General features: G+C 47.7%; 3 protein-coding genes and 1 non-coding gene across 4 annotated transcripts; 1 reads left to right on the forward strand and 3 right to left on the reverse strand.

The window, feature by feature from the left end:
* Positions 1 to 3,768: 3,768 nt before the first annotated feature.
* LRRIQ4 (leucine rich repeats and IQ motif containing 4) lies at positions 3,769 to 9,547 on the reverse strand. The gene is given in 7 exon segments (XM_086468614.1): positions 3,769 to 3,793; positions 4,869 to 5,040; positions 5,764 to 5,902; positions 6,229 to 6,402; positions 7,311 to 7,688; positions 7,690 to 8,430; positions 9,452 to 9,547. Coding segments are annotated over 7 exon segments (1,725 nt in total).
* A 421-nt stretch (positions 9,548 to 9,968) lies between these two features.
* Positions 9,969 to 19,876, forward strand: LRRC34 (leucine rich repeat containing 34). The gene is made up of 10 exons (XM_009957612.2): positions 9,969 to 10,099; positions 11,013 to 11,137; positions 11,292 to 11,356; positions 12,131 to 12,214; positions 13,812 to 13,940; positions 15,633 to 15,728; positions 17,378 to 17,532; positions 17,622 to 17,777; positions 19,262 to 19,388; positions 19,673 to 19,876. The coding sequence occupies exons 1-10, from the start codon at positions 9,984 to 9,986 to the stop codon at positions 19,874 to 19,876; spliced, it is 1,257 nt and encodes a 418-aa protein (XP_009955914.2). The 5' UTR covers positions 9,969 to 9,983.
* A 3,345-nt stretch (positions 19,877 to 23,221) lies between these two features.
* MYNN (myoneurin) lies at positions 23,222 to 37,114 on the reverse strand. Its single transcript, XM_086467716.1, has 8 exons — positions 37,094 to 37,114; positions 36,025 to 36,323; positions 33,292 to 34,094; positions 30,636 to 30,795; positions 29,769 to 29,947; positions 29,427 to 29,510; positions 28,907 to 28,993; positions 23,222 to 27,124 (listed from the first exon to the last, which is right to left on the reverse strand). The coding sequence occupies exons 2-8, from the start codon at positions 36,288 to 36,290 to the stop codon at positions 26,856 to 26,858; spliced, it is 1,848 nt and encodes a 615-aa protein (XP_086323842.1). The 5' UTR covers positions 36,291 to 36,323; positions 37,094 to 37,114; the 3' UTR covers positions 23,222 to 26,855.
* A 641-nt stretch (positions 37,115 to 37,755) lies between these two features.
* TRNAV-AAC (transfer RNA valine (anticodon AAC)) lies at positions 37,756 to 37,828 on the reverse strand. Its single transcript has one exon. It is a non-coding gene; the product is annotated as a tRNA-Val (tRNA).
* Positions 37,829 to 66,669: the final 28,841 nt, after the last annotated feature.

Below are 66,669 nucleotides of genomic sequence, written 5' to 3' on the forward strand. Positions count from 1 at the left end.
TCATTCCATTTAATAACCTGTTCTTTCAGATCCTCTGGGCCATGCTTACACTGCCTATATCTGCTTTATCTTTGTGTTGTGACTCCTGCAACGCCTGCCGTCAAAAGAGCAGTGATGATTTCAGATGGACACGCTGCAGGTTTCCCGGTGGAGGGAAGTGGCTGGGGTGTGTGCTAATGCAGGTGGGTGGGCAGTGTGAATGTGGCCTTGTGTATAGAAGGAAAATGCCTCTAATGTGATAATTGAAACCTCTATGTTTTAAATTTTAGTTTCTTCTCCCCCAAAACTTTTGCCTCTTTGTGAATGCATTAAATCTACCTAGTTGTGAGATTTGGAAAGCATCCCGACAACTCAGGATTATATGTTAGTCCAGTAAGGAGAATACAGAAGGAGCTGTTCTGCCTCTGCTCTGGCCCTTGATGCCATCTCATAGTGTAGGTGAGTCCTGTGTGCAGAATCAGCATAAAATCAAGGTAAGAAACAGCTGATTGGTGTCTTTGCATGTCTCAGGGGCAAGGGAAATGCTGCGGTAGATTAAATCAGAGATATATCCTGCTACCTTAGCAAGGATTTTGGATACAGAGCAATCCATAAGCATTCTGGATAAAGTTATGCAACGACTTCAGCATACTTCAGGGGTGCTCCTTCTCATCCTGAGCTGTTTCAACCTTACCCAAACTGTGCTTTCTGTACAGACCCTTTTGTGACATGCAGCACAACCCCAAACTTCCTGATCTAAGAGTCTGATCTAGAGCATATGAAAGCCAGTGGGAGTCTCCACAGTGCCTTCATGCCTCCTGCATTCAGGATTAATCCATTAACCTTCACAACACCTTGTGATGTCGACAGTGTTCTTATCCTTACCCTAAAGATGAAGGAAATAATCAACGTCCATTATTCAAAGCCACAGGGCATCTTATAGCTAAGAGCACAGCTCCCTGCTCTGTACCCAAGACCTGTTAGAAAAAGCACCAACCTGGGACGTGTAAGTGGCTCCTTCTTTTTGGTTTGATAATTGCTTATTTGTCATTTTATTGCATTTGCTTACACAGAGCCAAATTCTGGCGTAGTCACTCGTGTCATGGGGCATGTTAACCCACACGTGAGCTCAAAGACTGCAGTGGGATTATTCATTGGTAAGGTATTTTAGGAAGTAAAGATATTAGATCTGCCCACTGAGTGAGAAGTCTTAGAGAAATCCTGAGGCAGCTTGAGGGATAAAGTACTGCTCAATTAGCCCTGAGTATGTCTACATGCTGCGGCAAGCTCCTGGAGCAGAGGCACAACAGGATCATTCAGTGGCACTTCCCTAACTTACTAGGACCCCTCTCAGCAACTTCTCCCATGCAGATGCAGATCAATGTTCAGCTTTCATTCCGGGAGACCCTTCCAACCTCAACTTCTGGCTGCTCCGGGTTATAACCAGCAGCTGACCATGCTGTGCAGATGCCTCTCGATCATTTAATCCATGATTTCGTGTGAGGGTCTCTAGGGACTTCCTGTTCCAGTTTCAGTTCCACTTGACTCTGAGAAATGTGAGGTGTAGTGTCTGGGTCAGAGGTAGCAGGGAACTGCTGCAGTGTGGGATCAGTTGTTTTCTACAGCGATCCTCAACCTCTGAAATGAAGCAAAGACCCCCTGTTTCATACAGAGCTAAAAAGAGGGACCTTCAAGCAGTGACTTAAGCCAGGGGAGTTATTCTAATGTGGAAGTACCATCATCTCTGTTTAACAGCAGCACACCAACCTCTTCTCGTAATCACTTTGCCTTCCTCTGACTTTCTTCCTCAAACCTCCCTTTGGTCCAACTGGGAAATTGATCCCTTTTCTGTTCTGTCAGAATGTCTCTGAATTGCTCCTTTCCCACTTGAACCTCTCTCTCTAATTCAGTAAAGCAGCTGGCCTATGTTTAATGTCCAGTGTTGGTTGTAGTCTCCCTGAATTGGATTTTAGTGTTGGGGTTTCTTGCCATGCCATACTTGGGATCCTCATTCTCAGCTCCAGAGCACGGTAGGGACTGACTGCTAGCAACCTCTCCGCTTGCTGTTCATGATTCCCTTCTCAGTCCATTGCCCTCTCGTGATTCTGTCATACCTACTGTGCTGCTAAAAAGCTTTTATTTAAATCACTTCTATTAAGTGTCCTGTCTATCTGCCAGTCTTCCTGGAAATCTCTCTCTCCCAATGATTTCCTCCTCAGTAGTCTCTGAATCATCCTTCTCTCTGTTCTTCCTTGCCTTCACTTGGAGTGAAAAAAATTTCATGACACCTCCAAACAATCAAAACAGCATCAGTTACCTAGTAAAATGGAAAATCAAAACCGAGCCATCCCACTTCCCTGCACTCCCAGCTCTCTCCTGCCAATGAGCATATTAATGAGATTTCAGTATCGATGGATTCAAGAGCCAAACAGACACAAGAGCCGTACCCTGGATGCAGATGGAGCTGCAGCATTCAAAGGGCACTGCCTGGAGGTGGAGCTCTAGGAAGATCTGGGTCTCGGTGACCCTGCCTTCACCACCTCCTTCAGGATGCCACCACCTTCTCTGAGGCAACTCGGACAAGGGGAGGGAGAGCAGGACTGCAGTTCCTACCAGGCAACTAAACTAAATAAAGGGTTCTGCTCCCACCCACTCGTGCATTTTGAATCTGCCCAGGGGCTGGTCCCAGCCCAGCTCTGTGCTTTATGTATGCTGCAGATAGAACTCTGGAAGGGTTTAAGGAGCACCTGAGCAATACAGAATAAAAACTAGACAAGGACATCAGATGTCTAGGACAAACGGCTCTCTGTAAAGTGCTGCAGAAAGACATGGTTGCATATAAATTTGGCACGCTACAATTAGAGTAACGAGTGTTTGTCGTGGTGCTTTTGAGTAACAAAGGTGTTATGAGACGCCAGAGCCCAGAATCGCTGCAGAGTATCGCATTCTGCAGACTCCCTGCTTTCAAACAAGCCTGTCGTACACAGATGTTTTACAACCTGTCACCAAGCTATCTCGGAGATGAGCTGTAACACTAAGGATCTGACAGCTTGCAGTCATACAAAACACCGTAACTGCAGACTGTCAAAACATCAGTGAACAGTTTTGCGAAAGTGTAGAGATACTTTCAAAACAGCTTTTTACACCTCTGTAAGACAGGATGCTAATGCAGGTTCTGGTAGTGACTGCCTGGAATCCTCCTCCTCTGTATTTCCAAACAGAGTACTGATTGTCTCTGAACGAAAAACTCATTAAATAACTGCAAGTAGGTGGGGCTGCAAATACTGTTTCACTCTGGATATGGCTGTACCTCACTGACTGGAAAACAGATTTCTAAGAATTGTATGTAAAACGCTTTGGAATTCAGAACAAAGAATCATTTGCACCAGATCCCTATAGGTGAGATTAATTTCCAGTTAACCAGCTGCCATTATGCTTTGGGATAACATCCATTCAGAACAAGACGGCTCAAGAATATTTCAGAATCTGCCTGATTCAGCTGGAGTCAATGTTGATAAAAACAAACCTCAAAAAATAATGTTTTCATTGTAGCACTCACTGATTCAAATGCTTTAATACTGCTTGTATCCTCCTCGCTTACCTCTGCTCTCATTTGCCCTTCTGGTAAATGAAAGGTGCAGTTTGCTGCCCAAATGTAACTTTTTGGCTTTTGACCCCTCTACAGGCTTCTCTTTGCCCTTTACTTTTCCTTTCTTTTCCTTCTTTCTTTCTTTTTTTGCCCCGCTAGATTCTTAAGTGTCAAGAAAGGTCCTAACCCCTTCTGGTTCGTCAACCCACGCCACAAACTTCAGATCTGAAAAAAGAGACAAGAACAATCTGGTTACCTGGAGGAAAAGGGTAAAAGCAGACAGTCATGTGGAATGGTATAACTGGTGGATATTCTTGATGCAGAAAGCCAGGCACATTGTGGTCTCAAAAAAAACCCTTTTAGTCTGTATCAGACTACATTGTTTGCAGCTAAGATAGACTGCCAGCCACCTGACTCTTCCTTCCTCCGTGTTATATCTTTCAAAAATTTCTTACCAGGGAGGACACTAACACTGTGGTCCTTCAGATGCTTGGATCAGAGTAGTAAATGGCTATGTCTACACATCTTTAAATGTTGCATTTTAGTTCAGAAGAACAGTTTGGGAGAAACACAGTAGTTCATGAAGAAATTACAGACTTTACAGAAAGAGAGGAATAATTTAAGTTCAGAAGAATCAAAGACTGAGGATTTGCCTTTCCTTCCTTCTTGCCCTGTATTTTTTCTGAGCAAATTAACCACGGCCCACTGGTGATCCAGACTGATGTTCTTTTGGAAAAAAACAACAAAACCAAAACCACCAAGAAAACCTCCCACACACAAAAAACTGTGTTTTGTTCAGTGTGTTTGAACAATTGATCTTCAACTCTCTACATGATCTCTGTATAGAAAATACAGTCAGCAAGAGTGAAGATGCCACCTGCAGTTAGTTTCCTCTTCAAGCAGTGCCTTGACTCAGAGGATCTGATGTGTTTTTAGACGCACTAACCATTCCCCTCCCGCTGGACAAGGAACTAAGGAAAGCTGCCTTGCAAGTTGTTAGGGCTGTTCTGTGCTTGCTGACTGTGACCTGGCCGGGCAGCGACAACCTTCTGGTATGTTTTTGAACGATGCCCCAGGAAATGGGGTATTTCCTGATGGTTTCCTGTATCCTACCTTAACATGATCCGTGATAGAAGTACTGTTCTGCCATAGCTGATGGAAACGGTGGTTTAAGGAGATTTTGGTGTTGCATAGAGCGCCCTGTAGGTTGTTCTGTAAAGTATCTATTACTAAAAGCACAGCTTTGTATGTATATTGGGGTGGCTTTCTTAACGCCCTTGAGTTCATGGCCTTTTTACACCTTTTTTCCTGTAAGTATTCCCAGATGGCAGATGTCCCCTGACAGCACGCTTCAGTCGGAGGACCTGTCGTAGGGTTCCCATCCACAAGGACCAGCTCCAGCTGCTGAAGGCTGCCCAAATCCTTGGGCAGCTGGGACAGCGGATTGCTCTGAATGAGCAGGTTTTGCAAACCTGAACACACGAAAGCAAACAGCTGCAGCACGAAGAGCAGGAATGATGTGGAGCGTTCCTTTGTGCTCCCCAGAAACAGCACATGGATGAGGCACGAACAATTCAGTCTGTGCATGTAAGGAACGTGTGTATTGAACATCTCACTGGAGGGTTTAAAATTCAAACTATCTGCTCCCATATGTAGAAGGATGGGACTCAGGCCCTCCTAGCAAAGCATGTGCTTCACTGGGTGAAGCCTATCCACCTGGCAGCCAGGTGGCTTAGTTTGGCTTTCAAAAGTCCTGCCAGTTGGCACACCAACAGTGCTAGTGAACTTAGCCACACAGAGATGCAAGGGAGAACTGGGGAAGATGGAAAGAGTGGGCTGGGGAGCACCCCCAAAGAGCCTGCTCCACACCACCGCCCTGGAGTCACTGGTGCTGACCCAGTGGGTCTTCTCACATCAGGGAGTCTGCTTTGAGCTGAGCTCTGGGAAACATCTTTTTCCCCAGACGCTAAGGTTGAGGCAGGTCATGGGTGAGGACCGCCTGTCCACTTGGCTTGGGTACAGCGCTTCCCCCACCCTCCCAGTTCCTAACTTTTACCCTCCTTGGCTCCATTACAATTACAGGATGAGCCCTGAACGATGCACTGCATTCCTTCCTTCTCTTCTCTCCCTCTGTCTTCCAAAATCCTTACTGGTACTTGTGTCCTTAAGGCCACAACACAAAGACTGTTTTTCACCTTGTATTTGGCAAACAGAGTCTGGGAGCTGTTTAAGGAGATTGTTGCGACAGTCAAGTATTTTCAAGTGGGTCGACGAGCTGATGGCTGCAGGCAAGTACTACTGACTATTATTCTCCATATGCAGTTCTTTCAGATTCTGGAGAATACGTGTGCATAAGTTCTAATAATGAATGGATTTTTCCTTAGTTTGACATACAACCAACGTGCTGAGAATATCAGTAAGTGCAGAAGTAAGGTTATAAACTGAGATACCATTGGGATGACTGCTAAACACAAAGAGGCAACGTGAGTTTCAAATGCTGAGTTTTGATATTATTCCTGTGCTGACAGCCCTGGCCTGGAGCTGCACCGTGTACCTAAAGAGTTTAGGAGATCCTTCAGTCCTGTGTTTGGGAGCAGCTGAAGTCTGCAGAAGTGCCATGCCACAGCAAACCGAGATCTTCTCCCTTCTATTGCTCCTACCTGAAATTTGATGATGTCTTCTGGCAGGCTTGTGAATTTAATTCCTTTATTTTGTCCCAGGTATAATCTCTCTACTGGCTCCAGGAGAAAGATTTCCTTTGGAAAGATACCGAATTCGTTTTCAGACAGGCTAAGGCATTTCAAATTTGTCAGTTCTTTCATCTCTGCAGGTACCTAGACACAGTCATTAGAAAGATACATTATGTCAATTAAATAGTAATTTTGGGGATTTTGTTTTTTAGGGAAAAAATCTCCAAGAAAATGTTGTGGAGCTGCATTACTGTTTGATGGATGAACACAGAATATTCTGCTCATTAATATAACATTATGCCTCACAGTGTGGTAGAAATTTTGGCAAAAAATCCATGTTGTTTCCTCTGCAGGAAAGATTTCTTCTGGGGTTAATTTTATTTCTTAGCAGAATCGTTAGTCTGCTTCTTCATTTCCTTTGTGTGCACAGTGCAGGGGAGAGTAATTTAAAGGAATGAAATCTGAAAGTGATTCTTTTGTATAAATTAATACTTCTGTAAATGTAACCTTCAAGAAGAAAATTGCACAAGTGAAAATCTCCTCAGAAAAGAAGTGTTGCATTATATGAAAAGGAATGAGTATGTCCATGAATGCCACTACACTTATAATAACACAGCTTCGGGGTACATAATTGTTCGTTACCAAAAGAACAGCAAATGTTAATGGTGCTAAAGGCATTAACAACATCGTATCTGGTTTTAAATTGCCCTCTGCTCTGTTTCAGTTTGTGACATACTGATTCTACATGAATGCAGCTCTTATTTTCCAGTGTACACGGAAAAAAAGACACAGAAAGACTGAAGCAATCCCTCCAGTCAGTGTTTCATCTTTACGATGACACAAAGGTCAGTGTTTCCACGTTCTTGCTATTCTCTCCGTGCCTGAATACTCAGATGCCAGAGATAATGAGTAACCCAGGCTCAGGTGCAGACCAGGTGGAACATACCTTCTCACTGGAGCAGGGAAAGGTGGCACTCACTTGTAATGAAGGACTTAGATTTTGCAAAAGGGAGGTATCAATAAAATAAAAATGGAAACAAAGGAACAAACACCTCCTGTATCTGATTGTCATCCAGGGCCAATACTTCCAGGTTTTTCATAGTGCATATTCCTTTAGGAATATCAGCAAAGCAATTTTCAATTAGATCCAGCATCCTGACAGCGGTTAATCTGTTAAAGGACCTGGGTACTGTGCACAGTCCAGTGTTCCTCGGATAAACACGGGAAAGGGATAGCCAGCAGCAAATCTGGTGTGGGAACTTCTCCCGGCTGTTAGCAGACAGTCTGAGCACTCTCATTTCAGTGAGATTCTTCAAACCTGGGGGAAGCTTGTGCAGGAGATTATGAGACAGATCCAGCACAGCCAGCTTCTGGCAGTGTTGCAGTGTAGGAGGAATGGAGGATAAGTTATTAAAAGCTAAAAATAGCTTAAACTAAGTTTGTCAAAAAGCCTACCTCTTCTGGGATGAGACTGATTAGATTTTATTCCAGATCTACTATTTCTAAATTAGCAATATGACAAAGCTCCTTGGGAAAACTTCCAAACCTATTTTTCTGGAGGTAAATTTCCTTCAGTTTTGTCAGGTTCACTATTTCTTTAGGCAGACACTTGAGATGATTGTCAGCAAGGCCAAGCAGTTCAACGTGGGTGAGGTACTCGCAGATCTACACTGGGATTTCGTGCGAGTTTGTTTTATAGAGCCTGAGCTGCTGAAGGGACTGCAACTTGCTGATAACTGGCAGCGAACTGCAGGAGAGGGCATTGTTACTTAAATCAGAGCTCAGAGGACATTGCAGTTCCCCTAGGTCTTCACGTATGTCCTCTATGTGATTCTGGTCCAAGTAGAGGATCTTCACGTGCCTCAGGCAATTGATGTCACCGGGGATGCTTGTAATTTGGTTCTTTTCCATATGCAGCTCCTCCAGATATTCTAGACTCAAGACCTCTGGAGAGATGGTTTGGAGTTGCTTATTGGCTAAATCAATAAAAGATATCCTGTCTGTGACATGTATGGGAGAAAGAGCTTCATTCTCTGACACTTCATTCACTGGTATTTCTTGTGCAGTCTCAACATGGTCATCCTCGAAACCAACGGTCAGGTTCAGGGCAGTGAGTGTCCCCTGGGCTGGCTTCCTGGCTCCGCTGAGACCGGGCCATCTCTGCTCCTTATTCTTAGTTTCAGAAGAGAAAAAAATCAATAGTACTCAAAGACTATGCTAAATAAATACTGGAAGAATTCAGCATTTAGAGATGGGTTCTAGTCTCAGTTGTACCCCTGCAAAAAGCTGCTTGTGTTCGTTGAGATCAAAACCTGCAGCACATACAGCAGGACGACAGGTTTGAATCCCTGTGCATCCCAAAGTGCCCCAACAGCCAAATTTGGAGGGTCACCTTGTTAAGTCAGGGGAGCTGGACAAAGCAACATCCTTGATTCTTGAAGGCCTATATTTACAAACACTGACTGAGATCCGTCTTCAGCCGTGCTGACTGGAAAACTGGAAGAGCCTTGTTGTGAAAAAGTGGCACCTTCTTTTGTAACACTTAGTGGTTTCTGAGTCACGGAGATGTCAGCGAATCTGATATTTGATAACCCTCAAAGTTGTACTATTGCTGATAGCAAAAGAGTGAGAGGTGAGAAGGGGCGACTACCTGATGACCCTCTGATGTCTGGATGGAAGAAACCTTCCAGCTGGCATTTAAAGAATGACAAAGGAGAAAGCAGAGGTCAGCAGGCAGCTGTCAGTCATCTCCCACCTGATGCCCTTTTCTCTGCTGCCGTAACTGCTCTGGGACAACATCACATTTCCAGAGATGAGCTGTCTCCAGGTGTCACCAGGGCAAGGAAGAAGAACCGAGCAACCACCCGTGAGCTGGGCGTCCCAGACTAATCCTGATGTTGCACGAGGGTACTTCCTTTTTTGTTGGCTCTGAGTTCGGGACTGAGCACCACACACTGTGCGACCGGAGAGCGTGCGATCTCAGCCCACCCCCTCCTGCGTACCCAGGCGGTAGTGAAGCCAATGGAAGGATTTATTTGGTGGCAAGGACCAGCACACGCACCTTTGGAGTAACAGCTAATCTGTGTAACCACGGACATTTTTGCAAAGGCTCCACAGAGACCACAGCCAGACCACTAAGTAAAGACTTTGGGGGTGAGCTGGGGGAACTCCGCTCCCCGCAGAGGCTGGGTACCGCAGACTGGGCCAGGCCTCCTCCGCGGGGAGGGCTCAGCACTGCACGGAGGTGGGGTGGCAGCGGGGCCTCCTGCCAGGGCCCAGGGCTAGGCATGGCTGCCTTCACCCGCTCCCTCCTGGTGGAGGGCCTGGGACACCCTCCTTGGAAACAGGCTTCGCTACCAAACATTAGTAACCAGGCAGAGCTCCCCAGGGTGCAGGCGCCGATCGCTCAGGTAGGCCTGTGGAGGGGGGGTCCCAGCTGCTTCACAGGGAAAAAGGACCTGCCTGTACGTATATTAATTCTCTGTCAGCTCAGATCCTATGGGATGGTGTAGGAAACATCCACAAATCCACATTTTTTGCTTGTGCTTTTCCTGTCTGTATCTATCTGTCATTCCTGTGTTGCATACCAGGAGTTGTAACCCTTTTCAGACCAAGCCTGTTTTTATTGTTATGCAGAGCCTGGCACAGCAGCGCTTGGGTCCGTGGTGATGTTGCTAGGCTGCCGGCAAGATGCAGTAACGCTTTGTTTTGTTTTCCAGCAGGTCATGTCAGTTCGTCCGGATCTTCACCAGCACTATGTGGGAGCTTGCCAAAACTTGGGCCAACCTGGAAACCCCTTCGTTGCTCATGTGCTTCAAGAAGCTGATGAAAATGATAAAATGTAAGGAAATAACAAACAGCATGTTTCAGATGCTTCTAAAAGACTTAAAGAAGATAGCAGGACGAGGAATTAAACAGTGAGAAAGTTCATGCAGTTTCAGGCTTAAACACAAATCATATTTAGCATTTACTGCTGAAGTTCTGGTTTGACTCATCTTGACATCATCTTGGCAGAAGTTTGCAGCTATATATCCCTTCTGGGCAGCTTTACAAGCAGTGAAATCAAAAAAAAAAGTGAAAAATGTGCAGGATGGTGCCTTTGTGTCCCTTAGAGAAGCCAAACCCAGTGTCTAGTCAGCCTAACTCCTTCCTTTTGTCTCACTCCTGTTTAAAAAGCCTCAGCTGTGTCCATTTGGCCTCCAGCTGGTAATGCTTCCCTGAACTGTCTCTGAATCCTGCCAAGGTATTAACCACTCAGTCTCTCTCTCATTCTGTAGAGCTAGGTAGGGCTTCCTCTCATGGATGCTAATGGGGTCAAAGTTAGTTGTCCTTTGGAGAGAAAACCTGGGAAACTACAGCGTAGGGACATGGTTTGTGTTAGGTTTTGATCCTGAGGGCAAGACAGAGTAAATAAAGGAAAGGGAACAAGTAAAAAGGAGATGATGAGGTAACATCCAGGATAGTCTTTACTTCCATCTGCCTTCCCCTCATCTTGCTTCTTCCTGCTCTCTGTGCATGGGTGCTAAGCGTGGTCTTGCAGCTGTGCAGGGTCTTCAGAATATCAAAAAGGTCAGTGCTGAGGTACAGCTTGAATCATGTCGTCTGTCGTGGGGTTACCGAGGGCAGTGGCAGCAGCTAACAGCGTGCAAACGCGCCAGTGAGGGCAAGCACGGCTACACTTCTCATCTGCAGAGAGAATTCATGTTTCTGTGTCATTTTACTTCTCCCCATGTGCTTACATTTTTATGTTACAGCAGATGGACGAAAGGGATCATGTTAAAAATAGCTGGAAACAATCATCTAGTGCCTGTGCAGAGAGTGACAGACGACGATCTTCAAGTTCTTGTCTCTGTCTTACGCAATACTGCGTTTGTCACAGGTAAGCTTTTTTGGTGGGTGTTTGACGTTACTGTGCTTGCATGAGACAACATAAGGAGTCTTGATTTCAGCCTTAGTTCGTCTTTGTTTCTTTTTGTTTAGAGATCTGTTAATTGTAGATACACATTTGTCACATTCTTCTTCATCTTTTTCAGGTTTGGACCTTAGGTGTAACGTAGTGACTGATGCTGGAGCAAAGCACATGGCAACATTCCTCCAGGTGCCAAAGCAATGTTTGTCTTTCAGCAACTCGTAGTTTATTTGACTATGATAATATTCATATCTGGCGTACTGGGGACAAGAATGCAGTTGTTTGGCGAAATTCCATTAATTTGGCTTTCACATCCAAATCCGTCCTACTAGAATCTCAGATTGTATTCTCTGGGGAGGTTTTTAATTTCTGGTAGAAAACCATTGGACATTTGGCTAGGGTGTCCTGAAGAAGGACCGGTGGAGAAAACTGTGGGGCTTTTAGGCTTACAGCTCAGTTCAGCAAAGGAGCTAATGGTAGTGTCAAGTGTGCCAGGGCCTTTGTTTTAGATACTTCATCATCTCTGTTAGCCTTTTTTGTGGGTCTAAACATAGGAAACTTTAGTGCTGCCTTTCTGTCACTGTAAGCACTGGACTACAGATGGAAATTGGTGAGTTGCCACTCACTGCCGATGTTCCTGGAGCTCAGGGAGGGCCATTAAGTTCAGGAAATGCCTGAAGTTCTGCCTCCGAGCTTGACCACCTGCCCGTTTGGTCATGCTGAGCACGTGGGTTCCTAGGTGGCTCTGCAAGCCCCGTGAGGACCTACATGCTACATGTTTTTCTGCCTTTCCCTCATCATCTGACATACTTTGGCATTTAACTGCTTCTCCAAACCAGGGGCTGCCTGAAATGCAGCAAAGGACAGAGGTTGTACGTACGTGTACGACACATCTCGTCTTTGAAGAGCGCAGGCATGCTTTGGCACAAAGTCTCACCGCTTTCTGCTCTGTTTGTTCCGAAGGAGAACTCGGCTCTGCGGCATCTTAACCTGATGTTTAACGATATAGGCACAAGTGGAGCGGAGCTGATAGCGGGAGCACTCCATGTGAGTATTTATCTGCAAGATTTAAACAATGGCAACTAGATAGTTTGATGTTTTTGCTTTTGATGAACGGTACTAGCTGTCCTGCCAACATCAAAGCTGGCTGAAAGGGCCCTCTGTCTTCAGTCCATTCAGCGTTTTGCTGTATCACAGGGACTGCCTGTTTTCCCAAGGCGGACTTCAGAAATCAGATTTCACACAAGAGAAAGTTGCACTGTGCTGCCATTAACACTTCATTATCACAACTATTACAGCTGGATTATTTCTGTGTGAAAAAAGCCGTGTTGTGATACTGGATATACAACACCATGAGTTTTTTCCTTTTTCTTTTTTTTTTTTTTTTTTTTTAAATTATACTAAATTTGCCTGTACCTTGATGTCAATATTTGTCTTGATTCAAGATATCTGAGACGTGTTCTCAAAACTTTGCCTTACAACAGCAGCATAAAAACATGTTTGTTATTTTTAATGTGGTTTCCCAAGGAAACGAGGCTTCTCTGTAAGATTTGTTGTGTTTGTGAAACGAGACTCACGTGGGCTCTTTCTTCTTCCTTCGTAGTCTTTGAACTCTGAACTGATTTCAGCTAAATTTGACAGGCCTCCAACACGCTGAGGTTGTACAGTAGATTGTACAACACTGGGCTTACAAGCAACCCCCTAAGCTGTTTGTGCGGCCCCATGGCAGCGTTTGGTGGGTTCGCTGAGCAGGTGGGGGTCCCGATCTGACCACCAGCCCCTTGGCTGCGGGGCCTCCCGCTGCTGGACCAGGCAGGGGGGATCCAGGGGGTGAAGGGGGGTGTTATTGGGGGAAGGAGATGCTGTAGCGAGGTGCCGCAGCGGGGCAAAGGGTACTGGGGACACGTGGAAGACATCAAAGCTGTATGAAACCAGGCTGTCTTAGTTCTGCTGCTCGCAGAACTACTTGTTTTGTAATCTCTTACTTAATCATAATCTCTGGTAATGAGTGATTATGGTGGTACTTAGGACTTAAAAATACAAAACTGCTCGGTGTTGCATTGAGGGCTTTAACAGCAAATAGATATTTCATATCCGTTGAAACTCTGCGGAGGGTGAGGGGACAGATGTGGACTCTCCCAGACCTCTGATCAGGACTTTATATTGCCAGTGAAGCCTCCAGTCCAGCAAAGACTTACACACTGGTTTAACCTGCACCAAATAGTTCTACTAAAAGCAATGAGCTTCACTGGGCTTTGACTGGTCATGTGATTTAAAAGACTATGAAAAATAAAGCAAATTATATTCTTGTTTAAAATACGCGTACTAGATTTAAATCAGTTTTGATGTAATTTGCATAATATCTGCCTGGTTTGTTTTCATAAGAGTGAAATTTGTGAACTTGGGAGGAAGAAAAGTTTTCAAATGCTCGAGTCTTGCTTCCAGACTCTCACGCATTTGACTCCACTGAGGGGAGCCTGAGCCAGCTTCTTAGTCAGCGTTATGACTTAGACACAATTCTTCTGGAGGGATGTTTTGTCTTTATGTGACAACCAGCAGGATTCACAGGAAAAAAGGACAGTGTTGTTTTTCAGACCATTTAAAAGGAATTGATTTTCTTTTTTTTGGTTATTATTTTGTCTAGCGGAATGAAACTCTTGTATATTTGAGAATGACTGGAAACAAAATAGGAAACAAAGGTGGAATGTTCTTTGCTTCAATGCTACAAACTAATTCAACCTTAGAGAAGCTGGATCTTGGAGACTGTGATTTGGTGAGTAACCCAGTAAAATCGTCAGCGATGACATAAGCCTTCCAAGGCTATTACAAAGGTCCTGCAGTGCTTCATTAGGGGAAAATGCCGCCCCTTGTGATTGATTTTACATGTTGTGGTAGCTGGAGGTAACACAACACGTACTAGTGCAATGCATGCTTGGAAAGGCGTGTTGCATGCACCACCTGTGAAGCCATAACTGATGATATATTACAGCCACTGTGTCCCTGGGAATTCAGGTGCCTGGCTTTCGCGTTTCCCAAGGTCCGTGTCTGCTCTTCATTTTTGTTAGGCTAAGTCCTGTGTAATCCATGTTGAAAAAAGGACGACTTGTCCCTGGGAGGTCCTTTTCCTTCTGAAGAGCGCAGTGCTGCTCTAACGCCTGAAAGTCACCCAGTCCCACAGCTCTGCTGCGCCTGTCAGAGCTTGCTCCGTGAAGGACCTAGGCACAAGACGGCTGAGCTGAGTAGAAAGGCCCCCACTGTGACCTTAGATAACTTGCCACCTCCTAGAGCTGGGCACTGAGGCTTCTCACACAGCTCACAGGGAAGTCGGGAGGGTAGGGGTGGGTCAATGCACTGAGCAGGGTGCTTCCCACTCCAGCCAGTAAAAACCTGCGGATGGATTTTGAAAATCAGTGCCAGACTGGTGGTGCGTCCTTGGGTGACCACATCAGAGGGGCTGGAAGGTGGAAGTGGGTCTTCTCCCTGCCTGGGAGAGTTTGGTCCTGTATCTTGCCCTCCAGAAGAATGCTCTAACCAAGCTAGTTGTGAAATTAAGATGGGCCACCCTCGGTCTTCCTGTTAAGGGTGTTCATCTTTTCAGGAGATAATGACGTGTATGTTGGGCAGAAGGAGAGGGTTTGACTGTAACCTAACAGTTGTGACTGTCACCTGGAGGCAGGGAGAGGGCCGGGTGAAAATTGTATTGTATTTGTTTCCTGGAACTACAGAATTTGCTTCTAAACCAGAAGGGGGAATATTTCTCGGAAACTGTGTTATGAAAACATAAACGAGGAAAGCGTCACCAGTGTAGGATTTGTCTGAAAGCTTAATATGTTTACGCTTAGTAGGGAATTGATAGAAAACTGATTTAAAATGAAATAGCTTTGGATGTGGACCAGCCTAATTGGAAAGTACATAAATATAAATTAGCGAGCAAACAAGAAGGAAATACAAAATCTGAACCAGCCTGTATTCTAAACTCTCACTACTCTGCACCACATTAATTCACATTTCGTATGAATTTGCCTAGAGGATAAATTTTACCTAAGACTTTTAGCAATGGCTTTTGGGAACATACACAAGCTGATTTTAATTCATAAATCAGGAAAACCTAAATACAGGATCAATTAAATGGACAAATGTCTTTGAGATGCATTATTCTTGCTTTTTATTTTCTGAGTTGCCAGATTTCCTGGTCATTTGTACTTCTTAGTCTAATCCCACTCTATTATTCCACAGTGAGCTGGCATTGGTATTATCAGAAAATACATTGTGTCTGTGAGCACTTGCCTGCTGCGCTTGCATCTCTCCAGAGTACGTGGAGGCACAACTAATAGTACTTCCAATCTGAGCCCATTTGATGGTTTTGGTCTTCTGACAATCAATTCTAAGAAGTCATGGCAATTTGGTAGCTTGATCTCTACGTTGGACAGGTTTCTCTAAAGAGTTTACTCACTTTCATTTCCAGGGTACGCAGTGTCTAATAGCAATAGCGACAGCCCTGACTCAGAACAAATCACTCAAAGCAATAAACCTGAATCGTCCTTTACTCTACAGCCAAGAGGTACGTAAGGAGCCTGTGGTGTCGGCTCAGTCAAAGGGAGAAGCGTAAGTCAAGTCAGTACTGATGTATTTATGGGCAGCTGAATGACACATCTCTCCGGGTTTCCTTACGAAGTGAAGTAAATGGTTGCAGAATACTCTTTCCCTGTGACAAGTTTTATGCAGTCACAGGCTGCCCCTGGTTTTTTACGAATTAATTTTTTAAACATTTCTTAATGTTTAATTTTTTTAAACATTTAGGTTTATTAATTAATTTTTTTAAACATTTCTTTCTTGGTGCATATGCATTTGGTAAATAATGGGCGAGTGGGGAGCGCTTGGTATCGGTGAACCAAGTGTTCCTTCTGGTGAACCAAGTATTCCTTCTGCTGTTCGAGCATGGAGAGTTTCACCCACTGTTCAGCAAACTGAGGGAGAAATGCTGTTTAGCAGGAAATGAGGAGGAGAACAGAAGCCTGCTGTGTATCTGAGCAGTGCCATACGCGGGCAATTGCCGGCCTGAAGAAAGGCACACACCAACAATATGCCTTATTCACTGGGCTCTGTGGTTTTGTCGTTTCACTGTGGGAACCTGAAGCATGAATTTAACAAGCGAATGAACCTCATCAGTGTAAAACCTGCGATGCATTTGTTACCCAAAACACAGATGCAAACCCTCCAAAAGAACCTGAGCACTGAGAAGAGAATCTGCAAGGCAGGGTTTGCTGGGGGCAGCACCCCAGGCCACTGGATGTGGCCAAGCGCACAGAGCTGGGGGGCTTTTGCTTGAAGCCGTGCAGCTTCTGTGCGGGGCTGGTCCTGCTGGAGTCCTGGCTATCGAGCTGCTTGCGGTGGTGGTTTCCAGACTGGCAGCAGTTGCCAGGTGTCTGCGATGGATACGGTGTTTTCCCGATGGCAGGATAATGAAATTAAACTGTCATGAAGGCCAGATCTTCCTAAATTCCCATAGGTGAATTTAACAGTTCAAACAGATTTTAGTTGTTCCTTTTCTACTAAGACAAGGCTGGATGGCCTAAACCCAGTTTTAGAAGTCAATTTAAACTACTACTATGGAAAATATAGGCCAGTAAAGGCTTGGTGTGTGGCTGTGGGAGACTATTTGCCATTGTTCCCACCTTCAACTCTATCATTTTCTGAGGCCTCTGGGTTGTTGCCTTATTTTTGACTCACAGTATTCGGTCAGTTATTTTCTTAACTAAACATGGCAACTTCAAAACGAACTTACTTTGTCTTACAGTGACAGGACCTATTTTTTCCCATAGCAATCCTGTGTCTTTGTAGGAAATAACAGATTAGCATCATGACAAAATACTTTAATGTTAGTGAAGACTGACTCGAACATTCAGTTCTTTAAGAGCAATGACTGGGAGGAAAACTGATTAGAGAGAACGATTCAAACCTTGATGATATTTGCAGGGATGTGCACTGTAAATCTGCAGATATCTTTCTGGTATTTTTATTTATTTCTTTATTTTCCGTGTTACCATAATATATGGTTCCTTGGTTATTTTTAATACAAAGCTGTAATATACAAAACAGAACGCTGCTGATGCCCAAATCTTGTTGTTAGCTGTGCGCCTCCCTTTTACTGAAGCAAGACCATATCTCATCCTAAAGTTCATCTGAATAAAACTGAGTGCATATTTTTAGGAAGAGACCACAGTTCATGTAGCCCTGATGCTGAAAAACAACTATTCCCTTGTGGAACTACACTTGTGCAAGCACGAAATGAGAAACTTTGGTGTAGAGCGACTGTGTGAGGCATTGTATGGAAACTCCAGCCTGAGATACCTTGATCTGAGCTGGTAAGAGTTACGTGACGTAGCCCTGATTAACATTAGAAACTCATTTTCCTGGCTCCCTTTTAAAAAAAATGTGTGCATTTCTCTTTCAGTAATAAAATAACCTGTGATGGTGTGAAATTTTTGGGAGAACTACTGAAACGGAACCAAACCCTGGAAATCCTAGATCTTAATGCAAACCGAATAGAAGATGAAGGAGCCGTCTCCCTGAGTGACGCCTTGGCTTCGTACAACAGGACTCTTCGGGCGTTAGTATCGACAAAAGTCCCCCAGAGACAAAAGTCCCCCCCCAGACACTGCAGTGTAACAGCTCAGGGTATAAGGAACTCAGATTCTGCAGTGGCTAAACGGACATCAAAGCTGCGGGCTTTGATGTTGATCAAAATAGAGAAGTGAGGAAGTTCTGAGCTTTTTGGTCTGTTTTTCCTTCTCAGGGGGAAAAAAACCTTGAGTGACAGATTGGGTGGGATTCCTTTGCCTAAGCACAGGCATCTCCTGCCGGGTGAGATGCCCCAAGGCCTGTGAGACATCCCAGGTGCTGGAGGTGAGCCCAGGTCCTCTCAGAGCCCTGCAGCTGGAGACCAGGCAGGCCGTTCTGGTGCACTTCAGACGGCCCGGGAGGCCTGCGTTTGGTAACTGAATGAAATCCCCTGGAGCTTCCCGTGAGCTAAAGGAGTAAAACGCTGGGCCAAGACATGCCATTCAGTCCCATGTGCTCATGCCTCGTGTTCCCCTTCCCACACTGCCAAGCCTACTCCTACCTCGTTTTATCCCCTTTTCCTTGTACTTCTCTTTTTTTCATCTTGTATCCACTGCTGTGTGGCCTGACATATGCTTGTTCTTCTATTTCAGGGTTTTTTGGGGTTGATGCTCAGATCAGTTTTGTAGTGGTTCATCTTACATGTGATTCACAGCTTTTGCAGTCGTTCTAAAGGGGCTATGTAGGGGGGGGAAGGCAATTAGATCTCGTCAGTTCTTTCTGCATCTTTAAAGTGTAGGTCCCTGTGGCGCACAAACAAAACCAGATGAGCTGTGTGTCTTCAGAACGTTAAGATCATCAGGTTCGATGCAGAGATAAGGCACGGTGTTTGTTGATTCTGCTCTTCAACACATGAGAAAACCCTCTGTTTAAGTTAGCTTCTGGGTGAACCCAAAAGAGCTGTAATCTCTCCATCAGGGTGTATTTTGTAGCCCGCATTAAACCGTGTGCCGGCAGGATGTAAAAGCTGATCAAAGGTGTCACCTGAAGCCATTAGTTTTAAGTAGCAGACTGAGGAGGTGGCGGCTGCTAGGTGCCTCTGAAAGCCTTCCAGGTTCACTAATATAAAAATAACTGCCACTCCACAAAGATCAAAGCTTAGCCTGGATAAATGCCAAGGCTTGGGCTTCAAAGAGGACTAGAGATGAGACCTGGCCACCACGCAGTAAGTCACTGACACTGGAGAACTAAATAGCGAACAGCCTGCCTGCACGAGTCATGGAAATGCCTTGAGAAATAGGACAAGTCCAGAGTCCAGACTGCCTTTAGCAACGTGAAAAAGATTTTATAGTAGGACTGGACTTGATACAAGTAAATAATCACATTGTTAATAAGAAATATAAAATGTCAATATACATATAATAATAAAATATGAAATAAGAATAAATCACAGTTAAAGTCTTAGTTTTAACTAAGACATGGGAATTTGGTGGTTTGGCACACATTTGCATAACTATTTTCTCTGTTTATTAGGTTGTCATTAGTAAGCAACAATGTAAGTGGCAAAGGGCTTGTAGCTCTTTCAGGAGCAATGAAAAAAAACACGGAACTTTCCTATATTTACATTTGGGGGAATAAATTTGACGAAGCCACCTGTACGGTAAGTGTTTTCTTCTGAACTATTCTAAGAGAATTGCGGTTTGTTTGTTTGTTCTAGTTTGGTTTTACACTCATTGGGCAGACTACAGCAATTAGTGAAAAAGATACCTGACTTACCATGTTTTTTAAAAAATAATTCTAATATGGTGGTGCTGTAGTGAGACTTGCTGGACATCGGCATGCTGAAACGATCAAGTGCTCTCCTACTGTGTGTTCTGTTCTAGAGCCTTCGCTGCCGTCAAAGTGGAATATTGCACATCATATTCTTGGGTTTACTCATTTCAGGCATTTTCAGAATTAATTCAGACGGGCCGCCTGAAACCCAACTGCACAGACGTGGAACCGTACGAAGTGGATGGGCACGTTCACCTTGCAGAGCTCTCCCACGGCCTGCAGAAGCATTACTACTGGACACCACGTTGTGGGGAGGGGACAAACCGAGATGCTAACGCCAGCCTGGCAATTGCAGCTGTTTCAGAATACTTGTGAGTGAGGTAACAGCTTGATGGACTCCACGTGCTTGAGCTTTTCCTACCCGGTTCCTAGTAAAATAGATCATATCAGCATCCGACTTGCTGCATGCTGTTTCTTCAGGGTCTTTAGTCTAGAAAGAATCTAAAACTGCTCGAAAGGGCACTAGAGATAAAATAGTGAACTAATCACCTTAAAGTTTGTTGCTAAACGATGCCGAATCTCTTAAGAGCTTATTAATATGAAAATGCATTACTTTTTCGCTGTAGTCATTTCTATCGGGCGCTACCCCAGCGTGGCAGGGGTTGGAAGGGACCTCTGGAGATCACCTAGCCCCAGCCCCCTGCCCGAGCAGGCTCACCCACAGCAGGCTCCACTACCTCCTTTGCCTTACCACCATGAGCAGTAGTCCCAGGGTTCCTGGGTGAAAGGCATTCAGTGAAATGCCACGCTCGGAGGAAAACATTTTCACCACGGCATGGCACAGCACACCGAGAGCGCCACAAGGTATTCTTAGCAGTGGGGGGGGGAGTAAAACAATCACTGACCAGAGGCACACGAAGAGTTCAGGCTGCAGCAGTGCAGAGGCATGGATTGGACTCCTGGCAGCTGAACTACTCCGCTCGGTTCAAGAGCCCTTCTCAGGTCAGGGTCTGTATCGAGTGCTTCTCATTTAGAAAAGACGCAGGGGCTGGAGCAGAGGAGCCGCAGAGCCGACAGGCGGCGTGTCGCGACCCCAGGGTCCTGTTCCCCAGGGCTGCTGGAGAGGAAGAGCTGCTGTCACGCTCCCTGGGCCGGGTGGTCCCTGCAGTCAGGTTTCCTCGTAGCAGGGAGAGCCCGCAGGTAATTGTGTCTCTGCAGGCTGGAGTACAGCCCGGCAGATCCAACCGAGAACAACTTCCACCCAGGGCTGCCGCTGGGCAGCAGCTTTGCTTGACAGCAAACCAGATCTGCAGCGAGAACCTTGTTCTACAGCGTGGAAGAGGTTTGGGTAGATCCATCCGTTGCTGCTGTGCTCTCTATACTCTCTCCTTTTACTCAGGAAGTGCACGCTTTCGATCTTCTTCCAAGGGTGACTTTTGTTTAAACCGAGTTAAGTGCTAAGCCACTATAATGCTGAAACTTTAAAGCTAGTGAACCTAGTTTAGTGGGACACACATGGTATTTTGATTAACTTGCAGCCTCTACTTGTGTCTTGTACTACAAATGAAAACCACCACCAAAAATTGGTGTCATCATTTCTTCCTACCTTCTGAAAATGGTCTAAAAAGATTTCTGTCATTATAGCCGTGTGGCAACTCCTACACATGAATAAGACAACACAGGCCTATAATGGTAGTTAAACATTGTTTAATGGTTTGGATACAGACTTGGTAGTTTGGGAATCACTCAGCTCGTTTCCTTTTTCCACCCACTCATACCTGTACAAGTGACTAACTAGATCTACGCTCCCAAATAGAGAAAGTCACCAAATACAACAGCAGAGGTTTGCTCAACGGCTTTCAGTAGCGCAATCTCCTGCGTGTCTAAAGGTGCCCGTTAAAAATGAGTATAATGGAACAGAATAATCTGCGAGTGCATACGCACGCAGGGAAGAGACCCACGAGATCGAAGCATGAGGGAAAATAAGGTAAGAAAGTAATTTCGTCAATGGTACCTAAGAAGCAGTGATGTAACTGCTGATGTTCTGATCCTGCATTATCCCAGCGCTAGTGTGGAAACAGGGAGATGTACGGATGACGTGACCAAGGTGGTACTAACAGCTGCTGTACACGGCGGTGTTTTGTTGTTTGGTCGGGTTTTTTTCATTCCCCTCACCCCAAACACAAATTAGTCAGGCTCTGGTGCTCCAAAAAAGCACTTAGTATCGCTAGAGGCAAGCCCACAGAGCAGGTATGTTTGTTCTACACACCAGCACAGGGCCATCCTAACCTGGGGTCAACTTGTTAAGCACAAAGCGCTGTGAAAACCCTACTCTAGGGAGGAGCTTATATTTCACCTACAGTTAAACCAGGAAGAACCGAGCAATGAGGACAAAAGTTGAGGATACACGGAGTGTGATTGTTTGAGAAGCTGCATGCTATGAAAACTGTGAAGTTTTTAAATAATTAGATAAGCTTGTATTATCAAAGCTGGTATTTTTCTGAGTGTTGCTGCTCTGGAGCATTGCAGGTTATGCTCTGATAGTCCAAAGGGCGTACTCTCAGTACCGAGACACTGATGATAGAATTTCTTGCCAAGAGGACCACTACAACCTTCAGATCGAGGTACATTTTTCCCGCATGTGTGTCTTTCCCTTGTCCAGTGCCTGAAGCTCAGACTAATTTCATTGCCCTAATTAAATCTTAATTTACTGCTATGAATGACATTTGTTAATCTGCTGTGGTAAGAGGGAACAAAACCTACCAAGTCAGTCCCAACTCTACCAACAGCAGCACTTTATTCTCAGGCGATGTGGTAAGATGTGCATTATTGACAATATCCATAAAAAATAGCTCAGGGGTTACAGTTTATTTTGATATTCCTTTGTAAGAAAGAGCTGCAGAGTAATTCCTACTGGATTTTGTATAAACAGCTTCCTGCAAACTAAAACAATTATTTGTGCAAAAACCTGTATGGCTTCGAGGACTATAAAGACATTTATTGCTTTCCTTTCTCTGAAAAATCAAACCTTGAAATTCCTGAAAGATGCATCTTGTGTTCTTTGGAAGGAGCGAATTTACACAGGCTACAATTTTCTTGCCACGTTCTTCTGAGTAAGTCACTCTAGCAGCTAAAGCAAGCATAACCCTGCTCTGGAAACCATTGTTTCAGCTTCCACAACTCGCAGTACCTTGCTGAAAGGCAGCATTTTTGCCCTAATTTAAAGGGAAGGAAAATGACTGATTCAACAGGCCAGTGGTACAACGCAGGTCCCCTAAATCCTCCTGGGTGCTCTAGCCACCATACCACCTTACAATCTAGCAGAAATAAGTTAAGATACAAATTCTGATAAAGAAATTCACTGAATATCTCATTTAGCATAAAAAGTACATCTTCAAAGCACTCTGTAAAAGAACCCCCAAACAAACCACACCCCCAAACTCCCACCCCGAACACCTCAAAACAAGTGGCAAAAAATTAACCCAAGTCATTATACGAGATAGTATTTAGAATAAAGCTTTTGTTTCATTTAGTTTGAACGAACCCAACGTATCTTCTATGAGAAAAACCAGGTGTGTTTGGTGATCCTTGCTGTGTTAGTGCGCTGCGCCACGGGCTGCCGTGCGTCCCTCTGACAGGTGCTGGGATGGTGGTTATGTTAGACTGCTTCCCTCCTCCTTTTGTTGCTACCCCTTGCAGTTACAAACAGGAGACACAAGGTGAGGGAAAATTACAAAACAAGTTTATTAAAGTCTAACATAAAACACTTCAGGCTAAATATGTACAACTCCCTCCCTTCCCAGGGGATTATAAAATGGAGAGTTGAGGTATACACAAATAACAGAGGAAAAATTGTATATACATGAAAGAGACTTTAAAAATAATTTAACCAAAAAAAAATCTGTTATTAGTCCTTATCTGAACTTAATTCTGCAAGGCTTATCGACAGCCTCTCCAAGGTCCCAGCCCTGAAATCCTCAACGTGGGACTTGTCCATACTTGAAAATGTTTTGAAAATCATGGTTTCAGAACAGTTGTCATCCTTTGTGCCCACATGTAGGCACACATTTGGAAGCAAGTGTATTAGAAGGAGCTATTCTCATAAGTATTTCCAAACAGCCAATCCAAAGATTTTTAGATGCAGATAACCTGTTCAGGCAAAACTGGCACCGACTTCAGTGCAAGACTGACTGAGACTGTCCTGAAACAGTGTGACAAATCGTGTCATGTTCTCTAAATTACTGTTAATGGGATTCTTAAAATTCCCTCTCTCCTTTTGCAGGCGTCTCAAGCAGGAGATACCTGCCTAAAGAATTCCATGCTTCCCCATATTAATCCCTTACAGAAATGACCAATACTGTTATAAGCCTTGTACCTCCAAAATGAACTCGGAATCCTTGAGCCTAGAAATTAGATGTGCAGCTGATTTCCGCGCATCTATTGGCAAAAGGGACAGTACAGACCTGCTTCTTCAGGTCCTACAGCACCCAGCCTGAACACGCCTACAAACCCTTTTTTATATTTTTATGTGTATATATATATATATATATATTTAAAAATCTATAGTCTAGTAAATGAATACAGTTCGTGGAGATCATACCTCAGCAGCCGAGATATCTTCACGAAAGATGAGGATAAAAGTCAAGACTCTCAGGTGGGGACTCAAGAGTGCAGGTCACTAAATTATTGCTCCAAGACAAAACTACAAGTCTGTGTATTCTATTAAGAAAGGTTAAAATTGTTGTCTTGTAAAAAATAATCATCATCTTCTTGTCTATAAAGAAAACTAAATGACTAATAAAGCAAGTGTTACTGTTATAAGTATCTAAACAAATCCTGTATAAATCTAAGCACTGTATTTTTTTTAAAAAAGTCTGAAATCTAGCAATACAGTCATAAGCTAAAATTTTAGAAATATAAAAACAGTCCAAACAAACATTGGTATGGAATGCATTTTCTAAGTAGGAATGTAATTTTTTTTTCTTTTTCCCAGAGCTACTTCTCTCTTGTGGTCATTTCTCCTGGATATATTACTCTTCAGACACTTTGCCTCAGATGACAGCAGCATATCACTAGTTTGTCTCCCAAAGCTGTTTAATTCAATGAAATTGATGCGTTGTACGTTATTGTTCTTTTTCAGTATTCACGACTAAGCCTACACCTATCCCAAGACTCCTGCTCTATTTTCAAAGAGAGAAAGTAAAGAGGAACCTTAGGACAAGCTACACAGAGTTGTTTGGTGTTTGTTTGCCTTTTTTTTTTTTTTTTTACAGAGTCAAGATCCCAATCTTGGTGGTTCTTCAGTCTTCAGCGGCAAGGCTGAGGAATCCTTCAGGTGCTACATCAACAACAGAAGCTAAAAAAGTGGGGAGGAAAAGAGGAAGTGCCAAACAACAACAACAACAAAAAAAAAAATCAGAGAACTTCATCCATTGTGCTCTGCCAGCATGAGGAAGGACATCAGCTGTTCACAAATGTTGTAGTACAGGTAAGCAAAGAAAATACGGCAGCTATGGCGGTAATTGGCTCCAGTGGACAGAGGGCGAGATGTCTGCGTTAAGAACGTTCCCGGTGAACATGGGTGTAGTCCTTGCTGTCTGTGGTCAGCAAATTTGCCATATATTTAAGCAGAAAATATGGTCAAGAAGCAGAGTTTTCAACATGCCACATCCAACATGATCAACACAAAGAAGCGACAGGTCTATTAATTTACAAGTACAGACATGTAGGAAGAGAAAAAAGAAAATAAGTCTATAGTCATGCTCAGGAATCAAGGGACCATTTGCAGAGTAGTTAAATGAAATCCTCCAAGAAATTTTTCATAAGTCTGTTTAATTAAGGTGCAGATTAATGATTACTCCATGTAAAACAGAATCAGTTAAGAGGTATCTCCTACGCCCTTCTATTTATCAGTGTTCGGACACAAGGCATCAGTGGAAATAAAACGCTAGCACCAAGTAAATAACCAACAAGTAATATCCTTAAATGCATTGTTGGTACAGTATTATGACTGTTTCCTTACTATTTGATGATTACTTAAATAATGCTTACATTATGTTAATGGCACAAACTGGCAAAATGGAGTATAAAAGTACTGCACTCCTACTGTCAACCAGTCTTTAACTAATGACCCTACCAAGACCCTAAAAATGTTGCTTTTTAAAAAGTGTACATTGCTAGTAATAAAACACACCTTTCCCTGGGTGTTGCTAGATACCAGTTTTGTGCAGATACTGCGGACAAGTGACATGAGACGTAAAGCAATACATCAATACTTCAGTTAAAACAAATCTGTCATACTCTAACAAACCCTTGCCTGGAAGAGTATCAGCCTGCTCTGTTGTATTCCTCCTTAATGCCCCCTCATGTGGCGTTCGCTTGTCGTTTTCACAGTGAAGGGCAGGATTTCTTTCCTCTCTTGTACCTACCATCTAGCACAAGAAGCACTACTGTAAAAAGGATGATGAAGCCACGATTCACGCCCCACAGTGAAGTCAATCCATCTTTCCGTGTCATCTACAACATGCATCTTCCACCTCTCCTTTGGAGCAAATGTTGCTGTTTGTGCCAAAACTAGGGCACGTGAAAAATAAATCTGGGACAAGATACAACAGTGCTGGATTCACTTAAACAAAAAACAACCAAAGAGCTGTGACTTGTTGGAAAGAATACCCAGTAGTATCTATGCCTCTAGAACCTCCAGAAAAAAAAAAAAAAATAAAAAAAATAAAAATCAATCCTCCTTTACTTCCCTTGGCAGGAAAATACACACAAAGTTTTCTTTCCCTTTGGTCAGGCTTCCACTGAAGATGGCCACTTCTGGTGGACCGCAGTAATTCTCTGCAAGCCCCTCAGCAGAGCACTGGCCTACCTTCCATCGTGGACCATTCCATCACCTTGGCATGCAGGAGGACAAGCTTGTTACTACATTCAAATTATGATTTTCCCCTTACGCCTCTGGGTTAATATTCTTAAAACTATCAAATATGGCTTTAAATATCTGCTCTCAAATGACATTGTGACCCATCAGATCAGCAGGAACGTGGGAGGAGATCTCCAAAATACATCAACGTATTTAACAGAGAATTCTTAAGGCAGGTGTTGCTGGAAAGGAATCGTCTCCTGGAAATCAGCGTTAATTGCAAACAGGAACTTGATTGTAGATTAGCACAATTCAACAAAACCCGAAAGACAGCACTGCACAATGGAAACGCCTTACAAGTGCCTTTACAGAGAGGAAAAAGCCAGACCAAGTCCAACTCAAAAAGGTGTGACTGCTTGCTTGCTTGTGTTCACCTTACCAAACGTACCCCAGTTCACCACCAAATCGCCTCGATGGCTCCGTGCTGCCCTGTCAGTACAACTGCTGCAAGAAAATGAACTGAGGTTCTGAATACCCGGTCACAGCAGATCTTAGCAATGTTTCTGATGAAGGAGACTGACTGCCCGTCACGGGAAGCAGCATCTGATGGTCTTCAGTCCCAATGGGAAGAGGAAGTGCTAAAGACATCTCGGAGGGTTTCACATCTATGGACTCCGATAAGGGACTTTTCTGACTCTGAATGGATTCTTGTTCGTTGAAAGAATTATCCAGTGCAGTAGAATCAGGGGGAGTCTCAGATCCTGGGTGGGGAAAAAAAGAAAAAGAAAAAAAAAAAAAGGGAAAGAAATGTTCAAAAGCTCCAAATTCCCTTTCAAATGACTGTCAAAACAAACACTTGGTGGGTCAAAGGCTGCCTGGGCAGCTGGGCCATCAGTGGCTTCAACGTGCGGCGAAGCCAGACTGAGCTGTGAACATGATGTAAGCACCAAGAGTCACCTCCTCTGCTGCTTGCAGCACGACAACTAGATGGATGATGCATTCCAACTTGATCTCTGCTTGGCACGGTACAGAAGGGAACAAGTCCTTCACATCACAGTGAACAACGGAGCTTTGGAAAAAATGTAATTACGAAGGTTTCCTTGAGATTTTCTCCCCGGGAAATCTAAGAACCACAGCCACATCCAAGCATCCTCTTTTAACCCAGATAGCAATCTACAATACATCCTTTATCCGTTATCGACTTGTGAAGAAAGCATTTGTTAACTCCATTTCAGCCAGACCCATGACAGTTTTTATCCAGTCGCTTCAGAAATGAATTTCTATTAACTGAAATCACCGTTAGCGGATTCCTCACGGCCTTCCTGTTTGACTGCAGCCTGCTGCTGCTCTTGGACGGCCTTCTGGTTAAGCCACACAGGATGTCTGCCCCTTCCTCTCTCCAAGTGGGCTCCCAAGCCTGGGGTCACAGCGGGGAAGCGTTCCTGCCGGCCTTCCGTCCCTCTGCGAGAACCCACCTGCCTCGGCAGCTCTCCCAGCTCACACCCCCGGGCTCTGCTGGGCCCCCTCCCCGCTCGCTGCTGCTCTCACCTCACCCTCGCTTCCACTGGCTTCCTGCTGCGCTGGGGCCTTCCTAAATGGGGCTTCTCGAGCTTTTGACATTCAAAGTTGCCTCTGCGTAGGGCTCTCGTTTCCTCCTCCTCTCCCTCCCAATCCAGACGTACACAGACAGCTATTATTCCTTCTTCCGTATGACAGAGGCAAGGGAATTATGGTTAATAGACTTAAGGATGGACAGATAGCGAGGCGTAGGGAGCCAAGAGGCTGGCTGCCTGAACGCCTCTGGGCTTTGTACCACAGGCAAGTAACACAGGTCAAAGTTCTTCCTCATCAAAAGAGGAATCGAAATGTATTGGAAAGGATTTTCAACAGAAATTCCAAATGTATTTGAAAAGTCTTTTTAGAGCAGTATTTGCAGCTGGGAACATTTTGCCAGCTGCCTGATCTTGTGGGTTTGCTAATCCAGCTCAGACTTGGATTAACATTGACTTCATACATAAAGAAATCTTTCACTGTTACCTTAAAAATATTTGTGCCTTCAAGATGTAAAGTAATTCTCGGAACCAGTGCACCTCGTTCACCTCCGTTACTACCCTCGTAAAGACATACTCCTTTGACATACTCACAAGAGGTAAAAAACTTGCTACAATTCAGACTACGCCTTCACGTGGGAAGCTCTCACAAGTTACTAGGACAAGAAAGTAAATATTCACATACAGAAACTCTTGTCAGCAGCAGCCCATTTCAATGTTGCTCAACACGTGTTTGCTATAGCAATGCAAATGCTTGAAAACTTGTCTTGAATCTACTTTAAAGCGTGTGCTTTAAAAGGTCTGGGTACCTCTAAAGTGGATGCTTTTGGCTGTAAACAGAGCTGCTATCCAAAAAAGTTTGGTGTTTTTTTTTTTTTTTTCCCCTCATTTTAGGCGTGGATGAGCGGGGCCGGGGGGGGGGGGAAGTTATTCAGCACCGCAGACAAAACAGTTGATGTAATTTCTTAACCTTTCTTTGCACAAGGAACTCACCTGTGTGAACTTTTGTTTTGTGCTTCTTAAGATTTTTTATATCTGTGTAAGAATTTCCACACATTTCACAGATAAATGGTCTTTCACCTGAAAAAAATTGGTTTGGCAGTTAGAACCACCTTGAAATTGAAAGAAAACACAGTTAGAGCTGTAGGATAATGGATTTCAATGTTGTCTTTTAAAATACAGCTTTGTAACTCTGCTATTTTGTCTGCGTGTCTGCAGTCAGAATAAAATTGTTTCCAAAATAATTGATTAAAACAAAGCAAAACCCCCCAAATGTTAGGAGTAAAGCCATGATCACACATCGACAGCTACGCTGTTACACAGATATTAGTCTGAAAAAGGCAATTATAAAAAAATTCACAAGCATTTTCTTTAAATTATATTAACCCAGAGATACATAAATCAAGAAACTCTGCTCCTTTCAAGTACAGCACAACACAGTGTATTTTAAAGGCAAAAGGGTAAAGGCAGAATATTATTTACAGGGCAGGAAGCAGCCTGTCTGGGAACTGACCTGTATGGGACCGAAAATGTTTATTGAGCTCTCCAGAGGAAATAAAACTCTTTTCACAAATGCCACAGATATATGGCTTCTCTCCTAAAGGAAACACAAGGAGTTTGTTATTTCAATATATAAACCAAAACAGACATGAAGGACAAACCAAAATGAAACAGAGGTAACGTCCAATGGGAGAACAAGCTCCCTAAACTGGAGTCAAAGGGAAGAACCATGCGAAAGGAGCCGGGTGACAACTCCAGAGCCAACTCCCAGCCTGCAGATCTCCGGGTCGTTACCCATCCCCAGTCCTGCCCTGCCAGGCCCACCCCGGTCCCGCAGCGCTCTGCCTCCCCTCACCTGTGTGTTTTCGGGAGTGGGTGATGAGAGAACTCGAGACGGCAAAGGCTTTTCCACAGCTGTCGCACACGTACGGCTTCTCGCCGGTGTGGCGCCGCACGTGGTAGGTGAGCGTGCTGGCCTGGGCGAAGCGCTGCCCGCACCGGTCGCACACGTAGGGCTTCTCACCGCTGTGCTTCCTGCGAACCCCCACGGACACCAGTGAGCTGGCAGGCAGGCAAGCCACACCCACCATTAACTAATTTTCCCTCAATTAGTACTTTCTCCCCGAAGCTCCTTGTGCTAACGTTCTGTGAGCTACAAAAACTGTTTGGTTTCGAGTCAGCAGCTTCTCCTGGAGTGAAATTCACCGTCTCTTGACTCTGGGTGTCAGCACATCCGTGGTTTCAACAGCAGCCGAACTGAACTACAGGCCCTGCACCACCATGAGAACTCGGCATGTTCTGCATTAGGTAAAACGATAGGTTTTGCAGCAGTACTGCAAGATAAACTGAGGATTCCCAACAACAGAACAGAATTCCTGCTCCTGCCAAAAAATGCAAAAAGACAGCGCAAGCGTGAGAACTGTTCTGTTTCGCTTCCCACCAAGGGCTCTCTCCTCTTTGGCGCTACAAGCAGTTTAAAACAAAACAGCGTCATTGCCGGGAGGATACCAGTGCGCCGGCTGCACGATTCCCGAATCACATACCGCTTCCCTGACGAGCAGGCACAGAAATGTGATTATTCTGTTGTGCGGCCTGAGAGAAGACCCACGAGAAAAGGAGCAGAAACGACCAAATCCCGTGACTGTGTAACTCTTGCTCGCACTGGAGTAAATGACTCTCTTTATTTAAACACAAGCATTTGCAGGATCTCACTTCTGCCTACCTGGCGTGGATCTTCAGGTTGCTGGAAGTTGCGAACTGCAGGTTGCAGACATCACATTTGTACGGTTTCTCTTCTCCGTGGTGCATCCGACTGTGGAACACCAACTGGCACTTCTGAGCAAAGCCTTTGTCGCACAGTTCACACTTGTATGGCTTCTCCCCTAGTGAAAAATAAAACCCTTGGGGCTCTCTGCGCTTCGGTAAGAAAGCTTTCCAATCCAGTACCAAAGATCAGGTGTCTTACAAATAACGTCTTGGAACATCCTGTAATCAGTCCACTGAAGTGGAACGTGCCAGGAATACAGAGGATAACAGACTGGGGTTTAACACGCTACCTTTTTTGGGGAAAAAAGATAGTAATATTTTTAACAGTGCCGTTTTCCCCACATTATTTTAAGAATGCTACCACTGCATTTTCAGACTTTTTGCTGGTGATGTCTATTCATGATTCTGAATGTTTAAGATGAACGCCGAGTAAATCAGCTGCCTTCTCTTACCTGTCAAACAGCTCATTCAACTAATGAAATTCATAAAATCTTGGATCAAAATCCTGTCTCTGACCTCTAGGTGTGAAATGCAAAACAATCAACTTTACTGTGCTTGTGCGATGACTTTGGAATATATTGGTTTAATGACAAGCAGTGATGGGAACAAGGCAGAGAATTTTTTGGTTGTGCTGTTCTTGTTTTCAGTGTACTGCATCAAAAGCATCTTTAGTCATCCAGAGAATCAGACTATTTTAGATAAGATGTTTCTTTGCCTTAATCCCATAGAAAATAATGCTATAAATCTTCATTTTAGCAGGTACGTACTGTGAGTTGGGCTGGACATGATATGCATTGTAAAACATCTTGAAAATGCCTTTTCTTAGGGTATATCAGTCTTGTATGTTAAACTCAGGCTTAAATCCCTTTTCTAGTTAGTTAAAAAATTAAAGACTTTTGTCTCATCTGCAAATTTTCTATTTTGTCTGTATATTCTGCAACTTTTTTGGGAAAAAAGATAGTAATATTTTTAACAGTGCCGTTTTCCCCACATTATTTTAAGAATGCTACCACTGCATTTTCAGACTTTTTGCTGGTGATGTCTATTCATGATTCTGAATGTTTAAGATGAACGCCGAGTAAATCAGCTGCCTTCTCTTACCTGTCAAACAGCAACAGGTCTTCAACGTACAGTTTAGTGCTTACTAGCTCCTCGTTAGCATCTGCTGTAGAACGCTACAGGTCTGACTATTCCTGTTCTCTTAGCGGTCAACGTGATCCATGTAATGCATCATGAAACTCTACAGTCTTAAGTGACAGTATAAAAGTATCTCTGCATTCCTGTGGCAGTGCACAATCAAACCAAGAACTCAGCAATTCTGAAGTATAACACGTACATGAAAACTTCGAAAATAAAAGTATTAGACATCTAACCTGCTGTCCAGCAGCCAACACCGTGAAATTCCCTACCTACTCGTACAAAAATTCCCAGTACAAAAGCAGAAAGTTCCTACGAGCAAACCGTCCCCGAACGCCGCTCACGAGCTCCGTCTCACAGACGAATCTCCAGTTAGTCAGCGGCTGACAACGTTGGCAGCGCTCGCCCTCGGTTCCAGAAAGACCAAGGTGTTCTCCTGCAGCTGGGCCCCCACACCTCCTACTTTACACCTTCACAGCTTCCTGGAAGGAGCTACACTGCTGGCCTCTGCTCGGAGTTTTCCAAAGAGGAAAAAAAAAAAAAAAAGTAATCAATTTTTTATCTGATTTACTGTTACTTCAGAATTCTGGATGCCAGCCACAAAAGGAAGAAACCTGCACAAACCGGGTCCCTCTGCTGCCCACTGGGCTAAGTACGGCAGCGAAAGCAACAGCAGAACCGCTGCGCCAGATGAGCCTGAGGAATGAACTAACCCGGCACCGAGTCTTCTATCTCTGAGGAAGAACGTCCGGAAAGACAAGCACAGCCCTTCTCCCCTACGTCTTCCCAGGCTCCAGCAATTTGCTCTTCACAAACCTTTTAAGTCAGACATGTTGTCTTAACGTTTAAGTGTTCACAGTTGATTCCCCTCTGATGCTTTGCTCAGTAGCTCTTGACACAACACAAACTTCTGGTCACGCTCCTGAATGCAGAGATCGTAACACCGTCGTGCATTTCAGCTGCACGTTTTGCTACATGAAATCCCAAATTCCGTAGTCATTCAGCCACCCCCCCTGCCTTTTCTGAAGACCCTATGGGAGAAGTTACCTGCTTGGCACAAGACTGCATTTTTCCCCACTTTTAGGGGGGGGGAAATAGAATTATCACACCTCTATTAGGATTTGAAGTTTAAATAAAAACCTACGGAAATTTGGGTACCAAGTACAGTGACACTTTCACGCTCTGCTGTCAACTGTTTCTGGCACTCCATCGCTCTACAGAGGGCAGCCCGCTCTTGAGTCTTTCCAGAAATTAAGACGCTCAGACTAAGAAGTCCTCTCTAGCTATATTTAAAGTAGAAACTACGATTTTTGTACTGAAAAACACCGAAACATTTCCTGCTACCAGGATATAGGCACTATCCCCGTACGCACGCCAGCAGCAGACAAAACTTCTAGAAGAAATCAGAACAGAAAGATCTTTTCAGGCTGCGATTCCAGCCTCCACAGTCCGTGAAGGCCAGGCCGGCGGCTTACCTGTGTGAGTCCTTACATGTGTTTTCAACTGGTTGCACTGGGTGAACGCCTTCCCGCAGAGCTGGCACACGTACGGTTTCACGCCTTTGTGTATCCTCATGTGTCTCCGGAGGCTGCTGGCTTCTGAGAAGACCTTCCCGCAGGTGTTGCACACCGGCTTCGCTTTGGAGAACTTCTGGTCCAGCTCTTCTCCCGAACTTTCCAGCTGGTAAGTGCTCTTCTCGCTGGCTAGGTTGGCCACGCAGCGCTCCTTCAGCGCGCAGCTCTGCTGTGGCTTTCCCCGCTGCTGTTTGGCCGCCAGGGTCTGAACCAGGATGTCCTGCGCCGCCAGCGTTTCGCTTTCCACCACAGCCGCCAGCTGAAGCTCAGAGCTGTCGCCGCCTTGGGCGGCCTGTTCCGTGATCTGGGTGGCCAGCTTGTTCGCGTCTAAAAACATCTCGAGGGATGGGTTGTCGGCCGCCTCGCTCTGGTGTTGTATGGATTTGTTCTGGAGGCTCTTGGGGGAGCTGAAATTCTTCTTTCGCTTTTTGGGTTGAGGAGATTTCTTTTCTAAAGCCGCTTTCTTTGCCTGCGGTGGGACCAACTCGGCAGAAGCAGCGTCGGCTTTCTCCTGATCATTGTAATCTCGGAGAGTCAGAAGGCAAGTCTGCTGATTCATTTCAACGTTTCCAGTGATACTCGATGTCTCTGTAGAAGAGGGATTAGCAATAAAGGCAAAATCCTCCATCTTGATTTTGCATTTAGTGACCACTTCTTCCACTTTGAGATAGTCGGCAGCCTGGTGAATTTCTTTAACATTCCAGCTGCAAGAAAACAAGACTTGGGTGACAATATTCTGGACAAATCAAAGGTTTGTTCTTTACCAAATACAGACAGCAGAGCTACAGAAAAGTTACGCTGGCAGAAAATGTGACTTCCGAAAAGTTACACAGAAAACGTGACTTTGAGCACACACAGAGCAAGAGCTAATCTCTTAGTGCTGCAGCGCCCCAAGACACTAGTACGACGGCTACTCCTGGACTGATGGCCCGTGTCTAGTGGGGTCTGCAGACCCACAGAACTGAGAATTGTCTTTTCAGTTCCATGCCTTTTGTAGAATTTTAAGGTAAAAGTCCAACTGTGAGGCTACAGGCGGGGTGGTCGGTCCGAAAAGCTCAGACATGGCAGCACGAAGGGATAAAACACTGGGGAATATAATGCATAAATGACCGCTCAATAATCCTCCTGCCAAAAGCCTTACGCAATTCGCGAGCGGCGCGTTCACCTCAGCACCTCTGCGAGGCAGGTGTTAATCCTGTTTTATAAACCGACTGGCCAATGGCCTTAACTCCGGCAGGAGCTGCGCGCGGGCGACCCCAACGCCAAGGAAGCCCTCCTTCGAACTCCTACGCTCTACTTTTAAGTTCCTGCAACCTGATGGTTTAGAAAAAAGCGGATCCGGAAAAGGTGGCAACGCGTCCCATCAACGCACTTGTGGATTTGCAGCACTTTGAAGAGAGATTCATGGTAAACAACGTCATCCTAACAATCTATGACACAGTACATGTAATTAAACAGTAAGTAACGAGCCGCAGATACCCTCTGTACACGAATACGACTGATGTAGTATCTTGTAAGACACCAGCCCCCGGTTCAAAGTACACCCTCCTGGTGTCACTCACACACCCCCCACCACAGGAGACGACGGAACCGGCAGACAGCGACCTAAAGGGACGCAGTACAAGATGACGGGTGCACACGGGCAGACCTGCAGGTGCCATCTTTAGTCGGATAGTTCTCCCTGGGCGAGCACGGTACTTTCACCTTCCTCTTCCTTCAGAGATCTCAGCTGCTCAGGAGTAACCCAGAAACTCTCCCGCCGCCGTCCCAGACATCAAGAACGCTGCACGCTTCTGCTCACGCGGCATTTGCAAAGCATCGACCCCGCCCCGGGGCCCTCTCCATGGCTGTTAATGCTTGGAGCTCATTTGAAAAACCAACCAACCACCCTGCATCTGTGTACTTAAATTATCGAGCCTGGGTTTTCAGATTCAGTAGGAACAAAGGTTTTCTAAACCTGCATCTGACGCCAGACATTGAGAAAGGGGTAAAAACCCTGGACTACCCCCTGAGCAGTCCCGCTTCCCTCAGGAGGGATAAGCGCTTTCTTCTGCGGAGAGAAAAGCGCCGCAAAGAACCCTCACTGTACGTGAAACACCACAATGGGCACGAAATCAATGCAGTAAGGGGCGTGGAACGCTTTTTCTGTGACTCCTTTTGGGCACTCCGATATAACATTTTAAGTAACAGATCACACAAATTCCAACAAACATAATTTTTTTAAAATCGTGCCCATCCCCATCCACGCCTCAGGCTTTAGTCTCTACCGCGTACGCAGTTTCTGCCTGTTCTCTGCAAAAATGGACTCCTATAATCCAACTTCAGAAGGAATACACTTATCCTTCCCTCTCCTGGTAACCACGCAGGGTGTTTAATCCCTTCCAGTCTGGACAGAAAGACTGGGAGACTGAAACTATCAATCAGTGAAATATCAGGCAACAGACCTTCGTTTTGGTCCTCACACATCATGTGGTATTTTAAAAACACACAAACAGATGATCTTCAGCTCGTTCCTACGTGCCATAGCCACTACTATTTGTTCCTCCAGAACTCATCACAAAGAGGAAAAAAAATCCAGTGCTGCCTTAACGTTTATTTCCCCATTCTCTTTCCCCCTTTAATAGCGTTTGTTACCTGTCAAGGTTTAAGCTTCCTGTATAAATAAATTCCAGGAGTTTTTGGAATCCATCAGCTTTTACTTGAGTCTGATCCAGAACAACGTTATTGTCAGACGCATCCCTGTAAAACGCCCCGAAGTACTCGCTGAAAGAGGCGAGCACGTTCCTGTGTGCTTTGAACTGGAATTCGCCGATGACGACGGTGCAGTCACAAAGAAAGCCGGCTTCCCGCTGCTTGTTCAGTCTCTCTAAAAGGTGCTCACAGTGGTGGGAATACTGCATTTTGATAACGAGCTGCAGCCTCTCTGTTCTGACCTGAGAAAGCAAGAAAAAAAAACCCAAAAAAAGTTGATTTACACGCAAGATTTAACTTTGTTTTCCCCTTAACAGCGTAAGTTAATGATTACAAAAGAGTCAGTGTTCGAATCCACTCGGGATCACGGCAGGTTCGCTTGTGCGGCAGCGCTTTTGTACGAGGTACGGCAAGACGGGCGGATCCTCCTTCACCTGGGGAGCTGCTAAGTTTAGCAAGAGAACGAGGGGGAGAGGGCAGAGACGCGAACGCTCCCGCACCCGGATCAGAGGATTACCTTGCCTCAGCTGACGAACCGTCATGTCAAAACCGCCCTCCGAGGAGCACTCTGCAGAAACGAGCCACCCCAGGCTCCGACCGAACCGCGCTCCGGCGGCGGCCGCTCCCCGGGGCACAGCCCCGCTCCCCGCCACAGGGCCCGGGGACGGGCAGCCCCCAAGCGCGGGGGGTGCGGAGCGGTCACCGGGGCGCAGGGGGAAGGGTCGCCTCGGCGCCAAGGGAGCAAGCGGGGTGCCGGCGAGCCACAGCAGCCGCGGTCCGTCCCCCCGCCCCGCGGCCCGGCCTCGCCGCTGGACCGGACGGAGCCCGCAGCGCCCTCCCCCGCCCCGGGCCTCGCTCGGGCCCGGCCCCGCCGCTCCCGTCTGCCCCGCGGCCGGGCCCGGCTCACCGGGCGCCGCCCCGTGCCCGCGGCGCTGCCCGCCCCGAGGGCCGCTGCGGCACCGGCGGTGCCGCCCCGGGGCCGGCAGGAGGGCGGCGGCGGCGCCCCACGCACCTGCGGAGGGGAAGGGACGCAGCGCCGTCGCTTCAGGCCGCCATGTTCTGATGACGCCGGGCGCGCCGCTTCCGGAATGGGACTTCCGGTGTCCCCGCTCCTGCGGGCGGCTCGGGGCTAAGGGGCAGCGGTGGCACCGCCGACAAAGCGGGAAACGGGGGCAAGGGCGGGGCCACGACCCGGCCCTCTGAGGGGAACGGGCAGGGCTGGGCTGCGAACGGCCTCCCGGGAGACTCGGACTACAACTCCCATGATGCAGCGCGCCGCGGCGGAGCCCGCCGATGCCGCGGCGGAGCGCTGTGCATGCCGGGAGGTGTAGTCGCCAGGAGCGGAGCGGCGGGGCGGGGGTCGCTGCTTCACCCGCGGGCCGTGACACCGAGGCGAGCGGGAGGGCTCCGCCGCAGCTCCCGCCGTGCTGATCCTCGCCCCGTGCCCGGCGCTGGTGCGTGAAATGGGTTTCGGGTACTCGTCACCGTTAGCGGAGCAGCGCCGAGGAGCCTCGCCGTGCGTGTGCTTCCAGCTACAGAGAACTCGGGCGAACGTGGCGGTAAAAGCTGAGGGAGGAGCTGCCGCCCGTTCGCAGCTCAGCGGGGCTCAGCGCCGGTGACTTTACAGATTGTAACGTGGGAGGGGAAAAAAAGGGAAAAGAAAAGAACAGCCCCTGTTTCCGCCCGGTTTCGAACCGGGGACCTTTCGCGTGTTAGGCGAACGTGATAACCACTACACTACGGAAACGCCGCTTGCGTAGGGTTTCCCAGCGGTCCTGGTAATGGCGTCCAGCGGCGGCCTTGTCCGAGGCCCGCACCGGGCTCAGCCGCGGACCCGCGTTCCCCCAGACACCCGCCGGGGAGCCCCGCAGCCTTCCTCCGCCGAGGGCCGGCTCTCCCCGCCGCAGGGCCGGCAGGTGTGTCCCCCTCCCCGAGCTGCGGGGTGCTCCAGGGGTGCCGCCTGCTGCCCCTTCTCCCCACCGCCAGGAGCAGGAGCACTGGTGTGGACGGGAAGCTTTGAGGTCACGCTCTTCCCTAGAACACTCTAATTGATTTTCAACTTACCTGTAAATAAAAAGCCGTACCCTCGGTTACTATTTCACACCAAAGTGGCGTTCTGGAGCACTATTGCTGACGACGCCAAATCGACCTCCTGCTGTGGTTACAGGGGCTGGAAGGACCATTTTGTTGGGAAAGAGGCACAGACAAGGAGAAAGATACCAACGACAGGAGCCGAAAAGCCCAGAGAAACGAGAGGAGCAGAGTACGAAGGAGATCTTCGCCTGCTGGCGCCAGCCACTGCAGGTGGGACGAGCAGGACGGCTAAAGCGGGGTTGCCCAGGAGGGTTCCTGCAGGAGCAAAGCAGGGTGGTGCCCGTGGGTGTTCATCAGAAATGGGAATGAGGCAGCCCCAGCCAAAGAGGAGAAAGGGAGTTCCTTGGCACGGCCAGCCTTGCAGGGCAGGACCGTAATGAAGCCGCCAGCGAGGCAAGCTGGGAGCTGAACATGCCGTCTTCCATCGGGCAGCGCCTCGCTGCAGGCCTCTTGCTACAGCTGGAGCTTGGACAGTGAGGAAGTGACTAATCCTCCTGGATTTTCTAGTACCCCAGGCACTGAAATGCCCAGTCTTGGAAGGAGCTGTAGAAGGCAGCTTAGCTTTGCCGTCCTTTGCGAAGGGAAACACAAGCCAAATCCCAACGGGTGGGAGGAACGGTAGGAAAAGCCAAGAAATAAGAAGAGCTCCAGAAGGAAGCAGTGACGGGGAAGGGAAAGGGGAAACAGAAGCAAGCTGGAAGCAAGCAGCGACAAAATTCTGTTGAGTTTGGCTGTGGCAGCTGCAACATCTCTTCACACTCCTGCTGTCATCAGCAGAGGTTTCTCATTGCTGCAAGGACGTGCGTATAAGAGGTGCCACGGAAGAGCACTTGGGAAAAACGAGCGTCCTTACTAGCTCTTTCCGTGCTGGCAAATCTCCCAGGTGCCCGTGGAAAAACACTTGAGGGAACGAGCTTGTGTTCTTAGCGGCGCACCACAAGTTTCATCGTGTACCACGGTAGCACCCAGCGTGAAGAGGCCGACGTCGCAGCCGCGGCTCTGCCCGCTCACACACAGCCCCAGTATCCGTAAGAGCCATTTTGTTCCCGCAAGGTCTCCAGCAGTCCCCGAGGGCTGAGTTTGAATCATTGTAAATAACACAAAATACAAATTACCCAATGAATACGTGTTATTATTGACACAATAATATTTTCAGTCGTAGCTTGACAACCACAGTTAAGGAAGGAGGGTCCTGTGTAGGCAACAAGCTATGACCTTCTCCGAGAAGCTGCACGGCCTCAGCTCTCACCGCCGCTGACGTTGCCTGGCCTGTGAAAGGGCCAAACCTCTGTTTAGTATTTTTTCAAAATGCTGATCTTCAACACAAAATTTTAGTGTACGTGAAGTGCTTTTTCCTAACGTCCTTTACATGGGACATCCCCAAAGAGACTGCCTCAACCACGGGGAGATGCTGGTGTTGCCATGGATGCTGGGGTGGAAGAGCACTTGTCCGGTGGCACTGGGTTTTTTTTTGATTCCTATAGGTACCCAAAAGAAGGTGGGATTGTCACGTCCTGGGGAGACAGCGGGGCTGTGGGGAAGAATTTCTGTGGCAATGACCTGAAGATGAAGCAGTGAGCAGGCAGGGATTGTGGCTGAGGCACCGCTTAACCCACTGGTTAACCGAGGGAAAATGGCAGGGCTGAGCACACGGATGTCCCAGCTCTGTGGGTCTCTCCGGGCTGGGCTCACACTCTCCGCTTCGGGTACCAGCACAGGCTGAGCAATGGGCTCCGGTTACGGTGTCACCCGCAGCGTACCGACATCTGCAGGCTACCGCTTGCCCCGTGGGGTTCTCCGGCTTCACCCCAACGCTGTGATCTTACAGAGCACCTAACGTGGCTTCTAAAGGACGCGGCCCTCCGCAAGTCACCGCCACCGAGCAGCTGCTTGTACAGGGCGTGAAAGAAAAATTACGTTACGGGTGCCTGAGCCTCGAGGAAGAGATGACTAAGAATCCTAGCGAGGTGGAAAAAATTTACCACCTTCCCGCTGGCCATGAAATTCTGGTTCAGCATCAAAGGTTTAATTGTCCTGAAACCCTCTTTCACCCTCCTAATGTTGGCATAGAGTCACCGGGGACTGACAAGCTCTGCTCCAATTCCACCACAAATGAATCATCACGATGTTGGCATAAGGATTTACTTCCACTTTCTGGTGCTTTCAGCCTCTTCCGTGGAATTAAGCTGGATGCTTAAGCAAGGAGCTAGTCTGCCTGGCCCCAGGTGGTGTTACGGTGAGGGTCAGTGCTCCTCCTGACAGGAAGTTTTCAGTTTGGACAGAAGGCCTCTCGCTTCCCCGAGTGCCCTCCAGCCAGCGCAGCTCACTGTGACACAGTACAGCAAGGCTGAGCCTAACATCGTGCACAGAAAATATTTCAATAATACCTGTGGTTTTAGAGCAGATTTTACCGAACACTTCATGAAAAGAACCTGAGATTACAGCGACCTGGAAGTTAGCGTCTAGGGGCAAGTCTGTGCCCATAGCGTGCCTTTTGGAAGCCCAATTAAAGTCACAATGTCTGGCACAGTTACTTCCTCCTTAGTCCACACATACCTCTTGCTGAATAGGTGTAAAATCTGTTTTCAAAGAGGTTCTTTACCAGAACAGTGCTGTGCGGTTTATGTACAACTAAAGTTAGAAAGACTGGGAGCTCTGAGCCGTTGCTTCATACTCCGTTGTACGTGCAAAACCACGTGGCCCTGAAACACCTTGCTTTTCCGTGGGCATCTCGGGGTCAAAAAGCAAACGCACAAAAGCCGTTCCCGAGGAAAGTGATCCAGCAAAGGCGAGGCAGCCTCACACAAAGAGGGGTCATGGGAGAGACAAATGCCCTCTCCAACAGTGCGCAGGGGGCTGGCACAGCCCTGCTTCGGGGGAACGGGGCGGGGGGAGTTTCTGGGCCTGGTTCCTCACCCAGGGGGTGCTCGGCTGGGACGGCCAGGGCCCGAACGCGGGCCGGGTCTCCAAGCCCAGCTCCCAGGCCCCAAGTCCCGGCCCTAAACCCCAGGCACCAGCCCCCAAATCCCGCCTCCGAGCTCCAGGCCCGGCTCTGGGTTCCGGATCCAGACCCGGATCCAGAACCAGGCCCAGGCCCAGACCCGGACCCAGGCCCAGATCCAGGCCCAGACCCCGCCACAGACCCCGGCCCCAGGGAAGGGGCGGGGGCGCGGAGAGGGGAGGGCCCGGCCGGGCGCGCGCCCCGGAGCACGTGGTGCGGCGGGGGGACGAATGGCCTGAGCGTTCCAAACTCCCGCCACTCTCTCCCTCCCGCCCCTTCGTCCCGCCTCAGCCAATAGAGGCGGGGGAGGGTGCCCTCCTCCGACCAATGGTGGCGCGGCGGGCGTGTCCGCGGAGGCTTTAAGAAGCCCCGCGGGGGCGCCCCTAGGTCGCGTGGCGGGTGGGGAGGCCCTGGCGTGACTAACCCTAATGGCCGCTGCCGCGCTCCCCGCGCCCGTCCGCTGTTTTACTCGCTGACTTTCAGCGGACGAGGGGAGTAGCCCGGGGGAGGGGGGCGGCGGGGGGAAGGGAGCACCGGTGTGGGGAGGGAAAGGGGGTCCGCCATCCAAAAAACGTCAGCGAGGGGGTCTCCTCACCCCGCCCCGCCCTGGGGTCCCCACCCCGCAGCCGGGGACCCGCCGCGGAGGCTCCCGCCGCCGCCGCCACCACCCGGAGGCCGCGGTCGGCCGGCTCCCGCCACTGCCGCCGCGAAGAGCTCGTCTCTGTCAGCCTCGGCGGCGGCCGGGAGCGGAGGGGCGCGTCCCCCCGCCCCTGAACGGCGGAGGGGGGGCTCCAGCAGAGCAAAACGGGAGCGGCGCCCCCCGGGCCACCCGCCGCGCTCCCCTCAGCCGTGGGGCGCGCGCGGCCGGCGCCGCTCCGACACGCGCGGCTTCCCGCCGGTGGGGGCTCGCGGGCGCAGGGGGGGGGGGGGGGGCAGCGCGCGACCCCCTCCCCTTCCCGCCGCCCGTTGGGGCCGCCCGCCCCGACCTTCCCCCCCCTCCCCCCTCCCGTGAGGCGGGCGGGCTCCGGGCGGCACCGGCGCGGTGCGGGACCTGCCGCTGAGGCCCGCCGGGGTCTGCTCTTGAAGGGGGGACCCCAGGGGTGAACGGAGCCGGCCGGAGGCCCCAAAATGTCAGTCGCGGCCGAGATTTGTGTTGCATCCCCTCCCCTGGCAGAGGCCGGGCGGTGGGAGGGCCGGGCTCACCGCCGCCGGTGCGGTCTTACCCGGGAGAGCTTTGTGGCGGTGGAAACTTAGCGATGTCGAGTTGTACTCCTCGAGTTTTAAGAAACGTTGACTTTTATTCATCGATTTGAGGAGCGCGGAGACGAATAGGCAACACCACGCGAGCCTCCGAGTACGGGGAGCGGGCGACAAATATTTCGGTGAGGTGTGGAAGGACGGGTTGAGAGCGGGAAAGCGTCGGGGCTTGTCCCCAGCCGCCGCTCTCTGCGCGGAGGCTCGGCCCCGCCGTGCAGCAAACCTGCCAAGCCACGGCACCGTGTGGATGAAAACCCTTGGGAGATCCCAGTCCCCCAAGGAGTGGCCCAGAGAGCCCGTGGCGGGCCGCTCGCCATCGTGGAAGCAGGCTGCCCAGTTGTCTCTGCTGGTGGTCCTTACCGTAGGCCAAACCTTTCTGGTGCTTCTCTAGCCAGTACCAACCCCGAAGAGAGAATTCACCAGAAATGCCGGTGCACGTGCGTGCCGCGAGCAATGGAAGCCAAGCGTGCACCACTGCTGCGGGTCTCGTCTCAGTGGGGAACAGACATGGCCCTAGAAACCCGGCTTGGCCATGACTCAACCCTCACGTTGTACCAACCCTTCAATAATTTCCTGAGTGTTTGACCAGTGCCATCTTGTGGCCTTCTCTCTCTCTCTTTTTTTTTTTTTTTGATTTTGCACAGAGGATGGGACTGAAATCATTTTTTTATTCCATTTGACGAAAACCGTCTGTGGCCAGACTAGGTGGAAATGGGAGTGTCCGACATCACACATTTGAGGATGTGTAGGTCCTTTCTGGTGGCGAAATCTGAATGTCACTTAACAAACCCGACCTAGGTAAGAGTGGCGCTGGCTCCGCCACCAGTAATGTTCTTTCTTGTTTCAAAGTAACTTGTGTGTTTTCATTGTTTTATCTTGTTTCCGAGCAACAGCTTTCACTTAGCGTCAAATACTTCATTTCAGACTTGCAGCTAAGCATGCAAAGCCAAGATATTTCACGTGCTTAGTACGTTATTTTTTCAAACAAAACTCTCCTTGTCTTACAAGCGTCTTGTCTCCCTGAGAAAAGTCTTGTTTCCTAAATATATCTGGTTTTGTGGCATTTACAATGATATTATTTTTTTTTGCTGTCACTTCTAAAAGAGGTGATAAGCTTAAACTGCCAAGTTTCTGCACGCATGAAGAGGTGTACGCTCCGCAGATCCATGCGTCAGAGGAGAAACATTTAGAAACTGAGAGCTTGGTCTGCTTTTGTTTCTATTTATTTATGGTAGCAAGGAAAACTTTGTGCAGTGTGGTATTGTGGAGTCTACAACAAGCGTAGCCGCTGTTGCTACACCTTGCTACTCTTTCTGAACAACCTGCAGCTGCCTTCCGCGCCCCAGTGAAACCATCCAAAAAAAAAAAAAAAAAAAAAAGCACTACTGTGGCTTTTTAGGAATCAAACCAGAAGCTCTCAGCAATTTCTCCTCTGAAAAGTTTAAAACCTGTTGCAAGTGGCAGCCGCCTCGGTGTGTGAAAGAAATCGTAGCTGATGGCTCTCCTCTCAGCAGAACTCAACTGGCTGTGAGTAGCAGTTACCCGCCAGCATCAGCAGCTCGGGGAAGCAGGTCCGCCTCAGCGCCGTGCTCGAATCACTTGGCATCAAGTGGCTTTTCTTCCCTGCACAGCCTAAGTGCTCTTGTGAATATCTCCAGATTTATTGGCTTTTAAAGATCTAATGGTTCGTTTAGGGCTTGCGTGCGTGGCAAAGCTTATCATCGACGTGAGCTGTGACACAGGGTGATACAGAGGGAGGTGATGATGTTTGGGAGAAGAAGAGCTTTCGTGCTCCATAAAATTACAAAAGTGCGTTGTTGAGGTTCCTGCTCTGGGCTGCCGTTCGGATGGTTTGGGAATTGGGGTTGTGCATCCTGGGTGACTGGTGGTCGAGTGCCAGATGCTCAGAAATTACCACCAGGTCGTCGGGAGGTTCTGCAGCAAATGTTTAGGTGATGAACTTTGAAGGATGTCTTGCTCCTGTCGGCTTCGGGTGGGCGTTTTCGCTGCTTGAGATCAGTCACGGGACATTTGTCGTACCAGGCTGGGTACAGGGCAAGTGCTTTGGCCAAAGGGGATGGAGCGCTGTCGGTCGCCCTGGTGGTACCTCGTGGCCTCTCTGCGCTCTACTAAAACAGGCGCGGGGTTGCCTTCCTTTTGAGCATCCATCTTCCTGGCGTGCTGTTGCCCAACGCCCTAGAGTTTTCTGTCCCTGTGGGAAATTGCTCCCTTTCTGTGGAGAACCTAGAAAAAAAAAAAGTCTGCACAATGTGGATGAAAACCCTTGGGAGATCCTGCAGAACTGACGGGACGGCAGGAGGTGTAGTATTACCGTGCTTGTGCAAACAGCCCTCTTCTGAGGGCGCTTCAAGAGCCGACAGGTTTGGGGACCCCGAGGGGAAGGAGCGTACCTCCCCCAGCACCACATTTTCAGATGTGAGGTCTCTGTGGCTTATTCTGCCTGTGCCACGCGGAGGTCTTGAGCCGTGCCCCACTCCTGGCTCTGCCTTCGGTCACCTCTCGACATTGTTACCCCTCCCGACCTCACAAAACCCCTCTTCCACTCTCTGAAGCACTCTCTGCTGTACATGAAAGCGGCAGTATTTTATCTTACATTGGTTTCATTAAGCTGTTCCCAGCTTAAGTTTTGTCTTTCTTGCATTAATTTCAAATGTCGTGATTGTTTGGGTTGTAGGTGAGGTGCCAGTGCACGACAAACCAAAACGAGGAAAATTTAAATCAGTTCAGGAGGTTTATATGCAAAGATGGACAAACTTAAGCAAATTAGCATAGATTCCCATGCTGGTACGACTTTGTGTGTAAACTTGAAGGACACTTTGCTACGTACTTGAAATGACCAACAGAAGGGCTGCAGGTTTTTTTTTTCCCACACTGAAAATTCTGCTAAATATTTCCAGAAGTTGTTCGCCGAGGTGACAGTGCGTGCAGGCTTTGTGAGAACAGCGCGAGTACAGTCAGCCTGGAACGGTGATATTGAGTCTAACAAAGCAGTTCAAGTTGACCTTGCTTATGAGACAACAGAAAGTGTCTTAAGGAGAAATAATAATTATCAAAGAGTAAAGAACAGTTTAATTCAAAGGCTGTTTGACCTCCGACAGGTCTGGCAAACATTAATAGAGCCCTGCCCTGGTTCTGTTTGTAGATTGCCTCAACAAGGGGTACTTTCAAAATGCGATTGGATGTCGTATCTGAGGGTATTTATCAGCAAAGGGAATGGAAGAAGCATACATCTCAGTCGGTTTTACATAAGTAATTTAATGCCAAAGTGAAGTCATGCAATCGAACCTTTGTAAATGCTAAAACTATGGACTAAAGATGGCTTAAGCATGTAGTAACTTTCTGTGCCTTTCTCTGCCCAGTTCTCTGTACTCAGCTTAACATGCCCCGGTGGGGAAGCGGCTTTATCCAAAATAAGTTGGGAAAAACCAGCCGCAGGCAATGCGAAACCTCTGACGCGAGAGCCCGGGGGAACAGCTTTGGGTCTTGGTCCTGTGCTCGGTGACTCTGACCTGTGGATGGGTCAGATCAGGTCCCTCTTCAAGTAAGAGTTCTGCGTTGCACGGCCTTTCCATAGAGACCTCGCGGGTGGCTTTTGCCTTCTGCATTTGCTGTTTTCAGTTGGCAGAGGCGTGATCGTAACTTGGGTCTAATAGTATCTTAAATTAAGCTTTATTAGTTAATCTTTTAATTTGTGCGCATTCAACTCTAGCTGCAGTCCTTGGGGGAGTCTTACAAACCCCCAAATCTATGCAAGAAGCACAGTCGTCAATGTCTGGATTCATGTATAGTTCTACTTCTACTAGACCTAAAAATGATCATCTTTTGGGAACAGAAGAGACTTTTTCTACCGCTCCTTGCCTAGTTGACTATTGCATTCCAAAGATTTCAGCAGGGTAAGCTGCTCCTCTGTGGCTGGCGAAGTCTTTGTTTCCTGCATCCTATCTGTGCTGGGAAGGTCTCTTGGATGAGCTCTTGCCGTCGATCGTATTTTTCCCGACAGTAGATGGCGATGGCCGTTCATTTGTAAACCAGGAGAGCAGCACTCAGTGCGTCACGGAATTTCGTGTGCAAGTAGGATCATTCCTGGGCAGGAATTGACGCGGAACTATTTGTAAAAACTTTTCTTTTTCCTGAAGTTCGTGTAAACCGCCATTAAATAGAAACCTTTGCAGTTTAAATAATGGTTTTATAGAATCCAATTCAAAGCAAAAGTTTTGAAAGCTGCTATTTAAGCTTTGCAGAGGAAGGTACTATAATGAATTGCTCCTATGCAAAAAGCTATTTAAAGATGCATTTTCCCCTGCACATTCCAGGTAAACCCAAGTGAGTAAAGAACGCTGGTTACACTGAATATTTCTTTCTTTTCAAGCTTGCTCAAAACGGTAGTAAATTTCAACTCGTGTTTGGTTGAGAAACTGATTAAAGCATATATTTACACAAATTAAGGAACTTTATTTCCTGCCTATAGCTTTAGGATTCACCTTGACAAATTAGTTTGATGCCTCGACCCCACCGAAAACAGTGTCAGCAGTCAGGATTTGCAAATCTTCGATTTTACTTTCGCCTCTAAAGAGGCATTGTATAGTTTGAAACCAGATATGCAAATGTTGGCGTTTCTAGCGTACAGCAATATGTTGTAGGATAAACTGCCCTCCCCATTTCTCGTTTATTCTAATAAATTTACTGTTTGCTTTTATGGAATATATACTTTGTTTCCCCAAAGCGACTGCGGGAGTTATGTGAGCGAGGAAGGTAATCATCTATAACAAAGTTACAGCTGAGTCACAAGACTTTTGGGAATTTTACAGCTGCAAACCAAAGTTCTCATGCATTATCACAGCATTCTGTTTTGCAACGATAACGAGTTTAAAGGCTAGCGTTTCTCTGGTTTTATTGAAAAGATAATCAGACTTTTGTACATTAATGATGGAATATTGGCAGCTATGATAATTTCATAGAGAACATTGTAGTGCTGCAATTAGTATTTTAATAAGGTTGTTTCTTATTACTGTATTGGTATTATCTGAATTGTACAGTTGGACGCTTCTGCGTGCTCTGTGGGGGACAAAATACAGCAAAAAAGGATAGAAACTGACTGAAACGAAGTGACGAAGGGGGTTTGGTCCCAAGACAGCTACTGACTCCAGATGTGTCCTTCTGAGCTTCTTGGGTTCTTCACCTACAAAACGGTGGCAACGATACTGACCGCTTGGGGCTCGGGATGAGAGGTGCGAAGCAGCGCTCTCCTCCTCTTGCCCGGGGCAGCAGAGCCTCAGGGCTCTATCGCTTCCGGAGAGGCCGGGGCTCTTCACGCATAAAACTGTCTTCTAGGTCGCAAACTTTCAGGATCAGGAACATTTACCAAGCCTGCATGCTTAAACCTTTTCTCTCTGGTTCAGCCTCTGAGCCTTCTAAAGAGCAGAATTCCATCACTTCTTTCATCACTCTAATATTCCTTTAAACAGCTGTATCATGGGATCTATTGTACTTAGCTGCAGTATGTCTACCGTACAGTCCATGTTTTTCATCACAGGAAGCAGCTTGAACTGCTTATAACACATGGAGTATACATTTGTCTTGTTTTAGAACAGCTTTATATCGTTCAGCTGGCTTTACAGCCTCTTCCGTGTCTAAAGATAAGTGTGGTGAAGCATAATCCTGAAGTTTTTATCTTCTGCATCATCAGCCTGCACTTCAGTTACCATTTCATATTACGCTCCTCCAGGCAGCTTTGAACACTCTTAGCCTGACAATTAAGGCAGCAAACTGGCAAAACTGCTAATTTTTCTCCCTTTCCTTTCACTCTTACCTCGTATTCTCTAAGGTACACGTCTTTATCTACATGTTTCCAAGAAGGTGTTCGATTAATAACTCAGACAAGTCAGAGGTGATAGGATCTTTTCATGCATTAATTTAACTCTTCCTTTCAAACGGAGAGCCAGAAAACCACTGTTTTCATGTTTTCTCTATTTATTCTGGCTGGATTTTTTCTATTGAAGTTGGGTGCTGCAGTCCTTTGATTCTGCTCCCAAGAAATTATCGGGGATTACAGTCGTGGCCTTACAGGTAACGGGGGTTCTCCCTGATGTGCTGAATAGCAGTTTTCTTCTGTATTAATGTTGCGTTTAGATCGGTTTTAATTACGGCAAAAAAAGTAAACCCGCAGACTTAGCCATGCAGGGTATAGAAATATTAGGTGTTTTGTCACTCGGTTTCTCATGTGTGTGTTTTTCTGAGGACAAGAACGATGCAACACAGCTGATGAATACAACAAAACTAATTTTCAGTGGAGACAATCACAAGACTTGTTCAAAGGCGGAGGTTTGTTGGTCTGTACCTGCCTGTCATTTAGCAGTCACGGAGAGCAACGTTTGAAGGTTCCCTATTCTTCCGTTAGACGTGAGCGACGATTTGTTCAGTCTCCATCTGTGTTGGTCTTGCAGCAGGTTGAAACTTGAATAAGAGCTAAGCTGAACTGATAGCGTAACAATCCTCTTGACTCTTGTCTACAGCTTAAATGCATCTGGTCCTGAGAAGAATCTACATCACTGTCAGTGTGAGCTGGGAGATACAGAAAACCCTTAGTCACTCTTGGCTAGAACGAGGGCACCCATCTCCGCAGAATGGCAGGTCACTTAGTGAACATGAAATGAGTTGATTTCACTGAGAAAATAGGTAACCAACAAGCTAAAACGTGAAGTTCTATACTGAAAAAGTCCTTAAAACCCATCTCGGGGAGCTTTTGTTTGTTTTATTGGAGGTGAAGATAATGATTCTTTAGTGTGTTTTTAACACCAAAATATTACCGATGAGGTATTCTACAAATTTATGTTCTTATGCCTTATAAATCAGTGTTCTAATCGCTCTCAGGGGGAGCAGCAACCATGAACTCGAAACTATGAAAATGGATGGCAAATATTGGTAAAGGACAAGTGGAGTCTTGCTCCCGATTTTCCTCGTGAAAGCATGTGAACCTTGCAGTGAACAATTTGTCTGAAATAAATTTAGAATGTAAAGGTAATGTTATCTAGTACAGAAATTGTTAAGAACAATGGAAAAATATTACCCATTAATCAGCTTTTCAAAATCATCTGGTTTTCTACCAAGCTGATCTTTTGTTCCCCAATCAGAGGACTTTTCCACACTGATTTTTCCCTCGGGAATGCCATTTTTAATGTAGCAAACTTGTATCACCAGGCCAAAAAAGTTGGTTTACATCCAGTGAGGATCAGAAACAGATGTAGACTATTAGTTCACTCGCTGATTCTGTGATTAATATTGACCATTGTTTGAGCTGTCAATCTATTTCATGGAAATCTTGTGAGTATAAACTCCAGGTTTAATAAGCTCGGGGATGCTGCAGTTCTGGAATATTTCCAGCGCTTTGCTGCTCTCTTCAAGTCTGTCTCGGTAGTACCACTGAAGCAGGTGACATGTGAAGCCGCAGGTGACTTGCTGGCTTGCCAGCCTGCTGTGTCACAGGCCTTGGCTACAGCGCGGTGATGTTAAACCTCTTTAAAATACAGTTTAGTCTTGTAATATAAGCCAGTTCAAATAATGTTTTAAGTGTGTTTCTCAACTGTAAGTTCTGGCCAAGTGTTTCAGATAGTTCAGGAATACAGTTTAAGTAAAAATTATTGCAAGAAGGAACAATACTTAAAAAGGTGAAAGTCCACCTCCTCGAAGCCAAGTCCTGCAACGCTGCTTTTTTTTTTTTTTTTTTTAAGTATATTGAGGGCTTCAAGTGTTTTCCATCTTATGCTTGTGCAAGGTAAAATGTGCCCTTCAAACGAGCCCTTTCTAATGGACAAGAGGTAAGTGCATTGGCTGAAGACTTGGGAACCAAATTTGAAATCCAAAGGAGGAGTTATTGAATGCTCATTGGTAGAAAGACAAATCTTGGGCTGTCCGCGGATCCCTAAGGACCGTGTACTGCTTGAGAAGGAAGAATACACACCGACAGCATTCCTTGAAGGAATGTTCAAGGACAAAATGAAAACCTTTCCGTAGGGTGTAGCCATCAATCACCAGAAGGATGTTCTCGTACACCCAGTACAACACTGTATAGCTTTCCAGTGACCTCAACGCACTGGCCAACATAGGAGCTGCTATAGTAATTACAGATTACATTAAGTGTCAAGTAAAAGCCAACAGCCAACTACCAGGCAAACCTTTTATGCATTATTAAAATCATATCCTTCCCAGAAGATTCAAGCTAGTAAAATTGAATTCGATAATGCAATCAGCAAAAAGCAGGTTTTAAAAAAATTCTCCTTTGTTGATCATGTCCCAAGAAATCCTATGTTTTATATACACAAGCGTGGAAATAATCCCTCAGGTATATTAATGGTTTCAGTTGCACGTTCTCTGAGACTGCCTTGAATTTTTTATAATTACATTTTATTAAGAAATAATTGTTATATATCAAGTGTGCATTGCACTTAGATTAAGGGCTGCAGTTACCTAATATCTCAGCAGTTAAAATAATATAGAAAATTTTAGAAAGTATGAAATTGGAAGGATTGTTCTTACGTATCGAGAAGTTAGCTCTCATTCCTGAGCCACGGGCTGGGACAATTTGCTACGGACCCTGAAAACCAAAAAATGGTTGAGATTTAACATGAAAAAAGGAGGCAGCAACCACCTTGTATGTAAAAAGACCAATGTTCACTGCTAACGTTTCTGATAAATCACTTATGACTGGATATATCCTATATTTGGCCACCTTAAAGGAGCCCTAATGGGCCTGACTTTTAGACCAAAAGTTTCTGAAAACTTGGCGTTTTGAGGGATTGTCAGAATAAGATTTCTTTCTCCTGTCTTGGCCAAGATAATGTATTTTGTTATAGAGTGGAACCAGGGTTGCCTGTGCTTGAGAACCGACACTGTACAGCACTGCTTTTGTAGGGTTATTGGTCGGTCTTTGACTTCATATGACTCTTAAAATTTTAAAGCAAGGTATATGCTATTCCCATGTATCATACACAAAATTTAGGAAAAAAGTTAATATTGAGCAATATTCTACGACTAGAGTAGCGTTCTGTTTCTGTGAGCCTGAAGGGCCCAAGACCGGGCTGTAAAGCTGTCAGCAAGTGAGTCGAGTCTGCGCCGAGCATCTAGAATGTGGCTCAAAGCAGAACATGGTGCAGATTCTCTGAGGAGGTGGCAAAACGATTAAAAATAAATAAGGGGGGGGATAAATTGGTTTCATGACAATGTGCTTTACACACAGAGCGCCGTAGCTGCAAAAATCCAGCTCTTCGGTCGTTCGCTGGCATAGTGGTATGGGAGCCTAATCCCAGCCATGCCTAAACAAGGACCTACGTGCTTCCTTTTTCTTCAGTTCTCCCAAACCGATAAGAAATGTTGCAACTATGTGCACTAGATCACAGCTGTTACCTAAAGGCAGAAGGACTGCCTAGCCTGTCCCGTTGAAGGGCGTGGAAATACCGCCTCCAGCGGGAGTCAACCGAGAGTTTGCCATCCTTAATTTCGACAGTTTGTCAGCTGGATATAGTCCTAGCTATGGCTTTTGAATCAAATTTGCCCTAATAAATTCTATTTTCACTTTTTAAAGTTCAGATTTCTTATTTAAAAAGCAAAGCGCGGGTTCCTATTTTTTTAAAACCAAAACAGAACCTCTCCCCCCACTGGCCTGAGTCTTTGTTGTTTGCTGTCTCAGAAAACTCGCCTGAAGCAGCGAGCGGATCAAGGAGTAGCAGTGCGGCAGGCCAAAGTCAGCCCTCGTGCAGGTCCGGGGCGATAGCTGGAGGCATGCCTGCTGAAACTGGGGCTGAATTTGGTCCTCTGTCTTCGCTGTGCGACTGGAGATTCTGTTTCAGTACTTCAGAGGCGCCCAAGAAAACTTTGTAATTGATGTTTTCCACTCATTTTCTTTCTCTGCTGGTTCTGTATTTTGGTTGAGTCGTGTTTCCCCAGCTTTCAGATGCACGCTTGAACGCTGGAAAAACTCACTCTCATGCACAATGAAAGAGGAAAAGTTACAGAGGAGGAATTTATTGGCTAGAGTCTCCATTCCTGCTCTATATCTTGCTCTACAAGCTCCCACAGCAAGTGAGTGGTAGAGCCAAGAATAGAACACCACTTCTCTGACACCCAGTCCAGTGTCTTAACCCCTGCCTCCCATGAGAAATTTTGTTTCGGTTTTCTGCACAGTGCAAAGATAAGATCATACTTTATTTTGGTGCTTAAATTGATCTCTAGGGTGAATGAATAAGGTTGGGCAATAGCCAGCGAATAACACAATGTAAATAGTGAAACATAAGGAGGTTATACATGTTACACTACAGCTTCTCAGCCTGCTGTGCGTCTAGATAGAATTAATTAAAAATTATATGGAGTATTGGAGTCCTTTCAAGTTTGTTTGGAGCACACGAGGTCTTCTTCAGAGAGAAAGCAGGATCTCTTTTGCTCAGCTGGGTTTTCTCTGAGAGCAGGCAATGGGGGTGTTCTTTTGCGTGTAACAGGGGTGCTTTTCCTCTCGCGTGGTGCTCGCTCCGTTGGGGATAAGAGCAGGTGTTGTGTTGCCCGTTTGGGGATAGCAAAGGAATTTGGAAAAAGACGGAGGCAGCGGGGGTTGACTAATGCATTTTGACTGCAAAGCCTTGCTCTAGTTGTGGGTTGGGTGTAATAAGGAGTAGCACGTGTGGACTCGGCGTGGGGGTGTTGGTACGAAATGCTCCACTGCTTCCGGTATTCACAAGGGGTAAAGACACGAGTGGTCTCTAGAAGTGCTGACTCAGCACCCCTGACGTCTGAAACAGCCACTCCTCTAAGTCTGGTGGAGAACAGGGAACCCTCTCCAAAACACCCCGCTGCGCTCAGCTGATAGGGGCGCTCACGTTGCCCTTTGCTTTGGTGTCCACCAGACCTTCCACGAGGAGATGCGTGACGGCAGTTGTCCTGTGCTCGCCAGCCCCTTTTCACGGTTTCTCCTCCAGAACGACTTCCAGTTTTGACAAACCAGGGAGTTGTCGCCTTGCGCTCAACTTCAGGCAACAGAAGGGCTGCTCTTTGCCGGCCTTTCCCACCGCGTGAACGAGAGGCAAGTGCTAAACGCCGCAGGTGAAAGCCGAATCCCACCTCTCTTTCGAAAGCATATAGGTTTGAAGAGTAAATATTTGTGAAGGATTTATTTCCAAAACCTCTTCGTGCCTCATGAACGGGAGTGCAGGTGTACACGCAGGGAATAGAGATTGCTGTAAAAGGATAGAGAAGAGGTCGCGGTAGCTTTCTGTGTCTGTGTTCTTTGGCCATGCTCGTTGCTTTTCTGCAAGCATCTACCATACAAACTGCTCAAATGCGTTTGAAAACGACTCTGCGTTATTTCGGGCACCTAGCAGTGTGGGTGCACCAACAAGTTGCTAGGGATAAGCTGAGGCACGACCTTCCAGCGCCACTGGGACGCAGAGATCCTTCTCCGCTGATGGCGAAGCAACACATTTGCTTGCTCCCCGGCTAGAAGCGATCAGGAGGTTTTTTGGCAGTGCTTTACGCTCGGGAGCTCTTTATTTCTCACCACTGAAATGTTTTGTGGGAACATGCCAGTTTCAGTGAAACTTCTGTAATAAAAAGTTTGTTTTCAGGCTAGAATCTAGAGGGAGTGTGCCCTAACCCTGATCTGTCTGTCTGAGAAGAAGGTTTTAATCGCCAAAGTCTTCGTATTCCAGGAGAGTCTTAAATTCTGGGTTATGGTGCTGTTAGACTGCTCTTTTCCTGTGCTTTTGTAAAAACGAACAAACAAAGCTCAAACAACAAACAAATCCCACTTCTAAGTTCATCTTGTTGCGATTGAGAACGCTTCTGAAATTTTGAAATTATTTCTGGGATGGGAAAAATTATTTTTCTTCTTTTCCAACTTTGCACCTCAGCACTCCGTCACGATCTTTGCATCTGAGATTTTGCTCTTGATGAATGAGCTCTCAGCCGTAGAGACTGCTGTGAACGAGGCTTAAGGGCTTCCCTGAAAAATGAAAACCAAAAGGCTAAACCACAGTTACCTTCGGAAATGTGAGGAAGGAGAAAAATGAGATCTTCACTCTCCCGCCTCTTCTGTAGGGTTTTGTCATCCATTCCCCAGCCAGATTCTCCTGCCGCAGACACCGGCTGCTCTGGCTCAAACACGAGAGGCGGCTCGAGCGTTGCTGTACGAGCAGGGAGGGTCTCGCGGGGTCCTGAGCTGGCGCTGGGCTGCAGCGTCGCCGGGGACCGGCGGGCAACGCTCTGACAGCTCCGCTGCACCCAGGCCCGTTGAGAACACCACCCTCGCTGCTGGGTCTAATGGAAGCCACAAATTCACTTGGTTTTTCACCTTCGTGGGCTTCTCTGCTCACTGGAGTTAGAAATGCCGACTGCGCTGTGAAACAAACAAATGGAAATTTCATCCCTTGTTCTTTCTGGAACCTGACGTCTATTGTTACTCACCGCTTGCTGTAGTTATGGCTGTAATTTTTTTATCGTTATCTGTGTGACAATTGAAAAGGCTGAATTTTGCCCTCAGAGCAGTGTGAGCTGACTACTGTTTATACTCTGCCTTCTTCCAGGCAGCAGATACCGAGAGGCTGCTCTTCTAGGCTGCGGAGCTGGCAGAGAACTCGCGGCGGTATCTTCACGTGCGGTTGTATCAAAGCGAAACTTTTACGTCGCTCCACAGTATCTGCATCCCCCTCTGGGAAGATGCTGGGGAAAAAATGGTTGAGCAGCTGTTCAGTGTGCTCTTGGAGCGCGCCTGCATTACGGTGATGAGTGCAGAACGAAAGAAACAACAGAGAAAAGCAGACGGGAATATTTTAGAATTTTTTCCAAAGACATTTTGAAAAAGGACTGCTTGGTAGTCACGGTATCACGATACTGTACTTGACGACTCCCATCTAGAACAGTGGGGCTTTAATATCTGTTGGGTTTACGTGTGGTTGAAATCTTGTGGGATTCTATATCTAGCAGGAAGGTCTGAGCAATGGTAGCTGTACTCGTGTCCTAGGCAGAAGGAGCAGCATAAAACATAGAAGGGAGTCATTCCTACCTGGTGTGGAGGGAATAGAAGATGCTCGACTTCTGGCAGCGCTGTCCCTATATGCCCTGTGAGGCGTTGGTCGATACATCCTTTCGTATAAGCCTCAACAAACTGGAACAGCAGTGCTCTAACGACGTCTTCCTTCTGGATATCGTTTGGAATTAGCTATCAAATCAACGAGGAGTGGAGTTGGGTGAAGTTTGGCAGTGCGTTCCTGCTCTAATGCTAGTGAGCCCCATGCAAAAAGCAATTTGAAAACACCTTTCAAAGAGAATGAACGTGGTTCATCTCAGCCACTGCGGGCGTCTTAAAATTCCTAGTGAAGGGCTGCAACAGAACAGAATATTTGCCGGGCACCGGAGGGCAAAGCCAGCGAAAAACCCCACAGTTTTTCTAAATTATTTTTGTGAGTACCTCAAATTTGCTTCTGACAAACTCTTTATTTCACTTTTCATTTTAATAAATTGAAAGCGTGTTTCATTTCTAGGTAGATTTTACTCAGTCTTTGAACTTTGAACCTGGTCTTTTTAATTCAGCATGGGCCAGAAGATGAGGTTCTTTGTTTTGGTACAACAACCGCTCTATCACTGGCCACCATTTTCTGCTCCCTGCTCTCATAACTTTTGTTCTTTATGTGATGCTATTTGCATCTTAGCTACGGCAGGCACCAAGTAAGATGTTTAATTAAAAATGTTATCGGAGGTCCAATTTAAGATCAAAGATCACATGCTATCAGAGATCCAGAACTTTGACACCACACTAACAGATACCTCAGAAGCAGTCAGATGGGTTAGGTTAGATAGTAATTTGTTTTAGCTTGTTTCCTTTTTCTTAGTTCTCATTCCTGATACCATAACCTGCTAGGAGTTTTAAGAAGAAACAGTAATTTTTAAAGTGAAAATTAAAAGGCTTCCAGTTTAAACAAAACAGATCAAAAAATTATGGAAGTAGGAAAATGAGACCTTTAGAATAAATATGACCAGAAGCATAATAAACATCGACCGGGAGCATAATCCTGAATGCTAACAGAAATCCGTTTGTTGTAACAAACATTTAGCCTAATTTAATCTTCGCATGTATTACTGCCAGAAAGAGTAGAATTTGCAGGCTTTAATGTGTGGGTTGCTCTTAAAATTCTGCTTTAACTGTTGATGCTGATAATGTCTCCCATTGAAAAGACCATTTTAATTGTCATTGTTATCCATCTCGGTGAAGTCTACGCGTGTGCGTTATTTACAGATCATTCTTTACCAGGTAAGTTGCATTCTGGGACGGGAACAAGAGAGAAAATTGTGCTATGTTGCCATCAGAGCGCGACAACAGTGTGTGAGTTTGAGCTCTTGCGAGTTAGGAGCTTGTGGTACGACGCTCGGAAGAAAGCCGAGGCAGTGCTAGTTGGTTCCATGGCAGCGCATCGGCACAGCCGGTGCTCAGCTCTCACCAGACATTAATCACCTCTGAAAAGATGCAAGAACCCTCCGCTGCTAGCGCAGCCCGTGGCAGCTAATGGAACCGGGCAATGTGTTTTACCTGTTTACTTTTGGTTTACTTCTGAATTACTTTGATTTCAGATTAAGTAATCTAAACGTCTGTTTGGTGGAAAACCGTGGGGTTCTTTTCAATACTGTTTCACACTTAGAAATTACTCTAACAGCTCTTCCAGCTAATAAATCATAACTAAGTTGGTTTCTAATGTATTTGAACTATCAGCCAGTACGTGCAGAATGTTACCAGGTTTCGTGTGGTACAGATAGGGGAGGTGGAACAGTGGTTTTAAAATGGCGTTGAGCTACTGCAAAGATTTTCCACTTGCTTCTCAGCCATTGCCTTTGTGCAATCCCGGGGTGGTTGCATTTAAGTGGTAGGGGGTACGGTCTGCCAGGAGGGACCGACGCTCTGCAAAGCTTCCTTTGACACCCGTGGAACCCAAAAAGCTCTTAACTGGGCAAAGTCTCCCAGATGGACAACAGAGCAGAGCTCTGGCTCCTGCTTACCAACCCCAGCCATCTCTCCTGAAAAAGACTTAAAATTACTTTTTCTGTTTTTTCTTACCCAAAAACTGCTTTGGAGACATGGCAGGAATGCAAGTAAACTTCTAAAAGAGTCAGTCGTGCAGTTCTCAGAACTTCCTTACTCTTCCTTATCTGAAAATCTGTGAATAAGAAAGCAAATGCCGGCAGGGCAGAGCTGCATCGTCACATTGCAAATTTTGTGTTAGGAGAGGTATTGATGAAGGCTAACAGAAAGCCTAGGATCCAAAATGTGGTACTTGGGTCCAGTCTTGTGAAAGAATGCTATTTTTAGAAATTAACTCCGTTGAAAAATCCTTCTATTCCGTGTAAATGGACATCTTGTTCAAATTCGGAGGCAAAAAACCTGGGGTTAAGTGTAAGACCCACAATTCAATTTGCATGTTGAGTAATTCAGGCTGTGCGAGGAGCTTTGTCATGTTAAGGCTAGGTCTTTCCTGTGGCTGTTCGAGTGGGCTCTGAAGACTTTTTAACACCTTGCAGGATATTAAGGGGGGAAGGTTTGACCTACATCCATTTTTTTTCAGCCCCACTTCTGCAGGTTTCATCACGCTCCCCGTGCCTCGCAGGTGGGACACGGCTGAGGGCAGGATAGGTGCCCAATTGCCTACATACAATTTCATCAGGAAAGGTGTATGATTTATTGCCCTGTAAAGGGTTTTGACATGAAGCCTGTGAAAAGCACTATATAAATGCCAATACAATATAAAACGTCACACAAATACTTTACTCATTAATTCCGACCCTGTGCTTTTGTACTGGAGAGAAATGGGAGTGAAATATGAGTGTGTGCCTTCTGCTTTAAAGGGAAAAATGGGTTTGTGGGTTTTAGAAAGGCTGACGGGTCGACCTGCCTTTGTGGTTCCTCTAAAGACAAGCAGAAAGCAGCCCGCTCTTTGGGACTGACACGGGACGAAAGAAGATAAAGCACCAACAAAGGGAAACTCCACGTTCGTGGTGACAGCCCTCGGTCATGACGCTGCCCTCACCACACCAACGGATGGTTGCACTTCTTACTTCAAAATTCCCTTTATTCCAGCAGTACTAGCTCGAAGCCTTTCTGCCATCACCTCACTACGTTTTTCCCCCCTTATATTTTGTCAGATGATCCTCTTCAAACACCCTAACAACCGACGCCTCCCCAGCTTTTGTGGCATCGGGCAGGCCTGCTTCGGAACCCGGCTTCAGCAAAAGAAAACGGGCTCCCCCGGAGCGTTTCACTGACCCATGAGAGCTGAGCAGCGCCTGTGGCACCATCTCCATCACGTTGCCCAAAGGGGACGGCAGCTCCTCAAAGCCCAGACCTCACCGGTCCCCACCTCCTTCCATCTGGGAAGCCAGGGAGGACAAGGGAGGTCATGAGAGATGCCAGAAAACCCTCTTTCATCTTCTGCAGGGAATTTCTAGCCTCGCCCAGGTCACTCTGCATAGCGGGAGCCGGCCTGGCCCAGTTGGTATAAACCACAAAACCCTTGTTTCTAATCCGCTGAGGTTTTGTCTCACCTGCTGGCCCACCTGCCCAGGGGGGCTTCAGGTTTTTTTTAAACCTTCACACATCAGCTTTAACTATTGCCGAGTACCGCGGTACAACGTGCTCCATTCCTTTATTTCAGGTTGCTTTGCAAATTCCTTCCCCCTTCTCTGTTTCTCCGTGATTTTGATTATTTCTGTTTTCGCTTTTAATAGGATGTTCGCTTTCTGCTGATCTCTGCTGACATTTTCCCCTTTTGATTTGCAGTACTATTAATTCCCTCTGGTCAATGTTTTGTCTGCATTCAGAACGTGTTTGTTTTTCTCTAGTGGCCTGTAATTACTTTCCCCCTCCTTCTCTTTAATTTTTCCAATTACTTCTCCACCGATGCTCCTTTAAGAGCAAGACCTACTGGGGATAACCTCTTCAGGATACGAGAATACGACTTTTTTTTTTTTTGGCCAGAAAGTGCTTCAAGACTTGGAAAAGAGCTTGGGTTGCGGATATTGATTGCACCTCTCTTTGGTAAACTGGTAAATGAGTCTTTTGGTCGTAGTTAGTTAATATCTGAGCCCTGTTGCACGCTTGGGGCTTGTCCTGCGTTGCCACCTTCTTGCAGGACCGGGGGGGCAGAGGGAAGCCAACCCTGCTGTGGCACCTTGAAACAGTGACCTCCAGCTCTTGGGTTGGGTGAAGCTTCTCTCCATTTCAGGTGAGGGCTGGAGGAATGCCGGAGACTAACCAGAGCAACCCAGGAAATCTGCGATGAAGTAGACAATCAGTTCTCCGGTGTCCTCGTTTACCAGACTGACCTCCACCCTGGCCGTGCAATCCAGCCTCGAGCCTGTTCATTTCTCTCTGACTTTTCTTTCAGTCTCAATATTGGGGAAATCCAAGTCCTACAGTCAGAAACAAGATCTACTTCACAGCTGCTGCCTTGTATGGTTTTCACGGGGAAATATTTCTAGAGGAGCATTTCGCACGGCTCACTGGTGCTCGGGACCCGTCTCCCAACCCACCAACGCGGTTCGTTCTCCCCAACCTCAGCGGTTCCAGGTGACCTTCTCCAGGAGAATCCCTGGACTGTTGGGAATTCGGAGCTGCCCTCGCTTCCCGGCCGGCGCCTGGACCCGTCCCGTTGAACCCCACTTGCGCCGTGTCCCCTTCCTCGCCCCCCGCGGGGGTCAGCGGGGGCTGCTCCCCCGCGCTCCCAGCCGCGGGTGCCCGCACCCTGCAGTGCCTCGCCGCGGCCGCCAGGGGGCGCCGCAGACCGCGGAGAGCCGCGCAGTGCGGCGCAAGGGAGCGCGCAGCGGCGCGCAGGGCCCGGAGCGAGCCCCGGCGGCGGCGATGGGAACCGCGGGGCACCGCGGCTGGTCCTGCGCGCAACCAGCGGCGCAGCGCCGGGCTCCGCGGGCGCGCAGTCGTTAGCTGCGGATTTCCCCCCCCCCCCCCAAAGAGGGGTGGGGGAGCGTTACCGGGGGGCGGCGGGGGCGCCGGAGGTTGCTCCCCCGCCCCTGAAGTCGCTTAAAGGCACCGGCACCGGGCGCAAACAGGGAGGCTTTGTGCAGGCGTGTGCGTGAGGCACAGTGCAAAAAAAAAAAAAAAAAAAAAAAAAAAAGGAATAAAAAAAGGAAAGAAAGAAAGAAAGAAAAAAAAGTGGTCGCAGTAGGTTTGTTAAGGAATCCGGTAAGTTATAGGAAGCAAAATTAAATGTCTGGTGCTTACACGACGGCATGTTTTACAAGGGAGAAGGAAACTGCGCAGAAAATGCATGGGCTTTTATTGTTGGTTTTCATTGCCTGCATTGTGGTGGATGCTTTATGCCACGGAGAGCAAGTTTAATTGAACCAGATCGCTGATTTCATATAGCAGGGGGCATGGGGTGGGGGGTGGTTTTTTTGTTTTGTTTTGTTTTCGGAGTTAACCGTTTCGGGGACTAGAGGCGGGCAGGAGTGGGCTCCGCAGCCTCCGAGTTTCGAGCCAGCAAATAAAAACACATTACATAAAAACAAACACCGAGCCCGCTTATCAAAGCCTCGATCTCTCTCTATTATTTTCCCTTGTATTTGGTCTTTTTTTTTTTTTTTTTTTTTTTTTTTTTTAATCACATCTGTCGTTCCCAGCCTTTCCCAGGGCTGCAAAGCAAAGTGGACAGCTTCCATGTGACCACCTAGTACCGGAGGCATTTTCTACTGGGAAACTTTGGAGTGGTTTTCTCCTTCTGAGAGCTCAGAAAAGAAAACGTGCAAATCTTCCCAGTGATTAAAGTCTCCGTCTTTATCTTCAGACTTATCGGGTTTATCCAAACTTTTGTGCGGGTGTGTATTTCTCCCCCACCCCTTCTGTGCATTTGTAAAGTAGCCCCATCTAGCAATGATAAATATCCCTGTTGATCACTTGATTGATTACCTCTCGGAAAGGTCAGGCGGGCTTGCAGTAATTTCCTTTTGCCTAAGGCTCCCTTTTCACTTTTACTCCCGCACGACAGCTCCAAGTATACAGGATCTTTATTTTTGATTTTTAACCCCTAAATAGCTCCCCGAAAACAATGCGTTGGTGAAAAGAAGGAGGGAAATCAGCCGGCGGGTTCGCGCTGCCCCAGCCCTCGCCGCGCTCTCCCGGGGCGGGTTTGGGGAGGGAGAGCCTCCCTCCCCTGCTCTCCTGTGGACTGAGAATTCGGATTTAAACAACCAGACAAGCTATTAATTTACCCATGCTACCCAGGGTCCTGAACCCAATTAATTTCTAATAATTACAGCCCAAGGGGGCTGGAGAGATCCCTCTGCCTCTTTCTAGCCTTGCCACTTCGCGGCACCGAGGTCAGCATATAATAATAAAGTGTATATTTTGAAAGTGATCAGCAGAACAGTGAGTTATTGCAATGAATGAAAATTGTTTCCATTTTGGCTAATTGAGCCCGTGGCTGAAAGCTGGAGTTCTGAGACTAAATAAAGAGGACTGTTTCATTTCGACGTGGACTGGAAATCCCTGCCTAGCTTTTCGGTCACCCAGCAAGAAGCTTAATTTCTTAACAGCAAACCTGAAATCAAGCGTTGGGTAAACAGTATTAATAATTGCATTACAATGATTAAATTAATCTTACTGGTAGCTAGGAGAATATAGATTGAGATTGAATAACGCGATGTAAAGTTCACTGCACAAAGACAATAGCACAACAAATACCTCGATGAAGAATTCCAACTTTTCTCCAAGTAGGCTGCGGGGCTTGTTCAATTATAATTTAAGGAAGAGAAAATTTCCTGTTACGGGGAATGCACTGAAACCTGTGTGTGAGGGGGTGCGGTTGATCTCCCAGCCTGTGTTAGAAATAGATTTAATTCCACCCCTCCATCCAGAAAGAAAAAAACACAACACCACCAACAACCAAACAAACAAAACCACCACAATTTAAATATTTCTTTCTGGCCGTGGATCTGCTGAAAACGAGCCCGCAGCCCCGCGGACCAGCCGCTTCCCACCCGGGAGCGAGCGGAGGCTGCCGGCGCGGAGGAGCTTGCCCGCACGAACGAAACGGATTTCCCGGGGGGCCGCTCGGGACCTTTCGGGGAGGGGGGCGAACCTTGCGGGGCTGCGGCGGGCGACGCCGAGGGCCGCCGGGCGGGCGGGTGGGCGGCGGGGGGCGGCCGGGAGGCGGCCCGGGACGGCGGCCGGGGGCCCGGGGCTGGCGGTGCGGCACCTGCCGGGCTCCCGGGGCGGCCGGGACGGCGGGCAGGTGGCGGTGACAGGCGGGAGCGGCCGAGGTCAGGGCTGCCCGCCCGGGAAACCCGCATCTGCGCTCCCGGCCGGGCCGCGGGGACTCCCACGCGTGATCCCCGCGGCTTTACCGGGCTCGGCCGCCCGGGTGGGAGCGGGAGCCCCGGGCAGGGGGAAGGACGCACACCTCTGCCCCCGCAAAGAGGCGGCTTTGCCGGGGTCTTCGTTTAAACCGGGGAGGGCGGGAGGCGCGGGGGGAGTTTTGCAAAGTTCCCGGGAGTTTTCGGTTGTCCCGAGTGAACCGGTGCGGGGTGTGTGTGTGTGTGATCTGGGGACACCCCGGTGCAGCCCCGCAAGGACAGGCGCTGCCTGCGAGCGAGGTCTGGGGTCGGGTAGTGCCCTCCCCGCCGCCCCCCCGAGCGCAACCCCGGGCGCCGGTCCGGCCCCGCGCATCCCCCGCGCATCCCCCGCGCAGCAGCCGGGCAGAGGGGCCCAGCGCCGCCCGGGACAGCCCGGGCTGGGCACCCCGAGGGGTGCGGGGGGGTCTGTGGCCGGGGGAGGCCGAGCCCGGTAGGGGTGCGCCCTCCTGCCGGGGGGCGTTAGGTGCACCCCTGCTACGCCGCGGGAGGGTGGTGGGGTGGGCACAGCGCAGTGACCCTGAAAAAAAAACCAAAACCCAACACCAAAAAAGAGTCCGATTTGCAAATTAAAAACAACGACGGGCATCAAGGACGGCCCCGCAGAGCGGGTTCAAGTGCTTGCGCCTGTCTGCCGGGCGTCTGGGGGAGCAGCGTGGGGGACGCCGCGCCCCCTCCCCACGGCCCGGACGACGAGGGGTGTCACCCGTGGGGTGCGGGGGGGGGGCTCCGAGGGCGGCCCCGATCCGCAGCAGCGGCAGGCGGGTGGGTGTGGGTGGGTGGTGGTGGTGGGGGGGGGGGGGTAGGGGTTGAAGGGGGAAGGGGCGATGCTGAGGATTTTATTAAAACAAAAAGTTGAGCAGCGTGTATGTACTGGCGCAGCCCCGAGTCTGAAAGATTGTAATTTTCTTTTATGGTGTCTGGCAGGATTTGCAACAGATATTAATGGGAACATAAATAGCGCATGGAAGGTATTGAACAAAACTGTTTAATGCAAGGAGGTTGTACCAGAGGAAAATCTATATGTAGTTTGGATTGATTCATACCTCGGACACAGCCATCCCCTAAAGGAGTTCCCAATTTCTGCGCGCTCCCTCTTTGATTGGCAAAGCCTGTAATTAAAACAGATTAGAGCGGTCGGTGTTACTGGTTTAAAAGCGCTATTTTTTCTGCCCAACTGGTGGTGGCTGAGCCGAGTTCAAGGTGGGGAAAAAGTGTGTGCGCTGGGAAAGTGTACAATTTAATGGTACGCATACATAATAAAACATGTAATCAAATTATATCTCTCTGTCTACATATACGCAGAGATCTACGGTAATTGCTGCCGGGTGAGAATAAACTATTTAAATGTTGCACAAGAGCCAGAAAAGCATTAATACCCCACCAAAAAAAAAAAAAAAAAAAAGAAAGACAGAAAAGGGCAGAAAAAGGTGTCATTTCTGCCACCCCCCAGCTCCTGCCCCGCGGGAGCGCAGATCCCCCCCCGCTATAACCCCTCCCGGCTCTGCAGGCAGCGGAGCGGCTGCCCCGCGGCCGCGGTGGCGCAGCCCCGCGGTGGTTGCCCGCCTCGTCCCGGCCCGTCCCGGCCCCGGTGCCGGCTGTCAGGGTCCCCACCGAGGGTGATGGATCGTTGCAAACTTTTTTTTGGCGGCGCTGAAATGTTGAAGAGCGGGGGGGAGCCGCCCGTGCGCATGTGCGAAGGTGTCCAAACTGACAATGCTGGAGAGATAGCGAGCCGGGATTGAGAGAAAGGGAGAGTGTGTGTGCGGGAGAGGACAGAGGGAGAAGGGGGAGCGAAAAAAAAAAAGGAGGAAAAGCTCCGGGAAGAGAAAAAAAAAAAAAAAACCACCCCCCAACCCCAACCCCACGCCAGCCTCGGCGGCGGGACCCGCAGCATGCGATCCAAGGGCAGGGCGAGGAAGCTGGCCGCAAGTAGGTGCAATACCCCTTTCTCTTGGCTTTTTCCCCCTCCCTCTCTGCCATGTTGCATCGACATGTCTGAGGCGGCGCGGAGCTCGCAGGCAACCTGCAGCATCCATCCATTTGCCACCCCCCCCGACCCCGCCGCCCGGCCCGGCTCGGCTCGGCTCGGCTCGGCTCGGCCCGGCAGGGGAGCGCGGTGGTGGTGGTGGGGATGCGGGGGGGGGTGGTTATGGCGGGGGTGTGTGTGTGTGTGCGGCCGTGGGAGCCGGTTGGGGGGCTGCGGGCGGCCGGCGGGAGGTGGGGAAGGAGTTGAGGAAAAGTTCAGTGGCGAGCGCTGGAAGTTGCTGCTGCCGGGGGCTGGGGGGGGGGGGGTGTCGGGGAAGGAGGGGGGGGTGCGAGAGGCTCCGGGTCCTATAGTGGGCGCTGTCGGCTGTCGGCAGGGCTGGGGGCCGCGGGGGGGGTGGGGGGGGGGGGGGTGAGTGGAGGAGTGTGTGCGGGTGGGGGGGGGGGGGGGGTGGCAGTGGCTCTGCGGTGGGGGGGGCGGCGAGCGGCGGGCGCAGGTAGCTGGTGCGGAGCTACCGGGGCTCCCCGCTTGGCCGCGGGCTTGTGCCAAAAAACACACACTCGCCCCCCCCCCCCCCCCCCCGCCCCTTCCACCCCCGTACCCCTCCCCACCAAACCGTGCGGCGGAGCGGGGCGGGGGCCGCGGGAGCCGCCCTGCATGGCCGGGATGTCCCGCGTTTTGGGGGGTGTGGGGGGGGGGTGTCAGCGAGGCGGCCGGGCAGCGCGGAGAGGGGTTCTCAGCCTGCTGGAGTCACCGGCTAAAAAGTTGATGTAAATGTTGTAATTTCAGGCGCTTTTCCAGCACTTTTTTATACAGTTTGGCCGCCCGAAGGTCTCTGTGCCGCGAGGCGAGGGCTCGGCCGTCCACACGCAAAGCCCGACTTATTTAATTATTTGTCTTACGCTCACCCCATCTGTTTCTCCTTTATGATAGGGATCTTTGCTTTTAACTACGGCAGTGTTGGGGCTTTGTTTTTCTTTCTTTCTTTTCTTTTCTTTCTTTCCTTTTTTTTTTTTTTTTTTTTTTTTTTCCCTTTTAAAGAGGGAATCAACAACCACGAGAGCTTTCGCGTCCTATTTTAAAAGCAGCTGATGTCTTTATTTTCCCTGACACATCTGGGCAAGTCTCATTTGCTATCCATGGCGATGGCAACTCGCATTCCCGAGTGAAAAAAAAAAAAAAAATGGGCAGGCGAAGAAAAAAAAAAAAAAGTCGGATGAAATGTTGCATAAGTTGCGTGACGTAAAAAGCAGATGCTTATTTACTCTTTATTTGTAAAGGGGAAAAAAATAGAGGAGCGTGGAAAAGGGGAAGCGAAAGATGCCTCCGGATCATCACCAGCTTTGCTGTGAACCTTAACAATAACAGCAGCAACCTGCGTTTGATGAGGTGATTTTAACGCGGATAATCCAGCGCCCACAGTTTGAAAACAAATGTGTTGTTCAACCTCCAGGTTGCCATCCCTACTTTGGAGCTAATGATGGAAAAAAAAAAAAATCGCACGTCCCCGACCAAATCCGTCAGTTTTCCTTGCCTTTCCCTTGCTTTTCTCGCTGTGCAGCGATGCAGGGCTGCTCCTGCTCCTGCTCCTGCTCCGCGGGCGAGCTCCGATCGTCTGCAAAGTTTCTGCTCTGGGCTGCGCGTCTTGGCTTTCGCTGCAGCAGCACTTCCCCCCCCCGACAGATGCGTTGCATTAAATAATCCTTCGGTTACAATCCGCTCATAAAGGAAATCATATTTAAAAAGCTGGGATTTTTTTTGGTTTTTTTGCTGTATATGTTTCAAAAGCTGTTTCTTTCCCCCCTGAAGAGCGTCTCAGTTTCACGGCAAGTGGAAGGAGGGA

The sequence above is a fragment of the Leptosomus discolor genome, chromosome 7 (assembly GCF_034619465.1).
Source record: "Leptosomus discolor isolate bLepDis1 chromosome 7, bLepDis1.hap2, whole genome shotgun sequence".
Taxonomy (NCBI): Eukaryota; Metazoa; Chordata; class Aves; order Leptosomiformes; family Leptosomidae; genus Leptosomus; species Leptosomus discolor.

Excerpts from the sequence above, each read along its gene's own strand:
- MYNN (XM_086467716.1), bottom strand. The coding sequence starts at position 36,290 with ATGCAGTATTCCCACCACTGTGAGCACCTTTTAGAGAGACTGAACAAG. Across the intron at positions 29,511-29,768 it reads CCACTCCCGAAAACACACAG|GAGAGAAGCCATATATCTGT; the intron begins GTGAGGGGAGGC and ends TGTTTCCTTTAG. Across the intron at positions 28,994-29,426 it reads ACATTTTCGGTCCCATACAG|GTGAAAGACCATTTATCTGT; the intron begins GTCAGTTCCCAG and ends AATTTTTTTCAG.
- LRRC34 (XM_009957612.2), top strand. The coding sequence starts at position 9,984 with ATGTCAGTTCGTCCGGATCTTCACCAGCACTATGTGGGAGCTTGCCAA. Across the intron at positions 15,729-17,377 it reads CTTTACTCTACAGCCAAGAG|GAAGAGACCACAGTTCATGT; the intron begins GTACGTAAGGAG and ends GCATATTTTTAG. Across the intron at positions 17,778-19,261 it reads TACAACAGGACTCTTCGGGC|GTTGTCATTAGTAAGCAACA; the intron begins GTTAGTATCGAC and ends TCTGTTTATTAG.